The following is a 72,089-nucleotide window of genomic DNA, read 5'->3' as shown; positions in this document are numbered from 1 at the left end:
GTGTGGAGGCTGAGGAGATAAGCGAGATACTAAATGAATACTTTTCGTCAGTATTCACTCAAGAAAAAGATAATATTGTGGAGGAGAATGCTGAGACCCAGGCTATTAGAATAGATGGCATTGAGGTGCGTAGGGAAGAAGTGTTGGCAATTCTGGACAAGGTGAAAATAGATAAGTCCCCGGGGCCGGATGGGATTTATCCTAGGATTCTCTGGGAAGCCAGGGAAGAGATTGCTGAGCCTTTGGCTTTGATTTTTAGGTCATCATTGGCTACAGGAATAGTGCCAGAGGACTGGAGGATAGCAAATGTGGTCCCTTTGTTCAAGAAGGGGAGTAGAGATAACCCCGGTTACTATAGGCCGGTGAGCCTAACGTCTGTGGTGGGTAAAGTCGTGGAGAGGATTATAAAAGATACGATTTATAATCATCTAGATAGGAATAATATGATTAGGGACAGTCAGCATGGTTTTGTGAAGGGTAGGTCATGCCTCACAAACCTTATCGAGTTCTTTGAGAAGGTGACTGAACAGGTAGACGAGGGTAGAGCAGTTGATGTGGTGTATATGGATTTCAGTAAAGCGTTTGATAAGGTTCCCCACGGTCGGCTATTGCAAAAAATACGAAGGCTGGGGATTGAGGGTGATTTAGAGATGTGGATCAGAAATTGGCTAGTTGAAAGAAGACAGAGAGTGGTAGTTGATGGGAAATGTTCAGAATGGAGTTCAGTTACGAGTGGCGTACCACAAGGATCTGTTCTGGGGCCGTTGCTGTTTGTCATTTTTATAAATGACCTGGAGGAGGGTGCAGAAGGATGGGTGAGTAAATTTGCAGACGACACTAAAGTCGGTGGAGTTGTAGACAGTGCGGAAGGATGTTGCAGGTTACAGAGGGACATAGATAAGCTGCAGAGCTGGGCTGAGAGGTGGCAAATGGAGTTTAATGTGGAGAAGTGTGAGGTGATTCACTTTGGAAAGAATAACAGAAATGTGGAATATTTGGCTAATGGTAAAATTCTTGGCAGTGTGGATGAGCAGAGGGATCTCGGTGTCCATGTACATAGATCCCTGAAAGTTGCCACCCAGGTTGATAGGGTTGTGAAGAAGGCCTATGGTGTGTTGGCTTTTATTGGTAGAGGGTTTGAGTTCCGGAGCCATGAGGTCATGTTGCAGTTGTACAAAACTCTAGTACGGCCGCATTTGGAGTATTGCGTACAGTTCTGGTCGCCTCATTATAGGAAGGACGTGGAAGCTTTGGAACGGGTGCAGAGGAGATTTACCAGGATGTTGCCTGGTATGGAGGGAAAATCTTATGAGGAAAGGCTGATGGACTTGAGGTTGTTTTCGTTAGAGAGAAGAAGGTTAAGAGGTGACTTAATAGAGGCATACAAAATGATCAGAGGGTTAGATAGGGTGGACAGCGAGAGCCTTCTCCCGCGGATGGAGGTGGCTAGCACGAGGGGACATAGCCTTAAATTGAGGGGTAATAGATATAGGACAGAGGTCAGAGGTGGGTTTTTTACGCAAAGAGTGGTGAGGCCGTGGAATGCCCTACCTGCAACAGTAGTGAACTCGCCAACATTGAGGGCATTTAAAAATTTATTGGATAAGCATATGGATGATAAGGGCATAGTGTAGGTTAGATGGCCTTTAGATTTTTTTTCCATGTCGGTGCAACATCGAGGGCCGAAGGGCCTGTACTGCGCTGTATCGTTCTATGTTCTATGTTCTATGTTCTACTTCTGACAGTAATAGAGGGAGATATGGCATACAGAGTAAATATAGATTGGCAACTAGAAGACTTGTAAGGGAAAAATCTTTCCTTTGTTCTTTAATTTTAGCAGGAAGCTATAGAGGTTTGTTTCAGGCAGCTAGCGAGGGAACATCTCTCTCAGTTTTTCTAAAACAAAGCCATACAATGGAGTAATGGTCAAGAAAAGCCAGTGCCAGATATCTGAAGGATTGCTACTTAAGGAAACTAGAGAAATTAAGAGGAGTTTCCAGGGAGCCTGAAGTTAAAGGGACAGAGAAAAACTGTCAGCAGAACAGAATACCAAGTTCATTCCAAGTCACAGAACTGTAAAGGAGCTGGCTAGTGTGAAGTCAGAAAGATATCTGAAGTGAATTAAGGTTTGTGATATCTTACTACAGTTTGTGAGACTCTAATTGTGGAGCAATCTGTGGCCGGATATCAAAATCTGTGTGTGTAAAAGCAGTCAAGGCAAAGAAAATCTAAAAGTAGTTGGTATCAAACCTGGAATGGATTCGCTGGTAGTGGTGTAGCAGAAGCTCTGTTCAAAAGAGTCCTTTGGAAAACATGGACTGGATTTTTCAGAACGCAACAAGCTCATGCAAAGCCTTATTATGAGATGATTTAAAATGTGTTTCTGGAAGGGGAGCTTGGAAACTCTCATGCAACAATCATCTGGGGGGATTCTGAGGAGAAATCCATAGCCACAAACGTAGGTGCAGAGTGGAGTGTGTGTCTGATCACAGCCAATCTGTGTTTTGAAAAGGTCTTTGTGTGCTAATGAAACCATTAGAGCTTTATATGTAGCTTGCCATCAATATTAATCTTAAAATCTTTGTAGCATTGTTAACTTAATGAGGGAGTAAAGGGGCATTGCATTATAATCCATTTTTTCATGTTTAATAAATGTTTTTTTTCTTGTTTAAACATCCAGTAGGGTGTCAAGCAGGTGCCAATTACTAGTTCTTTAAAAACGTGGGCCAGGCACCATGGACTCTGAGAGGAAGGATGGAGCTGTGTACTGGCAGGGTGCACGGGGACAAAGTAATCCCTGGCCAGATGCAGAGGGGAGGGGGAATCTTAAAGGGAGCTGGGGGGGTCGGGTTAGGATTGAGGGGCCCAATTCGGGATCTCCCCTCTGATGTGGGTCATGGTTGATCTATGTAGCGTTGAAGCCTGCTCTCTTTCAGTTTTAAAACCCCTTTACAGCCCACAAGAAACTTGCATGTCCTAAAATCTTCTCAAAGAACAGTGATATTCTGCAGCTTGCCTCTTGGAAAAACATTTCACATCCCATTAACCTTGAAGAGGCTCTGCGGTGATACACCAGTGGTTTAGCTTCTTGGATCCTCCTGTGATAGTTATTACTGTATCCAGTAATAGCTATTACTAAATCTTGGCTAAAGGAGGGGCAGGACTGGCAGCTCAATGTTCCAGGGTACAGATGCTATAGGAAAGATAGAACAGGAGGTAAGAGAGGAGGGGGTGTTGCGTTTTTGATTTGGGACAGTATCACGGCAGTACAGAGAGAGGATATATCCGAGGGTTTGCCCACTGAGTCTGTATGATGTGGAGATGCCGGCGTTGGACTGGGGTGAAGAAGTCTTACAACACCAGGTTAAAGTCCAACGGGTTTGTTTTGAATCACTAGCTCCCGGAGCACTGCTTCTTCTTCAGGTGAATGGACCTGAGGAAGGAGCAGTGCTCCGAAAGCTAATGATTCGAAACAAACCTGTTGACGTTAACCTGGTGTTGTAAAACTTCTTACTGTATCGTTATGGGAAGAATTGAAAAATAAAACGGGTGAGATCACTTTGATAGGACTATACTACAGGCCCCAAATCGTCAGCGGGATATTGAGGAGCAAATACGTAAAGAGATTACAGAAAACTGCTGGAAAGATAGGTGATAATAGTTGGGGACTTTAACTTTCCCAACATTAACTGGGACAGCCATAGCACTAGCGGTTTGGATGGAGAGAAATTTGTCGATTGTATTCAGAAAGAATTCCTCATTCAATATGTGGATGGTCCGACCCGAGAGGGGGCAAAACATGACCTCCTCTTGGGGAATAAGGAAGAGCAGGTGACGGAAGTGTTAGGGAGGGATCACTTTGGGACCAGTGATCATAATTCCATTGGTTTTAAGATAGCTGCGGAGAATGATATTTCTGCCCCAAAAGTTAAAATTTTAAATTGGGGCAAGGCCAATTTCGAGGGTATTAGTTGGGAACTTACAAAGGTTGATGGGGGAGGTGCCTATTTGCAGGCAAGGGGACAGCTGGTAAGTAGGAATCTTTCAAAAAGGTGTTAACTAGGGTTCAAGGTGAGCACATTCCTCTTAGAGTGAAGGGTAAGGCTTGTAGAAGGAGGGAATCCTGGATGACTTGGGGTATTCAGGCCATGGTCAAAAGGAAGAAGGAGGCATATGACATGCATAGGCAGCTGGGATCAAATAGATCCCTTGAAGAGTATAGTGCTTGTTGAAGTAGAGTTAAGAGAGAAGTCAGGAGGGCAAAAAGGGGACATGAGATTGTCTTGGCAGATAAGGCAAAGGCAAAACAGATACATAAAAGGTAAAAGGGTGACTAGGGAGAGGGTAGAGCCTCTTAAGGATATATAAGGTTATCTATGTGCAGATCCACAAGGGATGGGAGAGGTCCTAAATAAATATTTCACATTAGTATTTACTGTTGAGAAAGGCATGAATGTTAGGGAAATGAAAAGTGATGTCTTGAGGAGTGTCTTGATGTCAGAGAACGAGATGCTGGAGGTATTAAAGTGCATCAAAATAGATAAATCCCCGGGACCTGATGAAATGTATCCCAGGACATTGTGGGAGGCTAGGGAGGAAATTGCTGGCCCCCTAGCTGAGATATTTAAATCATCACCAGCCACAGGAGAGGTGCCTCCTGTGAGAGATTGCAACAGGATCTTGACCAATTGGGCCAGTGGGCCAATAAATGGCAGATGGAGTTTAATTTGGATAAATGTGAGGTGAAGCATTTTGGTAAATCAAATCAGGGCAGGACCTACACAGTTAATGGTAGGAAGTTGAGGAGAGTTACAGAATAAAGGGATCTAGGGGTACAGGTTCATCGCTCCTTGAAGGTGGAGTCGCAGGTGAACAGGATGGTGAAGAAGGCATTCAGCATGCTAGGTTTTATTACTCAGAATATTGAATACAGGAGTTGGGACGTCTTGTTGAAGTTGTACAAGACATAGTAAAACCACACATGGAATACTGTGTTCAGTTCTGGTCACTATTATAGGAAGGATATTGTTAAACTAGAAAGAGTGCAGATGAGATTTACGAGGATGCTACCAGGACTTGATGATCTGAGCTATAAGGAGAGGCTGGATAGGCTGGGCTATTGTTCCCTGGAGCCTAGGAGGCTTAGAGGTCTACAAAATAATAAGGGGCATAGATAAGGTAGATAGTCGACATCTTTTCCCAAAGGTAGAGGAGTCTAGAACTAGAGGAAATAGGTTTAAGGTAGTTGTTCCCAGCACATCAGCAACAGTGGAGTCCATCCTGTGTTGTGATAGATTGGTGCCCATGTGAACCTTGAGAGCTCTTGGATCCCTCAGGACAGTTGAGTGGTCGCAGCTCTGAGGTGCTACCCTATCCCTCCTGAAACCCCTGATACTTAAGGATTCAACCCCTCACCTTAACTTGGAGAATGTGGGCAGCAGATATTGGTGAGGGTTAAATGATGATGGCCAATTGGTTTGACGAGCATGACTCGCAGGAATGTTAGAGGACACAAATACTTTGAGGCCGAGGAAGACAACACTATAGGCGCTGTTAATATTCAGACTTGGTTGTTTTGTGATCTAAGTATCGTAATGTCTTTACTCTTCAAGACACCTGGGCAGGCACTGTGTAATCGATGACTTGAAGTGCAGTGGCGCACCTGCACCACTACCACCACCACCATCATCACCAGCCTGAACATTACTGTCCTCCTTAACTTCTCTCTCTGGGTGTCATGCAGCCAGCCCCCTAGGCTGGCTACCTTCAGTCTTATTACACCTCCCCCTCCCAACATCATGAGTTTTCGAGGACCAACCCAGGCTGCCGCGATGGCTTATGGGGGACAAGGGCTACCCGTTGACGTCATGGCCGAAGCAGAGCACCATTATAATGAGGCTAACAGTGCCACCCAGTAATCGAATGGTGCATTGGGTTGCTTAAAACACGTTTCCACTGTCTCGGCCGTTATAGCCCCCAGAAAGTGACCCACATTGTCATTGTTTGTTGTGCCCTCCACAACATGGTGCAGCAATAGGGTGACATGCCTGAGGGGGAGAAACATACCGCTTGCTCTGTTGAGGAGGACCGTCAGGAGGGAGTGAAGAGCCTGACGAGGACCGGTGGTGGCCAGGGTGTGTCTGGCCGGAGGACCAGAGATGCCCTTGTGGCCTCCCAGATTCACTCATGAGGAGGCTTGGTGGCCAGCAGCTGTGCAATGCATCCCCCAAATGTTACCCACCCCAAAACCTTCCCCCTCCAACTCTTTCCACCCCCCCACACCTCCCCCCTCTGAAGTTACATTGACATATCACGAGGGAGATGGGCCTGGGTTGGCCGTTTGAGTGAGTTGTCAAGGCAGGAAGGTGATGACGACTCAATGTAAGGAAAGCTGTGATGCTCCCAGGTTCAGCTTGTGTCTAACTCTGGTCTGTCTGCTGACTGCACACTGACCCTTGGGGTCATGTCTGAGTGAGAATTGGGGCCACTTTCCTTTGCCCCAAGGCTCCAAGCAGGGAGATGAGGCAACGTTAAGGATTCACTGAGTGCACTGGGTGTAAGAGGCTCCCATGGGGGCCTAACTGATGGGAATACTTGGATGGCCTGCGGGCATTTCTCAGTTTCGATGGGGAGGTGAACCATCCCTGGGGGAGAGGGGTCAAAGGCGTTACACTTTGAGGTGTGATATTATTTAATACGGTGATACATGACAGTGCAACATTATCAACACCCTTACTAACACTGTCTAACTTCACCTGTGCCCACTCATGTGCACCTAGAACTTATTGATCTTCCATGGCCTAAGTCCAGGTGACTCCCCAGGATGCACATCAGAGGTGGAGGCAACCTGTGGCTAGAGATCCCCTTGGCGGGCTTCCTCTGGAGGGCCTGGATCTGGAGGGGACCTGGCTGACTTTAGAGTGTCATTGGTAGTACCACCCCACCTTGTCCTGCCCCTGAGATGGTATCAGGAAGGGGGTATTCAGAAGCACTGGACACTGCCAGAGACCATTTGGTAGAGAGCTCCAGCACTCCCTCAGTGTGCTCGTGGGCCTGTGGGCTACTCCATGAGATGGAAGGGCAGCTGGAGTGAGCTGCAGAATCTCAATATAAACTGGCGAGGCAGCACGGTGGCGCAGTGGTAGCACTGAAGTCTCACGGTGCCGAGGTACCAGGTTCGATCCCGGCTCTGGGCCACTGTCTATGTGGAGTTTGCACATTCTCCCCATGTTTGCATGGGTTTCGCCCCCACAACCCAAGGATGTGCAAGATAGGTGGATTGAACACGCTAAATTGCCCCTTAATTGGAATAAATGAATTGGGTACTCTAACTTTTTAAAAAAACAAACTGGCGGCCCAACATTGTCTGCACCATGCTATCAAAACCTTAGTGATGGCATTGTGTGTGGACCAAGCTTTGGAGCCCCTCAGCAATGTTCCTCAGTGACTGATCCATGCCTTGATCTCCACCACTCATGGCTCGGACATCCTGTGCCAGGCTTTCCACTGCCAATGCCACCATTGCAGTGTCGGCCTGGGTGCCACGAAATGCCGGCACCAGCTCCTGTGACTGAAGGCTTTGGGACTCCTCCAATCGGCCTTGCAATAGCAGGAACGTCACTGACACCCATCTAGATTTCACAGCTCCATTTTTGCATGTCCAGCAGCTCAGTCAGGAACTTGCGCAGAGGCATGGCACCTGACTGTGGGACAGCTGTGTCTTGGGATCCAGCAGACCACTAACTGCCCAATCCCTGCTGCATTCCTGTCTCCGCCTGATGTGCATCAGGAGCTGTATGGTGCTCACCAGAGAGTGTTCCAGAAGCCTGTCTGCTAAAATTGCCTACTGAGATATGCCTGTGCGATGCTGGATGGAACAGGTGACAGATGTGGCATCCACAGAGATCTTGTCCGAGGTGCTGTCCAAGGTTGCAGGGCCTAGATTGCCCAGCCTCATGGGATGGCGATCCTGCAATACAAGCGACATGGTTTCAATAAATGGGAAAGGCAAGGATCTGGGCAGTAAACAATTCACTTGAGATAGGTCATCTGGTTGAAGGTGCATCCTCACTTCTCTAGCGCATGCCAGAGATGGCACGGTGGCACAGTGGGTAGCACTGCTGCCTCTCAGCGCCAGCACCTCCGCGTGCTCCGGTTTCCTCCTACAGTCCAAAGATGTGCAGGTTAGGTGGAATGGCTATGCTAAGATTAGGTGGGGTTATGGGAATAGGGTTGGGGCCTAGGTAGGGTACTCTTTCTAAAGGCCGGTGCAGGCTCAATGGGCTGAATGGCCTCCTTTTGCACTGTAGATTCTAATCTTGTTGTCGGTTACGACTCACACCTTGCCCTCCCCTGCGAGCCCTTTCTTCTTAGGAGGTGAAGAGTCTTAAATCAAACATCCCCCTCCCCCTGTTATTATGAGTTATCTTCTCCTGCAGGATGCAAAGAGGACACTGTGAGCTGGATGCCTGGCAGGTCGTGGGTCAATAGCAAATGGCATGGGGGCACCATGCCTAGGCAGAAAAGGGTTGTGATGAGGGATTCTTGGGGGAGGGGATCTGGAGGGAGATGCTGGGAGGCTGGGTGTTGGAAGGCTGCCAGGTGGCAACAAATGGATTAAAGATGACATGCCGGGGGTGATAGACGGGATAGATGCCAGGGTGAGACATGTAATCACTCACCCTTGCAGCATGTTTGAGGTCATTCATCTTCCTGTGGCATTGGACCCCCCCCCCGTCCTCCTGGTCATGCTGCCGGCACCGACAACAGCTGCCTCCGCATTCACGGCAGGGATGGTGACGTGACGTGAGGATCTCCTGCCAACACGCGGGTAGATGGTGGCCCACCTCTGCTCCACTACATCTACAAGCCTGTTAAGGCGCCCCTCCACAAATCGTGCAGCTGGTCTTCTTGCAGCCATCCGCCTTGGCTTGACTGAGAGTGAGTGCTGAGGAACCGTTAAATATATTACAGCGAGTCGAAGCTGGGACCTAAATATTCATGGCTATGTAACTTTTGATAGGACAAACTAGGAGGAAATGGTGGTGGGGTAGCTTTGTTAGTACAACATGGAATAAGTACAAGAGCAAGGGACTTCCGGTGGCAGCATGTAGGGACAAGTCACATGTTGGGTAGCTCCTGCTCGAGGCTCGATTTTTTTTGGTATTTAATGCCTGCTCCTAGGGGCAATATTTAAACAAAGAGGTTCAGGATGACATAAGGAAGAAATGGGATGTCCAAAAATCAGAAGAATGCCGTTGGGAAGAAGGGGGCAAGTGACGGGTCACCGCGAGCTAAAGGGTCAGCCTGGCAGCAGGAAAGATGGCGGAGGCTGGGTCGCTGGTAGGGGCCGTGCCCTTTACGGCAGTAAAGTTGACCGAGGTGAAGGCTGTGGAATTTGAAAAACAGTTTACCAAACACATGGAGGTGATGAAGAAGGAAATGATGGTGGCAGTGAAGGCATTGGTGGAGGTGGCGATTGCCCCGGTGAAGGCGGCGGAATCGAAGACATTGGCCGAGGTGCAGGAACTGGAAGAGAAGCTGAAGGAGGTAGGGGAGGTCTTGTCGTAACATAGTGACCAGTTCACTTTGATGCGTGAGGAGTTGTGGAAGATGGTGGAGGCAAACAAAGGACTGGGAGTGACGGTGGAGGACCTGGAGAATCGATCTAGGTGGCAGAACTCGTAGAATTGTTCCCAGTGGAGCATTATAAGAAGTTCAAAGACAAATTGGCACCACTGATGGTGGAAATGTTTGAGGAGGCGATAGGGAGAGGGGTACTATCATAAACTTTGGGACAGGCTTCGATCTCCCTGTTATTAAAGGGCAAGGACCCGACGGACTGCGGGTTGTATAGGCCCATATCGCTATTGAATGTTGATGCCAAGATACTGGCCAAGGTGCTGGCTGCTAGGCTGGAGGGATGCCTCCCGAAGGTGATAGGGGAAGACCAGACAGAGTTTGTGAAAGGAAGGCAGCTATTCTCGAATGTCAGCAGGTTAGTCAACGTGGTCATGATGCCGGCTAAGGGAAAGGAGATGGAGGTGGTGCCAGATGCCAGGCGCAGAAAAGACGTTCAATCAGGTAGAATGGGGGCACTTTTACATAGAATTTACAGTGCGGAAGGAGGCCATTCGGCCCATCGAGTCTGCAACGGCTCCTGGAAAGAGCACCCTACCCAAGGTTAACACCTCCACCCTATCGCCATAACCCAGTAACCCCACCCAACACTAAGGGCAACTTTGGACACTAAGGGCAATTTATCATGGCCAATCCACCTAACCTGCACATCTTTGGACTGTGGGAGGAAACCGGAGCACCTGGAGGAAACCCACGCACACACGGGGAGGATGTGCAGACTCCACACAGACAGTGACCCAAGCCGGAATCGAACCTGGGACCCTGGAACTGTGAAGCGATTGTGCTATCCACAATGCTACTGTGCTGCCCTAAATGCCGGTCCTAGAGTGACTCGGGATTGGGTCAAGGTTTATGGAATGGATACGGCTCTTGAATCAGGAACCGATGGTGAATGTCCGCTCAAATAATATTAACTTGAGGTACTTTGCTCTGCACCGGGGTATCAGGCAGGGACGTCCTATTCCCGCCTTGTGATCTGCATTAGCGATAGAGCCATTGGCCATCGCTTTAAGGAGGTTGGTACTGTGGAAGGGGATAGTTGCGGGGGGGGGGGGGGGGGGGGGGGGGTGATGGAACATAGGGTATACATGAATGTTGGTGGGGAACATAATGGGACTTCGCCAAAGATTTGAGTCACTTTCAGGGTATAAACTAAATTTGGAGAGAGTATTTTATGGTGTCCCAGCCAGGAGTGGGGGAGGCTGCCATTTTACAGGGCGGCAACCCACTTCAGGAATTTGGGTGCAGGTGACACGGAACTGGGGTGGGCTACATCGGTAAAATTTCACTAGCTTGGTGGGGAGGGTGAAGGCTGATTTGGCAAGGTGGGACAACCTGCTTCTGTCATTAATGGGCATGGTGCAGGCGATTAAAATGAATGTGTTACTGTGATTTTTGTTTTTGTTTCAGTGTCTGCCCATCTTTTTACCAAAGGAATTTTTTAAGGATGTGGACAAATTGGTCACCTTGTTTATCTGGGGAGGAAAGGTAGCCAGGGTCAGGAAAATAGTCTTGCAAAGAGGGTGGCATGCAGGGTGGGCCTGAGCTTCCCAAATTTACTATATTACTATTGGCCAGCGAAAGTGGAAAAAGTGAGTTGGGTTGTGGTGGTGGTGGGGGGAAGGGGGGCGAGTCCTGGTGGGTTAGGATGGAGTAGGGTTTGGATAGAGGGTTCGGGTTGAGGGTGCTAGTAACGGTGCCGCTTCCGATGGACCCAGGCAAGTACTCTGGGAGTCCGGTGGTGGTGGTGGCAATGCTGAAGATTTGGAGGGAGTTGAGGAAGCACTTTAGGTTTGGGGCAGGGTCAGGGGAGATGCCGGTCAGGGGGAATCACAGGTTCGTGCCGGGGAGGCTGGATGGGAGGTTTCGGAGACAGGAGGGGGGAATCAGGGTATTAAAAGACCTGTTCATGGGGTGGGGGGAGGGGGGGATGTTTTGCGAGGTTGGAATAGTTGGGAGAAGAAGTATGGACTGGGACAAGGTGATGGGTTTAGGTATCTGCAGCTCTTGATACTTTCCAAGCTTCCCGATAGCTGGGCACCTTCATTGTTGGAAGAGGTATTGATTGGAGAAGGGGGTGGTGTCAGCAATTTATGGGAAGATTCTGGAGGACAGGGTGTCCATGGAAGGGATTAAGGCCAAGTGGGAAAAAGAGTTGGGAGAGGTCATGGAAGGTTTGTGCTATGAGGTGCTACCTCATGTACAAGATTGGGGCTGATACAGCAGAAGGTCGTATGTAGGATGGAGCTCACGAGAGCGAGGATCAGCTGGCTCTTCGAGGGAGTGGAGGATGTCTGTGAGTGGTGTGGTAGGGGACCCGCAAACCACGTACATTTGTTTTAGTATTGTGCAAAGCTGGAGAAGTATCGGATGGAGGTCTTTAGCATGATCTCAAGGGTACTACATGTGGGCTTGGAACCGTGTCTGTTATGTGTCAGACGGCACGAGCTGCAGGTGGGTATGGGGGAAGATGTTTTAACCTTCACCTCGCTGATTGCCCGGACGCGGGTCCTGTTGAGGTGGACGTCAGCTTCTCCATCCTGTGCCTTGGAGTGTGGGGGAGGGGGGGATGAACCTACTATGACCCTGGAGAAAGTACAATTTGAGGGTTCTACAATTCATGGGGTTATGATGTACTTTTGCGAAGTTGTTGCCTTTGAACACAGGGCGGGGAGGCGGTGGGGGTTGGGTTTACCATTTCACTGTTGTTGTTAATTTTACATGGAATGCACAAAAGGATGTATCGGACTGTATATTAAGGGGTTTGCTGTTTTGGGGGGATTATTTTGTTTGTTTTTCTTTTGTTGGTCGTTTGATGAAAATGTGGAGACTAAAAAGATTTTTTTTTTAAAGTTCAAGAGCAAGAAATGTTCTTGGGTCAGAAGATGTAGAATCCATGTGGGTGGAGGTAAGAAATAACAAGAAGAGAAGAGGCAGTGGTGGGGGTAGTCTACAGCCCCCAAACAGTTGCTATACTGTAGGATGGAGAATAAATCAGGAGACAATAAAGGCAGTACTTTAATCATGGGTGACTTTAACCTTCAAATAGATTGGGAATCAAATTGGCAGAGGTAGCCAAGAGGAATAATTCAGAGGAGTGTATTCGGAAAGGTTTCCTAGAATGACATGTTGCGAATCCAACCAGCGATCAGGCTATTTTGGACTTGGTAATGTGTAATGAGGCATGTTTAATAAACAGCCTCAGAGTAAACGATCCCCTCGGCAGCGGTGACTATAACATGGTAGAATTCAGCATTCAATTTGAGGGTGAGAAACTTGGTGCAGGCACAACTATGCTACACCGAAATAAGGTAATTACAAAGGAAAGATGTTTAGCAGGAAAGATGGCTGACCAGCAACAGATGTTTTTGACAATATTTCATGACTCACAACAAAAATATTCCCGTGAGGAAGAAGAATTCTAGGAAGGGAATAAATCAACCATGGTTAATGAAGGATGTGAAGGATAGCATTTAGCGGAAACAAAAAACATATAATGTGGAAAAGATTAATGGTAAGCCAGTGGTAAGAAGATTGGAAAAGTTTTAAAAACCAACAAAAGACAAAAAAAGAAAATAAACTATAAGTATAAACTAATGTTACGACAGCCTGGCCTAGTGCGCGGTTGATTCCAGCCCTCGACACCAGAGTCCCAACACAAATGAATTATCCAATAATTCGTACAGAATTTGTGGAATATTTGGCCCTTTGACTACTCAATAAATTATAGCCACCAGGTTTGAAAGTTGTACACAATAACTCTTTATTTAGAACAGGAACAAAGTTTAAATACACAATAACTGTAACTAAATAACGGCCAGCTAATCTACTACTCCCCCTTCCACCACCCCACCATCCACTCAAACACAAGACAGACACACACAGAGGAAGAAAAAGGGGGAAAATTATAGTTTTAAAATGGAAAGAGATGAGTGCTCTTGTTGCGGATATGGAAGTCGTTGCAGCTGGCTATCCTCCCAAGACACGGAGTGTTTAAAATCACCAGTTGGACTGCTAACAAGCAATCTCTGGCAGGTGCATTCAGTCAGAATCCCCAGGCTGTAGGCTTTCTTCTGGGGAGTCACTTTCCCTTTTATTAACCTGGGCCTTCACACTAAAGAAGTCCCAGGCCTGTGTAATTCTCATTTGTTTCTAACACAAGCAGAATATCCAATAGCTTGTCGGAGATGAGAGCAGTTTCCCACACGAGAGTTCAAAAGGATTTTCAAAGAAATGACCTTGTCTTGAGCTGGTGGGTGGATTAAACTTCCTTGAGTTCAATCTGGATGTACAGAGAGAAAGGTCTTTACTTTGAACCTTTAGACAGAGTCCATCAAGTCAAAGCAAGACGAGGGCTGCAGCCCTCCAGCTTCTTGATCAAACCAAAACTGAAAACGGGCGGCACAGTAGTTGGCAGTGCTGCCTCACAGCACCAGGCACCTGGCTTAGATTCCGACTTCGGGTGACTGTGTGGAGTTTGCACATTCTCTCCATCTCTGCGTGGGTTTCCTTAGGGTGCTCTGGTTTCTCCCCACAGTCCAAAGGTGTGCAGGTTAGGTGGATTGGCCATGCTAAAGTGTCCTGGGGGGGGGGTCAGAGAAATAGGTCAGGGGATTGGGCCGAGGTAGGGTGGTCTTCCCAAGGGTCATTGCAGACTCGATCCTTCTGCGCTGTGGGGATTCTATGAGAAGATGAAGGCTTTCTGTCTTTGCTGAACATTCCAGAATGGTCAGCACCAAATCAGCATAGATTATCAGCTAAGATGTAAACACTGGCAATATAATCAGCTTATTGGCCGCCAGTCAAGTCCATCAAGATGTATCATCACTGATGTCAGAGCAAACAGCACATTTGCTGGATGTACATTTTTTTTTAATTAAAGGAGAAATCCATCTTAAAGGCAAAGTCCATATTAAAGGCATAGGTCCCATTAACTGTCCAGATACAAAAATTGAAATAGCAGAATAACAGAAATTTAAAGGAAAAACAAGAGACGGACAGGGATTAATATGAGGATCCTTACACTAGTAAGTAATATAAAATGGACAGCAAGAGTTTCTTCAGATATATAGAAAGGAAGAGAGAGGCCAAAGTGAACACAAGACCCTTAGAGAATGAGACTGTGGAAAAATAATGGGGAACGAGGAAATGGCAGAGGAGTTAAATAATTTGCATCAGTCTTCACCCTGGAAGACACTAATAACATCCCAAAAATAAATAATAAATTGGCAGAAGGGGAGAGGGGGAAGGAAATAAATACAATAACAATCACCAGGGAAAAAGTACAAAGGAAACAAATAGGGCTAAAAGCAGTTAAGTCCCCTGGACCTAATGGGTTGCATCCCAGGGTCTTAAAGAAAGTAGTAAAAGAGACAGTGGATACACTGGTAATAATCTTCCAAGAATCCTTAAATTCTGAAAAAGTCCTAGAGGATTGGAAAACTGGCAATGTAACACCTTCAATCAAAAAAGGAGGGAGACAAAACACATTTAAGAGTCATTGGTAAAATGTTAGAGTCCATTATGAAGGATGTAATAGCAGAGCACTTAGAAATGCATAACATAATCGAGCCGAGTTAGCATGGCTTCATGAAGGAGGAACCATGCCTGACAAATTTATTGGGTTGGATTGTCTGCTGTCGGGATTCACAGTTGCGCTGACACAGCACCCACAGCCTGGGATTTCCCGACAGCATGGGGCTGTCCACAATGGGAAATCCCATTGATTGGCTGATGGGATGGAGAATCCCGCCCATTAGAATTCTTTGAAGTGGTAACAAGCAAGATAGATGAAGGGGGAACCAGTCGATATAAGAAGTGGCTTTCCAAAAAGCATTCAATATGGTGCTATGATAAGAGCCCATGGTGTTAGAGGTAGTAAATTAGCATTGTTAATGGATTGGCTAACTCATAGAAGACAGAGTTGGGATAAAAGGAGCATTTCCAGGATGGCAACCTGTAACTAGTGGTGAGCCACAGGGATCCGTGCTCGACCACAATTATTCACAATATATATTAATGATGAGGGAAGTGAATTTGCTATTGCCAAGTTTGCAAATAACACAAAAAATGGTGGGAAGGCAATTGGTGAGTATTCTACAGAGGAATACATACACGTTAAGTGAGTAGGCAAAAACCTGGCAGATGGAATATAATGTAGGAAAATGTGAATATATGCACTTTGGTAGGAAGAATAAAGGAGCTGAATATTATTTAATTGGAGAAAGATTGCAGAAAGCTGCAACACAGAGGGATTTGGGGGTCCTCGTGCATAAATCACAAAAAGCTGGCATGCAAGTAATTGGGAAGGCAAACGTAATGTTCGACTTTATTTCAAAACGAGTGGAGTATAAAAATAGGGAAGTCCTGCTAAAACTATAAAAGGCACTGGTTAGACTACACCTTGAATACTGTGCACAGTTTTGGTCCCCTTATCGAAGAAAATATATAGTGGCATTGGAGGTAATCGGAGGTGATCCCGGGTATGGATAAATTTTCTTAGGAGGAGAGATTGAGTAGATTGGGCCTGGCCTCATTAGAGTTGAGAAGAATGGGAGGCGACCGTATTGAGACATATAGGATTCTCAGGGGGCTTGGCAGGGTAATTGCTGGGAGAATGTTTCCTCTTGTGGTAGATTCTAGGACCGGAGGGCATAATCTCAGAGTAAGCTTTGCCCATTTAAGACTGAAGAAATGAGGAGGAATTTCTTCTCTCAGAAGATAGTGAATCTATGGATTTCTTTACTGCAGAGAGCTGTAGATGTTCAAGGCTAAGATAGACATATTTTCAATCAGTAGGGGAATCAAGGGTTATGGGGCTAAGGCGGGAAAGGGGAGTTGAGGATTATATTTGATCAGACATTATGTCATTGAATGGCAGAACAGACTCGATGAGTCGAGTGGCCTACTTCTGCTCCTAGGTCTTATGGTTGAAGTGCAGCTCCCCTTTGATTGCAGCTGAGCCCTGGGTCAGGCAAATTAGACGCCTGGCCAGTCAGACATGGCCTGTTTCACGTAGGGGAGCACTAATTGCACTAAGTGGGGGAAGATCGCGAATGGACTTCTGCCGGCGCCCCAATTTTCACACCCGAAAAGTCTTCTTGGGGGGGGGGGGGGGGAATTTTGCCCAGAGTGTTCATTGCTCAACAGAAACAGAGAAGCCAAGGATGGAGATGTGAACGGAATGCTTTAGCTCACTTAAAACAAAGTGGTCGGACTAAATCCCCGAGTGTGCCAAGAAGTTCATTTGTAAGTCTGTGTTTTTCCCCCCAATAGTATTCTGGCTGACTGCCATTCTTGGGCTTATGTTTGAACTAATTCATAAAATAAAATGAGTTTAACACAGAAACAATTCTATTTATTATTTACAAATGTTACTATGAAAGCTTGCCTGGAGTACCCAGAAGCAGTGACATCAAATATTTTATGCAGAGCATTCACTTACATTTACCATCACATGTCCATCTCCAAATGGCATGGTTCTATCAGGAAGTCATTGACAATGTTAAGACAAAATATCTCAACTTACTCAAGTAAAAATAATGCTTTAGAAAATCATGTGGATATAACGCACTCGCACAAACATCTCACCTTTGGTGGGGTTCTTTTGATACACAAAGGAAAACAGAAAAATGTAGCAGTCGGAAAAAAAACCTTTGGTACTGTAAAAGTGGATTTTTATTTGTGTTTACATTATTTTTCATGTTCCAGACTCAGGGCACCTAACAAGTCTAACAGTTAAAAATCATAAAACATGCAATTTATGACAAAATAAATAAATAAAGGCAATATTTTAAGGAACAGCTAGGAAAAGGAAGTGTAAATGCAGAAACTTAAGTTATTATTTATTTTCATTCTACATATTAAAACATATTTATACGTACATATCCTGAATGCATGATGCAAACCAAAAGAAAAACCGCATGGAGCATGTTACCATTCACTTAGTTGACTCCCATAAACCGAAGTAAATAAATATTGTTTCGCACAGTCAGAGAAATCCAGTTTTCTCTTCAAGTACCAAAAGAAGTTAAAAGTCACAATATGCACTGTACCGACAGGAGCATAAATAAAATTAGTCGATGTATTGCACATCTAGCAGACAAGCAAGGATTCATCATCACTGGCTTCACTCTTTAGTGTTGCTTCTAGGCACTCTTCAGGTATCTGGGCTGTATGGACCATTCCACAGTGCTCACAAGGCCCATCTCTATTGTTAGACTGTTCTCTGTGAGGAGTTGAAACACAATGTTGTCTAGTCCCCTGCACCCTATTGGGGCCTGGCTCAGTTATTGGTCTGCAACGGTCCCTCGCATCCATATCTGATGCTGCCTCAGAAATTGGAATTAATAATTCAACATCATCATCATCATCATTATCATCTCTTCCATGCACTCCATTATCAAGCTGTCGCAAGGGGCTATGGTTTTGACCTGCTGAACTGTACCTCCCAATAGAAAACCGCACCCAGCGCAAACTCTGAGTTACCCTGCTCAGGGCACTGCTCAACTGCTGTCTTGCAGGACTAATGCTTGGCTGCTCTGAGCTTCTCGATTGTGAGGGAACTATTTCAGTAGCAATATTAGTGTGGCAGCCAGCGGAATTCCCTGTTGCTCCTACACCAGCTTCTACTGCAGAGGTTGGTGCAGCCTTTTGAGGTAGTGGGGCTGCTACGCCACCAACTGCACCCGGCATATCTCGCTGCTCACCATCTCTGTCTGCATCATCAGAGTCAAGTACCAGAAGACTTCTGTGCAGACTGTTCCTTTCTGGCTCCCTTGTAACATTCTGCTCACCAGCAGCATCACCTCCATCGGTTGACACAAGTGCCAGAGATCCTGAATTCCTGGATCTTGCAAAGCTAAAGACACGGTTCCACAGGTTAGATCGTCTGCTGGATGTAGTGGATCGAAAAGAGGTTAATCCAAGTTGAGATCGTACTGCCAACCGGAGGTTCTCCAAAATAGATGCCTAAAATGTAATTGAACAGAATTAGGTTCAGCAGCAAAGCTTCTAAAAACTTTAGTTTATAAGGTTCCACATCATACCTCTTAGAATCCTCAAGCAACATTTCATACCAAAAATTAAAACATAAAGCTATTCTGCAAAAATTAATGCACTAGAAAGTAGTTAATTTATTTTGGTACTGTTGAAGGAAGAAGGGAAGAATAGTGAAGGTGGCACGGTGGCGCAGTGGTTAGCACTGCTGCCTTACAGCGCCAGGGACCCGGGTTCGAACCCGGCCTCAGGTGACCATGTGGAGTTTGCACTTTCTCCCCCGTGTCTGCGTGGGTCTCCTCCGGGTGCTCTGGTTTCCTCCCACAGTCCAAAGATCTGCAGGTTAGGTGGATTGGCCATGCTAAAATTGCCTTTCGTGACCAAAAGGTTAGGTGGGGTTACTGAGTTATGGGGATAGGGTGGAGGTGCGGGCTTAAGTAGGGTGCTCTTTCCAAGGTCCAGTGCAGACTTGATGGGCCGAATGGCCTCCTTCTGTACTGTAGATTCTATGAAGAACATTAGGTGACATTGTGTATTTACATTGTGTATTTATCGTATGTTCTACATTTTAATGTATGGAGCAATCTGCCTGGACTGCATGCAGAACAATACTTTTCACTGTACCTTGATGCACGTGACAATAAATCTAAATCTATATGAAAGAATATTATGAAAACAAGTCTGATGATCCCAAAATATTTTTTTAATACAAGGTGCAGATTGGACTGTTGAATACTTCCAGCACTTCCTGCCTCCTCCATATACTCTTGATTGACAGCATTCATTGTACTGTTTTTTACACTTCAAAATACTGGAGCATTTACCAAGCTGCTTTGAAATTAAAAGATAGTGTAGTTAAAAAGAAAATCAATATAGAATTTAATAGAGAACAAAATGGATTCCAACTGCACCAATGTTTTCAGTATATTCATGTTTTAGAAAAGGGTTGAAAATCCTGGAGATGGCAGTCCACAAACCATTAGTGTTACTTCATGAACTGAAAGCTTCAAAAGAAATATAGTGCAGGCAAAATAGTCACAAAGCGAATTGTAGTTTTAAATTAAATGTTTCCAATCAGAGAACATGCAGAGGATGATGCAGCAGAAACCAGCAAGCCACTGGGAGTTGAACAGGCAAATCTCATGTAGTGGTGTGTTACAGATCACGCAGGGAGTCATCTGTGTTGGGTCCCCTATTATCTGTAATTTATATAAACGACATAGATGACTTGTGTGGGAGCTAGGATCAGTAAGTTTGCGGATGACACAAAGATTGGCCGGTGATTAACAGTGAGTTTGAGTGTCTTGGGTTATAAGAAGATATAGACAGGATGGTCAAATAGGCAGAAAAATGGTAGATGGAATTTAACCCTTAAAAGTGTGAGGAAGGAGTAATTTCAATAAATGACCTGACACTGTGAGGTTCCGAAAAACAAAGCGATTGGCATGTTGTTCTATAGATATCTGAAGGCAGAGGGCAGGTTAGTAGGGTGGTGAAAAGTCATACAAAGAACAAAGAAAAGTACAGCACAGGAACAGGCCCTTCGGCCCTCCAAGCCTGTGCCGACCATGCTGCCCGACTAAACTACAATCTTCTACACTTCCGGGGTCCGTATCCCTCTATTCCCATCCTATTCATGTATTTGTCAAGATGCCCCTTAAATGTCACTATCATCCCTGCTTCCACCACCTCCTCCGGCAGCGGGTTCCAGGCACCCACTACCCTCTGTGTTAAAAAAACTTGCCTCGTACATCTACTCTAAACCTTGCCCCCCAGTAATTGACACCTCCACCCTGGGGAAAAGCCTCTGACGTCCACTCTGTCTACGCCCCTCATAATTTTGTAGACCTCTATCAGGTCGCCCCTCAACCTCCGTCGTTCCAGTGAGAACAAGCTGAGTTTATTCAACCGCTCTTCATAGCTAATGCCCTCCATAACAGGCAACATCCTGGTAAATCTCTTCTGCACCCTCTATAAAGACTCCACATCCTTCTGGTAGTGTGGTGACCAGAATTGAACACTATACTCCAAGTGTGGCCTAACTAAGGTTCTATACAGCTGCAACATGACTTGCCAATTCTTATACTCAATGCCCCGGCCAATGAAGGCAAGCATGCCATATGCCTTTTTGACTACTTCTCCACCTGTGTTGCCCCTTTCAGTGACCTGTGGACCTGTACACCTAGATCTCTCTGACTTTCAATTATCGAGGGTTCTACCATTTACTGTATATTCCCTACCTGCATTAGGCCTTCCAAAACGCATTACCTCACATTTGTCCGGATTAAACTCCATCTGCCATCTCTCAGCCCAAGTCTCCAAACAATCTAAATCCTGCTGTATCCTCTGATAGTCCTCATCGCTATCCACAATTCCACCAACCTTTGTGTCGTCTGCAAACTTACTAATCAGACCAGTTACATTTTCCTCCAAATCATTTATATATATATACTGCAAACAGCAAAGGTCCCAGCACTGATCCCTGCAGAACACCGCTAATCACAGCCCTCCAATTAGAAAAGCACCCTTCCATTGCCACTCTCTGCCTTCTGTGACCTAGCCAGTTCTGTATCCACCTTGCCAGCTCACCCTTGATCCTGTGTGATTTCACCTTTTGTACCTGTCTACCACGAGGGACCTTGTCAAAGGCCTTACTGAAGTCCATATAGACAACATCCACTGCCCTACCTGCATCAATCATCTTTGTGACCTCTTCGAAAAACATAATTTTGTAGACCTCTATCAGGTCGCCCCTCAACCTCCGTCGTTCCAGTGAGAACAAACTGAGTTTATTCAACCGCTCTTCATAGCTAATGCCCTCCATAACAGGCAACATCCTGGAATGCACTGCCTCAGAGGGTGATAAAGATGGGTTGCCTCACATCCTTTAAAAAGTCCTTGGCATGTCACAACATTCAAGGCTATGGGCCAAGTGCTAGCAAATGGGATTAGGTAGGCAGGTCAGATGTCTTTCATGCATCAGTGCAAACTCGATAGGTGAAAGGGCCTCTTCAGCACTATGTTTTTCTGTGATTCTGTGAATCAGAGTTGCTGTGGTAACATGCACTTTTACACGCATGTTGTAATTAGGAGTTACGGACAGAGATGTAGAGACAGCAACTTACTTTCCATCTCATGGCTGACCAGGACTCTGACCCACTCTTAACACCTGCTTGGCGGGGTGTATAGGAAGGATTTGCAGGTTGATAATCAACCCATTTGGCTGCGTTAGGAATGCACCTTGGCCATCAAGTCCTGGGATGGAACTAGACCCGGAGTTTCTCTTTCAAATGCAGGGACATTACCCACTGCACCTCGAGACCTCCCAAAATGCATGCACGTGGATCTGAAGGCTGAAAACGTGCAAGGATGACTACTGGGGTCCAAATCCAATTTTCAAATTTCTGAGCAATTCCCCTGATTGTTGGCACAAAGTGAACCATCAAGCTTTCACAAAACTGCTATTAATCCTGAACAATGAACAAGACCCTTTTTATTTATGTTGAACAGCTGCACTGCAGATGGCATTAACTTATACCACACTGTTATCTTCAGGCTTTACTTTGATAAATGAAATTTCACACCCACGAGACACTGTGAATAGAAGAACAAACATGATCCAGCACCACAGGAGCTTAAACTAATATTGTAATTACTGTATCTATAATTAACAGGGAAAAGAAAAACACTTTGAAATAACTACATATCAAGGAGAAATGTGTGCTGCACTGGGAGCTCCTGCATTAATCAATTGTAAATGTTGAAACTAATTTGGGTAGTTTCAAAACTAATCAGATGAATTTATATAATTGTAATTACTGGTTATTATCCATTTGTGAAAGTAACTGAAATTCGTTTTTTTTAAAAAAAGGTTTACATTTTCTGGCCTATCCCAACTAATTTGCTGTATCTGACAAGAGGGCTATTTTTAACAAAATACTCTTGATATATACTTTTTACTTTCGATATGTATGCCTTTTGAAAATATTTTCTTTCCTCTCTTTGATTGAGCTGCCCGTCATACTATGGGAGGTTTTACCTCTGTTACATAGAACATAGAACAGTACAGCACAGAACAGGCCCTTCGGCCCTCAATGTTGTGCCGAGCCATGATCACCCTACTCAAACCCATGTATCCACCCTATACCCGTAACCCAACAACCTCCCCCTTAACCTTACTTTTATTAGGACACTACGGGCAATTTAGCATGGCCAATCCACCTAACCCGCACATCTTTGGACTGTGGGAATGTTACACCATGCAAAGTTAGCTCTAGAAAATTAAGGGTTGTGAAATTAGGTAGTGAGCCCCACCAACGCATTTCCAACCCTACCAGAGCAGTCGTAATTCTCCCCCCCCCATCTCTACCCCAGAGATATGTCTCTCAAGTCTTGTTCACCACGGTGTGTTTGAATGATGGAGTGAGCAGGACCCAGGATCCTTCCCAATTTCCATATCACCGTGAACGCCGATACCAGGAATCCCCAGGAGAGAGGGGATAGCAGATCTCGGGACAGCAGGGCACAAGATGGAAGGGGTCTAAGCAGAAGGAACTTCACCTTGTCCTTGCAGAACTGCACTCATTGAGACCGCTATCTTTCAAATAACCAAAAGGGTCAGCTGGTAGTGTTGGCCCCTTTTTAACTTCTGTTCTGCTGCATCAGGTATCCTGCACTTCTGCTTGGTTGCAGTTGCAGGGCCTTTCAATGATCATAGAATTTGCAGTGCAGAATGACTGATCGGGTCTGCACTGGCCCTTGGAAAGAGCACCCCAACTAAGTCCACACCTCCACCCTATTCCCGTAACCCAGTAACCCCATCTAACCTTTCTTTTTGGACACCAAGGGGCAATTTATCATGGCCAATCCACCTAACCGGCACATTTTTGGACTGTGGGAGGAAACCAGAGCACGCGGAGGAAACCCACGCAGACACGGAGAGAAAGTGCAGACTACGCACAGACAGCGACCCAAGCCTGGAATCGAACCCGGGTCCCTGACGCTGTGAAGCAACAGTGCTAACAACTGTGCTACCGTGCCACCCCGATCATGATCCTGTACCTCGGGTCAAATGTCCGCAATGCAACATATGCTTCTCCAACAGGGTGAGAAAAATCCAATCAAATTGGCCAACCTCTCCCTGACCCCGAGTGTTTTCTTCTAATGGATTTTAGGCAGGTGTACATAGCTAAAATGGAGCCACGCAATCCACAAGTAGGTCAGGCGTCAACCAGCTGGAGTTGATAATTCACAGAATTGTCATTGTTTGCACAAACCTGAAGTTTTGCCTTCTGTGCCTTTATGTGTTAGCAGCACAACTATCTGCTGCACTAACAAACGTGCCATGTTTGAACTTTTCAATATAAAACTCCCAGATGGCAAATACCAAACTTGATTAAATTGAGCTAAAAAGGTCAATTTCTCAGAGACACTGATTTTCTCAGTTTGACACATCATTCGAAATAATTAACAGCTCCAGCTGACATCTTGATCTAATACAATCAAGCCATTATATCATGAATCGGCCTGGAGATAGCAGTACAAAGTATTCAAAGGGCCTCAATTGGTATGCGTATCTCCTGGTAACGAGTTTAGAACGGCAGTGTAGATAACAATCAAGTGTGAATGGCTTAGGGACGAGAAACAGATTATAGACAATTGGGAAGGTCCCCGAGATGTATATATGTTAATGTATATGTCAAGTAAGTTGATCGAGGCAGATAGCCGAATACACAGGAGGTATAATTAAAGAACAACAAAGGTATATTTGCCCAGGCCCTGAGGTAGGAAGAGAGGCAGTTACCATCTAGCAGTCTCAGAAGCAGACAGGCCAGGTTCCAGCCACCAAGCGTGAAGGCCACATTTACCGCAAACAAGCAAGTCTTAGAGCCAAGGCAGTGCAGAACATCTTTCTAACAGTAGTTTTAAAATATCTTTACTAGACCAGGAAAAGACGGTTCCCAGATTTGAGTATCATTCATGTTTTGTGTCGTAACTATAGCTGGTTAAACAATTTGGATGTCGTTTGGGAAACAGGGGAAGTCTTACAGAGTTCAGGTATTGTGGATATATGGTGTAACAAGGGCTATGTCCTATATAAACGGTTGTGTTTAGTAATTCATACATCTTTATTGCATGAGAGTACGGTCCTGTTTGTGTGTATTTGTCTTTTCTGTACTTTAATAAATAGTTTTTAATAATTGTTACACGATGACGGGGTTGTTTATTTGCACTGGGGCTTCACTTGTCACCTCGCAGCAAAACAAAATAAAACTATACACTGCCCCACAAACTGGTGCTCCAAGAGGGCAGCACGGTGGCGCAGTGGTTAGCCCTGCTGCCTCACGGCACCGAGGTCCCAGGTTCGATCCCGACTCTGGGTCACTGTCTGTGTGGGGTTTGCACATTCTCCCCGTGTCTGCGTGGGTTTCGCCCCCACAACCCAAAAGCTGTGCAGGGTAGGTAGATTGGCCACGCTAAATTGCCCCTTAATTGGAAAAAAATGAATTGGGTATTCTAAATTTTAAAAAAAACAAAAATCTGTGTTGGAACACCCTCGCAAATAACAATAGTGTGCTTTGGGACAATTACAGGAGTTGAACTCTTACATTGTAAGAGTTGGTTAACCCTCTTGTACTTGCTAATCACAACACCTATAAAGAAAACTTTCCTACGGTCTGTTAAACTAATTGAGTGATGTCCATTACAAAATGTCCTGAAAATTCCTGTGCCACACTACCAGTGGGAAAACTCAGAAGAAAGGTGTCAAAATTTAACTGCAGTAAGTGCTGGTGATTTTGAACTTTAAAAGTCATATAAGTGTACGTGACCAACCAAAAAAAAATAATAATAATCTTTATTATTGTCACAAGTAGGTTTACAATTAACACTGCAATGAAGTTACTGTGCAAATCCCCTAGTCGCCACACTCCAGTGCCTGTTCGGGTACACAGACGGAGAATTCAGAATGTCCAATTCACTTAACATCAGTAGTTTAATCAAAAATGGTTAAATTTACTTGCAGTCGAAGATTCTGTCCACTGTAGATTTAATAGCACGTTACAGCTTTGAACGAGATAACCGATGACTCCTACTTCCAAGCCTCTTCAAATAGCCCAAAAAATTATCTTCCCTTCAAATCTTTATCCAATTCCCTTTTGAAAATTACTATTGAATCTGCTTCCACTGCCCTTTACGCAGTGTAATCCAAATCATGATAACTTGTTGCATAAAAACATGTCTCTCATTTCACCATTTTCTTTTGCCTTCAATCTGTGCCTTCTGGGTTGTAATCTCAGGATTACTCCCTGTGCCCCATGCCATTGAGGCTAGAAATAGGAGTGTTAGGGGAAGAAATTGCTATATGTGTCAGGATTGGTATAATAAAGATGTCTCAAAGTATTGTAATAGCACAGGTCAAGGGCAAACAAGCAGGCAAGGGGTTAAACATATACCAAGAAAAAACCAGCAAGCAAGGGGTTAAAGTCATCCACATTGGAAATGATTTAATCATCTCACAGAGCGTTTGAATATGAAAAGGGAAACACAGGAGGCCCCAGTAAGTCTAAGGGATCCATTGTCCAACACATTCGCACCTTTTCTAGAAGTTAAATAAGCACAAACCCATGAGATTATAAGGAAACATTGTATTCATTAATTGTTTTCCCATTACAGGGACCAGAAAATATGCATACAGATCACTTTGTATTGTTCCGAATGATTCAGTGACGTCAATACCTGCTTGTGACTCCGAAGAACTTTAAATATATATGCATGTAATTCTGAGGACAGGCAGAACTAACTTTTGCGAGCTACAGGATAGTCGCAGAATCAATCTCTCCTGTGTGCACACCGTTTTTCCGAATTAAACAAAGTTTTACCAACACCACGTGGTCGAGAATAGACTTTGAGGTTTTCCTTCCCTTCAACACAGAAGGATAGAGCAGCTAAATATGTGACTAAACCGGTGGTGTAGGAGGGATGGTTTCAGACTTTTGGACCACTGGGATCTCTTCCGGGACAGGTGTGACCTGTACAAGAAGGACGGGGTGCACCTAAACTGGAGAAGAACCAGAGCGCTAGCTTAGAAGGTGTAATAACTGAAGGGGAAATAGAGAACAAAAATAAGAGAACATCACCCTGTCTGCTCAAACGCAGTGGCTTGAAGTGTATTTGTTTAACAGCAGATGTATAGCAGGTAAGGCAGATGAACTTAAGAACACTTATTAGTACTTGGAACTATGAGGTTGTGGCTATCACAGAAACGTGGTTTAAGGAAGGGCAGGACTGGCAGCTGAATGTTGGAGGATATAGATGCTTCAGGTCAAGATAGAATGGGATGTAAAAGGGGTGGGGGAGGAGCATTACTGGTTAAGGAGAATATTATAGCCACACTGCTGGAGGACACCTTGTACGGCTCATAAATCTGGGTAGAGCTCAGGAACAGGAAGGGGACAATCACAATGTTGGGGGTTTATTACAGGCCCCCCAACTGCCAGCTAGAGATAGAGGAGCAGATAGGTAGAGAGATTTTGGTTAGGTGCAAAAGTAACAGGGTTGTTTTGGTAGGGGATTTTAATTTCCCCTATACTGACTGGGACTCACTTAGTGCGAGGAGCTTGGATGGGTGAAAGCTTGTAAGGTGTATCCAGGAAGGCTTCTTGATGCAATATGTAGATAGTCCAACGAGGGAAGGGGCAGCACTGGATCTGGTACTGGGGAATAAGCCTGCACAACTGGTCGAGGTTTCAACAGGGCTACATTTTGGGAATAGTGACCACAATTCCGCAAGTTTTAGGATACTTTTGGATAGGGATGAGGGTAACCCTCATGTTAAGATGCTAAACTGGGGAAAGGCAAATTACGATAACATTAGACAGGAATTGAAGAATTTGGATTGGATGCGGCTGATGGATGGTAAATCGACATCGGACATATGGGAGTCTTTCAAACCATAGTTGATTAGGATTCAGGAAAATCACTTTCCTGAGAGAATGAAGGATAAGTATGGGAAGGTTAGGGAACCTTGGATAACGAGGGATATTGTGAACATCGTCAAAAAGAAAAAGGAGACTTCTGTACGGTTTAGAAGGGTGGGGACAGTCAAAACCCTTGAGGAGTATAAAGAAAGTAGAAAGGTACTTTAGCAAGAACTTAGGAGGGCGAGGAGAGGTCATGAAAAATCCTTGGCAAGTAGGATTAAGGTGAATCCCAAAACCTTTTATTCATATGTAAAAAGCAAGAGGATGGCCAGGGAAAGGATTGGACCACTTAAGGACAGTGGGGGGAATCTATGTGTTGAGCCAGAGGAAATGGGCAAAGTACTAAATGAGTACTTTGCATCAGTGCTCACCAAAGAAAGTGATTTTGTGGAAGATAATTCTTGGGAAGGGTGTGTGGACAGACTGGATCATGTTAACATCTAAAAGGAGGTAATTGGGTCTTTTAAAATATAAGGTAGATAGGTCTCCTGGGCCAGATGGGATTTATCACAGAATACTGAGGGAAGCAAGGGAGGAAAGTGCTGGAGCCTTGGCTAACATCTTGGCATCCTCATTGGCTACAAGTGAGATCCCAGAGGACTGGAGAATAGCTAATGTGGCACTGCTGTTTAAGAAAGGTAGCAGGGATAATCCCTCAGTCTCATCACATAACTGAGGTCCTTCATCCTTGGTACCATACAAGGAAATCTTGCCTGTGTCACCTCCAATAGCTTCATATTTCCTTCCTAAAATGTGGTGCCCAGAATTAGACACAATACTCTGGTGGGCGAAACAGTGATTTACAAAGGTTTAATATGGGGCCAACTGTCCATCCTCCTCTCTCAAAGGCTACTTTTGGTTTTCAGGGACTTCTTTTCATCTTCAGGAGTTCAGGATACCATTCTTTCTTAGTTCATCGGTATTTTCTCTCAAATTTGGATTCTAACTACAATTGCAATTTTACAATAATAAATAAGATGAGATTCACCTTATATTTCAACTATTTGGCACAAACAGAAATCATAGGGCTATAGCGACAGCGCAAGGTGTAAATCTACAAAAAAGGTTTAACAAGGAATATGATTCAATGTTGTTATCTAATCAAGAATTTCAAATGCAAGCCACTTGAATTTCAGTGACAACTTAGGTGAATGTTGCCGCACTGTACACGATTAATAACATCCCATCCTAGCAATCTTGGCTTATGATCCCTTGTTAGAAATATCAGTTAAGGCACACACACGTGACAGTCGCTCCCTTCCACGTTTTTAAATCTATATGTGGCTTTACCCTCCCATACCTCTATAATGTCCTCATTTCCAAAACCCTTCAAGATATCTGCACTTCTTCAACGGCGGCAAGGTAGCACAGTGGTTAGCACTGTTGCTTCACCGCGCCAGGGACCCGGGTTTGATTCCCGGCTTGGGTCACTGTCTGTGTGAGTCTGCACATTCTCCCCGTGTCTGCGTAGGTTGCCTCCGGGTGCTCCGATTTCCGGCCACAGTCGGAATAGATGTGCAGGTTAGGTGGACTGCCATGATAAATTTCCCCTTAGTGTCCAAAAGGTTAGGTTGTGTTACGGGAATTGGGCTGAGGCGTGGGCTTAAGTAGGGTGCTCTTTCCAAGGGCTGGTGCAGACCTGATGGGCCCAATGGCCTCCTTCAGCACTGTAAATTCTATGATCTATGAACTCTAACCCTGATTTTAATGTTCCACCATTGGTGGTTATATCTTTACGATCAAGATCTTCAGCTCCAGGAATTCCGCTCTAATTCTCTCCCTCTCACTACCTCTCTTTTCTCCTTTAAGAGGCTCCTTAAAACATAACCTTTCGATCAAGCTTTTGGTCTTTGCCCCGATTTCTTCTTATTGGCCTTGATGTCAAATTTTGCTTTGTGACATTCCTGTGAGATGCTTAAGGGCTTCTTTTATCACACGAGAGGTTCTTCATAAGTACAAGTTGTTGTCATTGCTGACACCCTCACCTATGCCTTTGTTATACCTGGATTCAACTTTTTCAATGTTTTCCTGGCTAGCCTCGGTAAACGAATGGTCATCCAAAACTCCAGATCCTAATTGCACCAAGTCCTGTTCACCCATCACCTTGTGCTTATTGACTTATACAATCGATCAAAGCCTTGCTTTTAAAACCCTGACCCTTATTTTCAAATCCCATCTTGGCCTTGCCACTATCCACCTCTATAAAGTCCAATAGACATTTTACAGCTGTGCATAGGCTCCAAGCAACAACACTATTAATTTAACATTATACAAGATGGTGACAGGTTTAGATAAAGTAGACAAAGAAAAGCTGTACCCATTAGTTGATGGTAAAATAACTAAGGGGCAGGTACATACATAAGGCAAAAGGTGCAATAGTTCCCAACTTTCACAACAAAGCAAAATATATCATGATAAATTCAATTGCTATGTTGTCAGAGGGTGGTGCCTTTCTGATGAGTAGACCCCATGACATTATGTAAAGAGCCGAGAACAATCCCAATGTCCTGACTTATCCCTCATCCACCAAATATAGATCATCTGGTCATTCAATGGCTTGTTGTTTTGTCATCTTACTTTGCATGCTACTACAGAACAAAGAAGAACAAAGAATAATTACAGCACAGCAACAGGCCCTTCGGCCCTCCAAGCCTCCGCCGATCCAAATCCTCTATCTAAAACTTACATAAGTTACATAACAAACCTCACTTATATTTCTTGGACGGCGCTTAAAGGAAGGCAACCTGAAGGACTATGGGAATAGAGGGAGGGAATGGAACAGATGGATTGCTCGGCAGAGAGCTGACATGAACATAATGGTTGGAATTTTTCTCCTTCTGTGCCTTAATGACCGTGTCCCGGTTCCTCCTGAACCTTTCCGTTCCTCTAACCTTCTGTTCTCCTTTGCGATGTTTCTTAAAGCTCATGTATTTGTGCTATGTCTTATGTGGCTCGGTGACAACTTTGCTTGATAATTAATCCAGTGAAGCGCCTTTGGATGTTTTACAATGTAAACACAAGCTGTTCTCTGCGAGAAACTACCCTGGTGCAAATAAACAAACCAAGGATGTTTTCAAGTCTGGAAATAAAATGAAAGAAGCATCAATTCTTTCAGTACTCAACTAATCTCTTGGGCAGGCCTAAGACAGCTTTCCATCTCACACTGCATCTAATACCTTTGAGTATCTGCACGTTACTGAACATGTGCCCTCCGAATTTTACTCATTCTTCCTTCATGAGCTTTTCCCCCCCATGTACAACAAATCACTGTTCATCCCTCTCATCGAACAGAATTGAACGACCGTGACATCTCCCACCTCAACCCAATCAACTTGTACTCCATAACTTTCGTCCAGGAAGCAGTAATTGGAATGTAGACAAATCTCCATGCTACCACCATGGTTCTTTCTCCATGGCAATGCCACTATCAGAATGCACTTGCTAACCTATCTCTTCTTTTCCTCTTAAACTGGTATGCTTGCAGTGTCCTGATGAGTGCAAGACAAAAAGCTTTGACTGTCTCTTTCTTCAGCAACAGAATTGCAATGTTACATCTTTGTTCAAAAAGTAATGTAAAGATAAACCCAGCCACTACAGTCCAGTAAGGTTACCCGTGGTGGAAATGCTTTCAGAAACAATAATCCAGGACAAAATTAACAGTTACCTGCACAAATGCAGGTAAATTAAGGAAACCATGCATGAATGTATTCAAGGCAAATTAGTTTACCTAACTGGATTTGAGTTTTTTTTAAATAGGCAATTGAGAGAATTGATAAAGACCGACAGTTCCACTCAAATGTTGGGGGAGGTGGTTCTGGAGGTGGGGTGTTGACAAAGTAAGGCTAATGGAAAGGCATGTCAGTGACCAATGCCCTTTTTCTGTTGAGACAATTCAGCTGTAACTCAACTGACATACTTGGAGTCAAACTAGTTACACCATTATGCCCACTCAAACACCACTTATGTGTGTGAGTGTCACTGATTGCACCTCAGCATTAAACCATTGGCACACTGACTTCCAAAATTGCCGACTGCCATGGTGTGCCTGTACCATTGGCTGTTTGAGAAAGCAATGGCACACTGCCCTAAGGGAATACTCATATTCCTTGGCTGTGTGCTGAGGTGCATATAGACAAGTGTCCCTGCATAGACCAGATTGAGAGCAAGGCATGTGGTGTGGGGTCTTACCAAATCAGAATGTGAAGTAAGAACTGGGCATCAATATGGTGGCCAGGACTTGAATCAGTGGGCTTTCAGAGGCAGCTTCAGACAATGAATGGGCAAAGTGTGTTCCTTAGGAGACAAATGCTAACTGTCAAGTCTCTCTTTGATACCGCAGTGAGCAGAATGTATGAAACATGCCTGGTGATCTCGCTGTAACTACTCTCGCTCATAGGCAGGAGAGAATCAGTGGAGGCATCTGGCACTCCAAAAGCAGGAACAGAACCTTGAAGAGGTGAATGACCATGCTCCGCACGCAAAGGATGAACTCCAGACAACTGTCGCTCAGAGGCACCGCACTAGACCCAGGGTCTGCAGACGGCTCCGAACATACCTGCAGATGTCAGAGAACCATTGTCACCGAAGATTCCGCATATACAGGGAACTGGTTGGTCATATCTGCCGCCTTCTGCAGAATATTACGCCACAGGGACTTGGGAGGACATCCACTGTCAGTGACCCTGAAAGTTAAAGCGGCGCTCATTTTTTACGCCAGTGGTTCCTTCTCGGGGTCAACAGGTGACACCTGTGGGATTTGCAAGCCTCCGCACACAAGTGCATCCAGGACGCATTCTTTGCAAGGGCACAAAATTTGCCCATTTTGCAAGGGCACATAATGCCCATTTTGACCAGCAAGCCAGGATGCAAGAAGGATAGGCTTTGCACAATTGTCTGGCTTTCCACGTGTCCAGGGTGCCATCAACTGCACTTGTGGCACTCTCCGGAGCATCAACCAGTAAACTATGTGAACCGGAAGGACTTGCCACGTGCTGTATGTCAAACTAGAGGTCATTCATTCTCTTGTGGCACCCTATGGCTGTCCTCTTCTGCAGGGCGTTGGCACTTATGATCGCTGCCACCCCCTCCTCCGATATTGGGTTTGTGAACTTGCTGCTACATTTCTGCCTTGAGCGTGGGTAGATTATTTCATGGCGGGTCACAGCAGCATTGAGTAGTGTCTCTACGGAGGTATTGGAGAATTCCGGGGTGGATTTCCTGGCAGCCATCGCACCCTGGCAACCTGCAAAATGTGGCTGGTGTGAGCTGGGGCAGCCTTTAAATGTGGCGCCCCAATGATTGAGCGCTGAGATGATCGTGGGGCTGTCTTTGCCGATTTCAGAGAAAATCTCGCCCACGGAAGAAAAAGAACCATGGTTGCACGGATATAAAACTGGCTGAGTGAGAGGAAATATTAGTGGTGAAGAGAAAAACATTTGCATAGCTAAGGGGAAAGGTCCAAGAAGCGGAACTAGCTGATTTACTCTTGCCGAGAGCCATCATAGACATTATAGGGCGAAATGCTGTATTCGGTAACCATTCTATAATTCCAGACCCACTGACACTTTTTGGAGCATCAACAGATGCTCTAGAAACTGTTGCCTGACACCACCTTTGGATTGTTAATCACCTAAAGCTCTTTACCCCTCTCATTCAATCTCTCCCATACTGTCCATCATCCCCAATTTTCCTCCTCATACACTACCCATCTCATCTTCGCATCCCTCCCCCACCCCACATTCCAGATTTAATGTAATATCTCCAAATTTGCAGATGACAGAAAGCTAGGTGGGAAGATGTTCAGTGTGATTTGGGCAAGCTGAGTGAGTGGGCAAATGCATGGCAGGTGAAGTATAATGTGGCTAAATGTGAGATTATCCACTTTAGTAGCAAAAACAGGAATGCAGATTATCTGAATGGCTATAGACTGAGAAGAGAATGTGCACTGAGACCTGGGTGTCCTTGTACAGCAGTTACTGAAGGTAAGCATGCAGGTAAAGCAGGTGGTAAAGAAGACAAATGCTATGTTGGTCTTGATAGCGAGAGTATTAGAGTTCAGGAGTAATGTAGTAGTAGTAATCGCTTATTGTCACAAGTAGGCTTCAATGAAGTTACTGTGAAAATCCCCATATCGCCACATTCCGGCGCCTGTTTGGGGAGGCCGGTACGAGAATTGAACCCGCGCTGCTGGCCTTGTTCTGCATGACAAGCCAGCTTTTTAGCCCACTGTGCTAAACCAGCCCCTACACAGGAGCAGGAATGTCTTGCTGCAATTATACAGGGCCTTGGTGAGATCACATCAGAAATACTGTGTGCAGTTTTAGTCTCCTTATCTGGGGAAGGTGTTCTTGCTATGGATGGAATGCAGCGAAGGTTTACCAGACTGATTCCTGGGATGGCGAGACTGACGTACGAGGAGAGATTGAGTCAGTTCAGATTATATTCGTCGGGGTTTAGAAGAATGAAGGGTGAATCTCATAGAAACCTGTAAAATTCTAACAGGGCTATACAGGGCAGATGCAAGTAGGATGTTTCCGATATCGAGGGAGTCCAGAATCGGGAGTCACAGTCTAAGGATACGGGGCAGACCATTTAGGACTAAGATTAGGAGAACTTTCTTCACCCAGAGAGTGGTGAGCCTGTAGAATTCACTACTGCAGAAATTAGCTGAGGTTGGAACATTGTGGGCGCGATTCTCCGCTCCCCAAGTGGCGTGGGAGAATCGCGGGAGGGCCCCCCGACAAAATTCACGCCCCCCGTGATTCTCTCCCCCCCCCCCCCCCCCCCCGCTCGGAAGAATCGCCGCTTTTCACGACGAACGGCAATTCTCCGACCCGGATGGGCCGAGCGACCTGCCGTTCGCGGCCGTTTCACAACGGCGGCAAACACACCTGGTTGCTGCCGTCGTGAAACGGGAGTGAGAAGCCCGTTTGGGGCTTGTGGGTGGCCTAGAAAGGAAAGAGCACCACGACTGTGCTCGGGAGGGGACAGGCCCGTGATCGGTGCCCACGATCGTCGGGCCGGCGTTCAAATCGGACGCACTATTTCCCCTCCGCCGCCCCGAAAGATCAAGCCACCACGTCTTGCGGGGCGACTGAGGGAAAAGACGGCCACCGCGCAAGCGCGGGTTCGTGCCGTCAGCGCATGCGTCAGCCGCGCATGCGCGGGTCGGAACCATCAAGCCTGCGCATGCGCGGCTGACGTCATTAGGCGCACTGGCCGCGTCATTCTCGCGCGACGTCCCCGCGGCCGAGATTTACGGAGCGCCGCTCCTAGCCCCGCCGGGAGGGGAGATAGGGGACGAGGAGCGGCCTCCGAGGCCGTCGTGAAACTCGGCCGAATTCACGACGGCCCTCCCGATTTTTCCCGGGAGCGGAGAATTCCGCCCTGTATGTTTTCAGGGAGGTGTCTAATACATCTCTTGGGGCTAAAGGAATCTAAGGATGTGGGGTGGGTGCGTTGGGAATTGGAACAGGTTACTGAGTTGGATGATCAGCCATGATTGTAATGAATGGCGGAACAGACTCAAAGAATCCAGGCCTACTCCTGTTCCGATTTTCCATGTTTCTCAATTCTCTCATCCCATATCTTGTCTAGGTTTGAGTGTCTATGCCTTCGTCTAACCCTACTTGTTTTGTACAGTGTGCATGATCTGGATGCCTTATTGCTCAGAAGCCTGCAGATTGACTAGATTTACATTAAAATTGCTGAGTGGTTTGCAGCATTCTATTTCATAATGTAAAAACAAAACCTTGTCAGCCTTCTCCCCTTCCAGCTTCTTCCATTTTATTTGATGAAAATTGTTGTGCGCTCAAACAACGCTGTTCCCCAATTTGTGCATTTAATACATTAACTTCACCTTGAGTCAACCCCTCCTTCTATGCCATCAGGATTGTGCCACTCATTGAATGATCTCAGTCCGCCAATGACTCCCCCTTCATCGTGCTGGCAGCATCTCTCTCCCTACCTGGTGAGTATGCTGGCAGAACCATCCATAACCCAGTCACTGAGTAACAACCATGTCAGTTCTACACCCTCCCATCCCTTATTAACTGAATTCCCTCGCTGATACTTTTCTTGGCAACGGTCATCCTCCTGCTCTCTCAGCCTCTCTCCCTTAGTTCAATTATTCCCTAACCCTTAATCCGGTTTGACCGGATATTTACATTTGTCCTGACAGTCGTTACGCAAAACCATTGATCAGCAAGCAGGAAAAAGCCAAGAAAAACAAACTCCTGACAGTTGTTACGCAAAACCATTGATCAGCAAGCAGGAAAAAGCCAAGAAAAACAAACTTGGCTGAATACCCAGTGGTTCGGTAAATATGGTGCCAGAAAAAGGAGACTCAACATAATTGCAGTTCTGTTCAATTACAGTGTATCATGGCTTTGTACTCAAATAGATTTCTCACTGGCTTACAAGCAAGATTATGATTCATCTGATTAGGATTGTACTGAAGTCGACATTTGCAGCCTCAGAATCTAACTTGTACAAAAATAGACAGCTAACTCCAGCCGTCCCCCCAAAATCTCACAACGGGTGAAATCGCAAAGGCTGAACCCATGCGTGTACAAAGGTGGCGCATGCACAGTGCACACATTCTATGAGGGAAAGGTCAGGGTTGAACCTTCCTACTGTTAATTCTCTGACATGTCTAATAAAGTAAGAGTTGTTGGTGCACTTACACTCCTGTGTGTGGTTGAATATAAGCAATTCATTGTAATGCCTCCTGCACAGGTATATGCCAAATCGTGTATAAGTGAACTTACAGGAGCACAAATCACGATTAGATATACAAACAGATTCATGTAGGTAAACAAATTTGCGATAGAGAGGGTCGTAAACAACAGGAGTTTACTGTAAGTGAAACAAAACTGCTTGCTGTAGGAATGTGTCAAATACAAGATAAATCGAAGATGATAAGGCATTACCTGATTTGATGAGCAAACAGGAAAATCTTCCACTGGGGGAATCAAGCCTTGCGCAATTAACTGGCCATAGGATGGAGGAGCCTCTCTTCGCAGCAGTTCAGCTTCAACTCTTGACAAATGGGTTTCAAAAGACCTTATAAAGAAGGGTGAAATCAAATGAGTCCTCCTGATACTGACAAACACAGTAGCATTTATTGAAGAAGAGTCACGTTTGACTTGAGATATTGGCCGAAAGTCAACCCACTTACGCCGGTCTGATCAGCCGGTCCCGCCGCCGACACACTTCCACCACATGTTTCCCGACGGCGGGAAGTGCGTTCAACGGAAACCCCCATTGACAACGGCAGGACCAGAGGATCCCACCACCAGCCAATTTTGTGCTGCCTCTGCCGCCGAAAAGTATCCAGAACTTCGTTTTTTTACTGTCGTAGTAATTGATATTAATCCTTCATCTTTTGTACAGATCAAAAGGGACAAGTTACTGGTTTAGAGATATTTAATTCAAATACCTCAAGCTAAACCAGAGAACTGTTTTACTGTTAAGTGCACAGCTGGTAATACAACAGCACTGCTCAGTTCTTTGTGTATTGTATTGTTGCTGGAGGAACATGACATATGGCACAGATTCTCCAGCACCGCCACAACAACTTGCATCCAAAATCACCACCTGTCACTCTAAAGAGCACCACACAGTTTACACAATTGTACGCGACCAATCTACTTCTCTTCAAAATTACCTGCACAAATCAGCAGATGTTATTTACGACAAGGATCATTGGACGGCATAAATCATTTGTTTCATCAATGTAATTGTGCTGCAGAGGTCATTGTCTTTCAAGTTCTCAAACCAAAAGCTCTTCTCCACGCTCACAGTTGATTACAAATGCACGATGAGTGTGCGGGTGGACAGTGGCAAGAGAGGAGGGGGGGGGGGGGGGGGTGGCATATCTTAAATGGGAAGCATAGGCAGAACTAAATGATTACTTTTCAAAATCCACAGATGCAAGCAGATTTTCTCCCACATATTACTTCATACCAATTGTGCTATTTGAGGTCAAGTAGGAGAACACACAAGGGAGCAGAAATCAACACCTTGTTAATGGCCAACTTTGTTAAGATCCATGCTATAATAAGTAAGAGGGATGGAGAGAAAATCTATAGTCCTGTGACGACCTCTCAAATCCCAGTGAGTAGGCCACTCTCAAGATAGCTCAGGTTGGAGATGGTCAGCACAACATCGTGGGCTGAAGGGCCTGTACTGTTCTATGTGTGAGAACAGCGACCACCATTCCCTGGAAGTGCAAAAACCCCAAATTGTCCCCCAATCTGAAAAAAGCATAGAGAATCATAGAGCTAAGAAGAGGGCCATTTGGCTCGTCATGCTTTTGCCAGCTCTTTGAAATGGATTTGTAAATTAATATTTCTGAAGAGATATGCCTCAAAGCAAGTTGGTGGTTAAATTGCCAACCAATCAGCACTCGTTATTAAACTACAATGATAGTTTGAAATTTGGCATTCTTGAATTTGTCCTGATGGGCAGCACGGTAGCACAGTTGTTAGCACTGTTGCTTCACAGCGCCAGGGAGCCGGGTTTGATTCCTGGCTTGGGAACGTGCGGAGCATGTACATTCTCCCAGTGTCTGCCTGGGTTTTTACGTGGTGCTCCAGTTTCCTCCCTCAAGTCAGGAAAGACATGCTTGTTAGGTGAATTGGATATTCTGAATTCTCCCTCTGACCAGGCGCATGAGTGTGGCGACTTGGGGGATTTTCATAGTAACTTCACTGCAGAGTTAATGTAAGCCTACTTGTGACACTAATAAAGGTTATTTTTATGAATTCAAGACAAAAAAACTTTGGCAACATGTCACTCATTCCAAAAATAATCTGTACTACCAAGCAACAGTAAAACATACATATGGTGCTGGTCTTCAACAGAGTTAGCAATGAATAAGCTCCTGCTCATCCATAAACAGGTTAAGAAGAAAAATATATACATTTTACTAACTTTTAATGAACATTTAATTGCATGACAGAGATTAGAAAGTTTGAAGCTCTACAGTTTGATTACATGAATGTTTATTCTGATCGATAGGTACTGTAGAAAATGTAATTATGTAACTGAATACACACACACACACACACACACACACAGACACACACAGAGACACACACACACAGACACACACACAGAGACACACACACAGAGACACACACTTATGGGAACTGATATCACCAAATCACTCCACTGTCAACATTAACTTAACTATACCAGCCAGATAAATACTATGGTAACAACAGCAGGTGAGGGGCTAGGAATTTTGTGGTGAGTAGCACACCTCCTGACTCCCCAAAGCTGTCTATCTAGAAGGCACAAGTCAAGAAAATGAGTTCAGTGCCAGCCAACAAGACGTTCAACAGAAAAGGACAAGGCAACCGCACTGGATCAGCATCCCATCCACTACCTCAAACATTCAGTCCCTCCATCACCTGTACACAGTGGCAGCTGTATTGTACCAACTAGAAGATGCACTGCAGCAACTCGTGAAGGTTCCTTTGGCTGCACCTTCCAAACCCACAACCTGCATCATGTGGCTGGACAAGGGCAGCAGACACACATCTGCACGTTCATCTCTATCGTTACACACCAAGGGCATATAGGGATGGGCTATGCTGGCCTTGTTAGCGACGTACACCTCCCATAAACAAATAAAAAACCATATGAATTTTGTACACACGTTGCCCCACTATCTCTACCTTCACCCATTGGGTTTTCAGCTTTCTCCATCTTCAAAGAAATTAAACAACTAGAAATTAAACAATTGCTTTCATAAAACAGATCATCACATTTACTTTAAAAATATGACCTTGTTTCAATGAAGGTACTTGATGCTTGGCAACACCTTGTGCTGAAAATTTGCACTGAACTACTTTTAGAAGTGTAAGCTTCATTACAGGAATAAAGCCATAAGTTTGTGGTTGAGACCTTATTGTATTGCCTTTCATATATTTGATCAAAACATTTCAAAAAATAATTGGATCCATCCTCTATGTAATTAATCTTAAGACTGCCAATGGTGTTGTTCCTATTAATTTAAAGGCCATTTATTGCCTATTAAATAGTTATTTTCCAATTTTAATAATCACCAGCTACATCTTTCACAGCCTTTTCTGCCCAAATTACTCTGTGGCAAGCCACTGCCCTTCATTATATGAACTGCTTGGAGACCAGCATTAATATGCAAGTTGACAGTGCATTTAGTCAACAGACAATAATCAGAGTGACAAACACTCAATAATTACAGCGACAATTTATTTTTACCTGCTACAAATCTCTACTCTACAGGCAAATCACATATCATCAAGTATTCCAAATTGCTGTTGCCAATCACGATCAATACAGTAAAAGGAATAGACTGTACAACACACACACACGCACAGTCACCCTGATATTCCACATTCAGGTCAAGATTAAAGCGAGTGCTTGTGATAATTCTATTTGTAAAATATTGGAAATTCCAAGGTGAGTGGATTACAATCGCCCTCAAAAACGTGACCTATAAATTAGCTGAACTAAATTTCAATTTTACCTAAAACTACGTGATATGGAGACTCAACTGGACTTTACGCTTGCTGGGTAAGGAGCACTCATCTTACTAGGCATTGGCATCCACCTCCCTTTATAATAAACTTACTGGTACTCCATTCCTAATGTACAAGATAATGCCACCCATAATCCACACAAATAAACAATCTTAATTGGGAGAATCCAAGGGTAACCATTCCGAACATGAGGTATTCTTTGTTGCTCTAAGGTTGGCATTAAAAATTGACGTCAGGCATAGAAATCAGGGAGCTTTGTTCTGCCGTTGGATTGTGCTGTATCTGAACACAGATTACGTCATCTTGATATTGGACATGACAGTGGAATTGGCAGTAATCTTATACTTTGGGAACATTAAAAATAGAAACAAAAGGCTATATATTATTGACTTGTTATACAAAAGTATGATGGACATGACTTAACAGTTGCCATCTGCAGACACAAGTGCTACAGCCATACAATTATCCATCCCGGAGAGTGATTAATATCTATTTTCAAGCAGTAAATTTCAGACCAGAAATGCTTCAACTTTAAGGAAGGGATGGCCTTGTAGGTCAGGTTGAAAAATGAGCACAGGTTGCAAGAGTAATGCAATATCATCAATCTTTTAGGATTGCAACCTAGCTTCCATACATTAAATAGGAAATGGAAAAGCACTGTAGGAATCAATATTTGTTTTACTATTTCTATCTGGTTTAGCACAGGGCTAAAGAACTGGCTTTTAAAGCAGACTAAGGCAGGCCAGCAGCACGGTTCAATTGCCGTACCAGCCTCCCCGAACAGGCGCCAGAATGTGGCGACTAGGGGCTTTTCACAGTAACTTCATTTGAAGCCTACTTGTGACAATAAGCGATTTTCATTTCATTTCACACAGTTTCTTCCCATTATTGACTCACTATCAACGGATATTCTATTAACACTGTCATTGCAAAATTAGGAATCCCGTTAGGGCCGTTAACTCGCATGAGAGGGCCATAACGAGATTTGCACCGGGGAGATCACATGTGATCCAAGCCCCGGTAAGGTAATCAGGCTCCTGCCCAGTGAGGGTAAACCCATTTGTTTGGGAGGGGGTAAAATGCCTCCCAATGTTTTAGTCTGACGAAGTGACAGATGATCATAAGGGAAAACCTGGCTATTTCTCTGGAGAGAAGCACGCCGGTTTTCAGTCAGAACCTGACCCACCCAATCATAAAGTCCCCTCCTTACCTCCAAGCTTAATTTTTCCTAAATATCAAACATCATTGTTTCGCCAAGATAAGGCCCAAGAACAAATAATAATAATAGCTTATTGTCACAAGTAGGCTTCAATGAAGTTACTGTGAAAAGCCGCTAGTCAGCACATTCCGCCGCCTGCTCGGGGAGGCCGGTACAGGAATTGAACCCGCGCTGCTGGCCTTGTTCTGCATCACAAGCCTGCTGTTTAGCCCACTGTGCTAAACCAGCCCCAAAATTACTTAATAATTCTGGTTTATAGGGATCCTACATTGACGTCCTTCCCCATTTTCTCCTCTTCCACTCCATAGGCAGTTATTCCAAACTTCAACTTGATGAACATAGAACAGTACAGCACAGAACAGGCCCTTCGGCCCTCGATGTTGTGCCGAGCTATGATCACCCTACTCAAACCCACGTATCCACCCTATACCTGTAACCCAACAACCCCCCCCTTAACCTTACTTTTTAGGACACTACGGGCAATTTAGCATGGCCAATCCACCTAACCCGCACATCTTTGGACTGTGGGAGGAAACCGGAGCACCCGGAGGAAACCCACGCACACACGGGGAGGACGTGCAAACCACCAAAATGTTTTGAATATATCAGATAGAGAATATTACACCTTATCCCAAAACAAGAATAAATATGTCTGCGACTAGGTTTATTAAAATTGCCATGAGGTAAACTTGAAATGAAGAATCTGGCAATTGAAACGCTGTACTTGAATTTTTAAAGAAATCATTAACATTTAATCTTCACATTAATATTTAATCTCCACACTCACCTGCGTTCAAACATTCTCAGAGAGTATAGTTTGCAGGTACATCCTAGCGCAATCACAAGGAGTAGTCCACAGATTAAACTGCCAATGACTGCTGCAGTTATCACTCTGGTGGGTACAATAACAGGACAGTGCTCTTCATCACTCCCATCACCACAGTCATCCTGCGCATCACAAACCCAGCTCTCAAATACGCAGCGGTTGTTCTTGCAGTGGAAGTTACCAGGCTGACAAAAGAAACAGTTCTTCTCGTCTGAGCCATTTGGACAATGGTTCTGGTAGTTGCAGCGGTCAGACAGAGGGTAGCACACACCATTGCGAGAGCAGGGGAACTCATCCTTCTGACATGAGCTGCAATTGTGCTCATCTCTGCCATTTGGGCAGTGCCAATAACCATCACAACGCTGTTGCTCTGTGTAGCAGCCCCAATTGCCTCCACAAGGAATCTCCCATGGAAGGCAAAATCCTGCAACTTGGTAAGTTGCATTAAAACCTCGAGCTGCGTTTACTTTGTCAGCATAAAAATGTATCCGCACCTGTCCAGAAGAGGAGATGACCGTGATCGGTGGTCGGGAATCAAAAGATGTCAGGACACGTAGCAACTTGTGTGAATTTTCCTCCAGGCCATCATACACTTTGACATAATCCCCATAGCCTGTGCCGTCCAGCTTAAAGTCAGTGATACGCAAAATGATTTTCCGTCGGTCTCCAGTATCTATCAGCCATGTGCAGTTGCTCCCAGGTGGATAAAATGCAGGATAATTTGGAGAACTGAACGTGCCATAAAAGTTTCTCAGCCAGTCCCCACAACTAGGGGCATCACAATCTATTTCGTCTTCCAAATCAAGGCAGTCAATATTCCCATCACAACGCAAGGCCTCAGGTAAGCACATATAAGCTGCAGTATATCTTGAGAGACACTGAAACTGATCATAGGTGCAAGGCTGAAATGGAAAGGCAGTCGGGGGCATTGATCGCTCACATAGCTCTTCATCAGAATTGTCACCACATTCATCCATCGTGTTGCATTTCCAAACATCAGGGATACATTTTCCATTATCGCAGTGGAACTGGTCCCAATCACAGCCTGTCTCAGCAGATTTTCCTGAAAGGAAAATATACTCTCATAAGTCACTCTGTGAAAAGCAGCATTGGTTCAAACAGCTGGCTCATTTAAACTTTCATCAAAGTGGAGGAGCAGAAATGTCAATCTTTTCATTAAAGTATGCCTTTTTGTATTATAACCATTTTAGAAAAAAATTTCAGTAGAAAATATCACACTCAAGGCCAAGCTTTCAGCTTGACACATTACTACAATACCAATGGTGCTGTTACATACCTCCTACTGTAGTTACTTACTTCTTTTCACCGTTCAAAATGTACGTTACAACTCTACCTAGGTATGGTTGCCAACACCAAGGAGGTGATTCAGAATGGGCTATTCTAGAAAGTTTATAAGACCATAAGACATAGGAGCAGTTCCCAATTCTTTCCCAATAAAGTATCAATGCAAACCAATGCAAGCAGAAGTTAAAGCTTTTGATTTAAGACAAGACTAGTCCGCCTTTTCCACTTTATAAATTTTCTGATGGCAGGCACACCTCACCTTCCTACAGCAGAACAGCATTGCTTCTTCCTCCCATGACTTGTGTATCCAAGGGACAAGACAGCCTGCCAGCTTTATGGTCATAATCAATTCAATTGCTATTACTAGCAGCCAAGAAATACACAAGAATAGCCCATTAGAGGTTTTCTCACTTTTCCCTCCATCGGGTCACGAAGGTCAATGTCTGCCATAGTGCGCTGGCCCTCCAATTGAGAGTGTCACTGGACATTGTGAGTTGCACTCTTCTTAAATTTTAGTACAAAGATACTGCAAGTGGTCAGGGCTGCAGATCTACAGTTCCGCTATTTGTTAAAATCTTAGTGACAACAAAATAATATGGAAATAAAACATAAGGGAGTTTCTTTATAAATGTTATCAGTGAAAAGGCATTGTATTTGGCCAGCAATGAGTGCATGGAGGCTTGGGCAACATGGAAGTGGGGGTTCCACAAGACCAGAGATATAAGAGCAGAATTAGGCCATTCCCCCATCGAGTCTGCTCTGTCATTCAATCATAGCTGATATGTTTCTCATCCCCATTCTCCTACCTTTGCCTTGTAACCCCTGGTCCCCTTATTAATCAAGAACCTATCTATCGCAGTCTTAAAGATGCTCAGTGACTTGGCCTTCACAGCCAATAGCAAATTGGCATTCAAAAATGAGTATAAGCTTATCTGTTCATTCATCCATTTTTTGTTTTATAAATTTAGAGAACCCAATTTATTTTTCCCAATTAAGGGGCAATTTAGTGTGGCGAGTTTACCTACCGTGCACATCTTTAGGATTGTTGGGGTAAGACCCACACAGGCACAGGGAGAATGTGCTAAATGCCACATGGACAGTGACCCGGAGTCAGGATCGAATCAGGGCCCTTGGCGCTGTGAGGCAGCAGCGCTAACCACTGCACCACTGTGCCGCCCCTCATTCATCTAACATGATACATATAATTAATAAATAAATTAAATATACAATACTAGATGAGAAGCAACAATTATTTTGACACAAATAGTAAATTAAGGAAGTCTTTCCATAGAGTAGTGCTATGCTAGTTATATATGAGTTTTTACAGGTGGTAAAAAGCAGTGAATGATTTAATATTGCAATAATTATAAAACGGAGGGTAAGAAAGTATATAGCTGAAGGCGGTAGTTAGGTTGAAAAAGCAGGATAAAAATAGCACCTTAACCGTCAAAACAGGATCTCTGTTTAGGAATGGCAGCAGGAGGCGTGGTGGCAACAAATAATTCATTCCTATGAGTTTGAAATGGGTTTCTTTGATATTTAGTTTCGGGTACTTGCAACCATTGATTCAAAATGTTATTATTTTTCTTTCCCTGTCCCTAGTCTTTCCTTCTTTACTCTCCGATGGGCTTCCCTGTGGTCTAAATTAACTCAAATCAATAAGCTAGTGCCCAAAGCCCTCAAAATTCTCATGAAAGATCATCACCTTAAAATACAAACTATTTCTGTCGGCACAGATGCTGTCAGGCCTGTGGAGTGTTTCCAGCGCTTAGCTTTTATTTTAGATTTCCAGCATCGGCAGTATTTCGCTTTTGTTTTTGTAGCCTTCAACTGTTATTCACTCTTCGTCAAATAGGTTACATACCCACAACTTCAAGTAAATTAGACTTATTTATCTGGCGAAATAAAGCGATCATTTTTGCATTCATCAGTTTCATTCTGGAGGACAGCATCAATCTCATTTTGAAAGAATGATGCGTATGAGTGTTAACCGACTTCAGCTAAGTAGCTGCTTTCAGTATACCTACATTATCAGTGGCAATGTATTCAGATGCTTCACAGATTGATCCCAGAATTAAATTTCGTGTTCGACAGGGACAATTTTTCAACCAGTTTGTTTTCTGGAAAATGAATTCCACTTTTCTCTTTCTTTCATGTCACAAACAGAGGAGCAAATGCATCCTCCAGGTTGCAACAGTTTTATTACGTTTAACACTAGCTTGAGCTCAGCATTGCCAACAGAATTGAACGACTGAGACAGAATCCTTACGTGTAGAAAAAATGCATTACCCGGATGCTGTACATCAAATTTGTCACAAGCTATTTGTTACTGCAAAACATAATCAAAAGTCGAAGACTGTGCAGAATAGTTAAATTACATGGGTAGTAGAAAAATAAGACCTTCAACTTATGTCTGTGTCAGGAGAGGAGAATGGGTCTTTATCACAGTCGAGATTTTGAGTGTATGATTTTGACTATTGAGGTGAGTGCAAAGAAGAGCTGAGGAATTCTCAGGACGTTTTCACATCAAAGACTCCATTGAAAAGGAAAGCACATCAAACTAAGGGCAACCTACTGACACAGATGGGAAATTGGTTCAAAGGTAGAAGACAGAAATGGACATGTCCTACAATTGACAAGATGTGATTAGTGGTATCCTCACGGATCTATACTTGGGACTCACAATTTCACTACTAATGAAGGACTTAAGATTGAGAGCTTTAGATCCAACTTTGCTGACTACACAAAGTGAGCACAGCTAATAATATAGATGGTAGCAGAAAGTAGCACAGGAACATTGACAGTTTGAGTGAATGGGCAAAACTGTGAAAGATGGAGTTTAATGTGGTGAAATGTGAGGTCATCCATATACCCAGGACAGATCAGAGTATTTGTTTTAAAACGTATTCATGGGATGTGGGCTCCTTTGGCTAGGCCAGCATTTACTGCCCATCACAAATTGCCCTTTAGAAGGTGGTGGTGAGCTGCCTTCTTGAACCGCTGCAGTCCAAATGGTGTAGGTACACCCACAGTGCTGTTATGGAGGGACCTCCGAGATTTTGACCAGTGAAGAACAGCAATATATTTCCCAGTCGGTTGGTATTTGGCTTGGAGGGAAACTTGCAGGTGCTAGTGTTCCAATTGCATCTGCTACCCTTGTCCTTTTGGATAGTAGTGTTTGTTGCTTTTGAAGATGCTGTCTAACGAGCCTTGGTGAGTTCCTGCATTGGCGAGACTGTATTTATAAATAGTGAGAAGCTAAGAAGTGAGGAGCAGAGTAATTTAAGGATCCAATCCGACAGGAATCACAAACTGCTAGTGGACAGGGACAAAAAAATAATTTTAAAGGCTAATGAAATGTTGGCCTTTTTCATAAGGGTATAGAGAACCAATCACAGGAGAGTTACCAAATAAAATATGACACTGAACCACATTAGGAAAAACAGGACAGGCGAGGGAGGTTTTCAGAAGTGTCTTAAAGGAGGAAATAGAGCTAGAGAGGTTTAGGAAGGGAATTGCAAAGCCTAGGGTCTCAGCAGTTGAAGGCATGGCCTCCTAGTGATGCAGCGATTAAAATTAGGGATGCACAAGAATCCAAAGCTAGAGGAATAGAGATCTCAGAGCACAGGAGGGCTGAAAGAGGTTAAAGAGATAAGGAGGGGCAGTAGAAAAGAAAAAACAAATTATCTTTGTATTCCACTTTTTAAAAAATACACCAATTCTATACATACCTGTGACGTAAGAGAGCCGGAATCCTTTTCCAGTGTACCTGTCATCTGAATGAAACTTAATCCAGACGTGGTCTTTTGCAGATATGTAAGGTGCTGGAATGGCAGAACCACACACCCGAGTTCCCTCCGCACTTTTGTATGTTCCTATAGTTAGCCAGTCTGAACTGCACCAAGCAGAGTTCTGGATATCAAAATCCTGAAAGCTAAAGGCAAAAAAGGGTAATAGCTCTCAACTTTCACAGCAAAACAAAAAATCCATCATGATACATCCAGTTGCCATATTGTCAGAGGTGATGCCTTTCTGATGAGTAGCTAAACAGAAGGTTAATGGACAGCCAACAAAAGATACCATGGCATTATGCAAAGAGCAGAAAACTGTCTCATCTGCAAAATATAGATCATCTGGTTCATTCATTTCCTTTCCGTTTGTGGGGTCTTACTTTGCACTAATTAGCTATCACAGTTGTTACATAACAAGTGACTTCACTTGTTAAGCAATCTATTTTTGTTATTAAAAACGCTTTAGACCTTCCCAAGGGCATTAAGCTCTTGGATCTGAATTTTACACTCCCTCTGGCGGGTTTGTCAGTGGCGGTGGTGATGATGAGTGCAAAATTCCTTGGATGGGCTTCCTGCCCAGCTCAATCTCAATGCAATTTACGCAGGGCAGCTGAAGCCTCAGACAGGCCGCCCACCCATGCCCCAGTTGAGGTCCTTAAGTAGCAAATTATTGCCCACTTAAGGGTCGTTCCTGCCCAGCCTAAATTTTACGGGTGGGGGAAGCCCAAAACAATCGTGTTCAAGCCTCAGCAGGACTGGGGTTGATGCCCGCCCCCACCTTCACCCTTAAGGTCCAGTAACCACAGGACCTCCTTCCCCCACCCTCTGCCCGATACCCTCATCTTCCATTGTCCGCTTCCCTCAGGGCTCCCCTGTCCATCCCGCCTCGAGACCCCCAAGACTCACCCCTCCCTGGAATGCCATGATTTAGACGCTGGAGACTGCTGCAGAGACTAGAGAGCTGGCAGCTTTCTAAGGTGAGACTTCCTCCTGAGCGAGGGGCAGAAGTCCTGCCTGCAGCCAATTAACTCTTGTTAAACTGTGAAATGACTGCAGGGCAGACAGCATCGGTGGGGATGATGTCCCCGCTGACAGGACAGGAAACCCTCCCACCCTAAAAATCCTGACCTATGTAAAGATAAGTTCTTATCGAGATTTCTTCTTTTCCTTTGAAGTCTTTCTGAACAGCAGCTGCAGCTACTGTTGGAGCTCACTCCCCAATCAGGTGCTTTGAGATATTTTTCCACAAAGCTCAGAATCAAAGTATTCTTGCTGTCTCTTTTCCCCTTTAGTCACATATATTGCAATTCAGTAGGTACAGAGTCTCAGAAAATAGTTTGAATTTAAAACTGTAACACGTCAAAGATATATTCAAAAGTTTGAATTTTCATATTTGTTTCAACATGCACAGATCAGCCCGGTATGGCATTAATGTTAAGTATTTGTATGAAATACAGACTTCAGGAAATGTCAAATTGGGACATTATCCTAGATTTTGATAAAAGAAAAATACCGCAGGTGCTGGAAATCTGAAATAAAAATAGAAAATGCTGGAAAAACTCAGCAGATCTGGCAGCAGCTGTGGAGGGAAAAACAGAGTTAACTTCTTCAGAGATGAAGAGTCACATGGATCCAAAACCTGTTGAGTTTTTCCAGCAATTTCTGTTTTTATTTCAGGTTTTGAGTTGCTTTCAAGGCCTCAACCATTTGCAGCATTTAAAAAATTAATTCATGGGGTTTCGGCATTGCTGGCTAGACCAGTATTTTTGCCCATCCCTAACTGCCCTTAAGGCAATGGTGAGCTGCCTACTTGAACCGCTGCAATTCATCTGGTGCAGTAGGTCCACCCACAGTGCAATTCGGGGGATGAGCTCCAGGATTTTGACCCAGTGACACTGAAGGAAAGACAATATATTTCCATGTCAGGATGGTGAGCGACTTGGAGGAGAATTTCCAGGTGGTGGTGTTACCCATGTGCCTGCTGTCCTTGTCCTTCGAGATGGTAGTGGTCACTAATTTGGAAGGTACTGCCCAAGGTGTCTTGGCGAGTTCCTGCTACATAGATAATTCCATTCAGCTATAGACAGGTTGGATTTCAGCTCCTTTTGGCATTTTCATTGTGTAAAGGTGCAAAATAACTTTAAACAAGTCGTAAATTAATTTGACAACTTATTTAAAAGAAAGCGAAACTCCCCCCATAAAACAAAATTCAGTACAATGCTGTACAGATTTGATACTAAATGTTGACAATTTTTCTATTAATCATAGCCATTCCAGAAGAGATGGTATGGCTTTAAAGGGAGTTGCAATCCTTTAAGAAAGTTTTTATGCACAAATGGTCTCATGTAGTTGTATGACTGTGCTGGAGCCCATTTGTTTGATAGAAGAGAATTTGCTTAGGCTCAATACTGAAGAGTGCACTTCAATGAGGAACGGAAGTTAGACAAGGAGAAGGGTTTAGGTGGCACACAGACAACAATTAAATTTCAAGACTAAAGTTTGTTCCTTTTTCATACTCTTTCCTTGTAGAATAATAGTGGAAGGATGTGCAGACTGATGAAGTCCAATTTGCAGGGATGGGGAGTGGGGGAGCAGTGAGGTCTATTTGTTGTATCAATTGAGGTTAAGTACATAGAGGTGAAGGGCTTTGATTGGCTTGCTACTCGAGTCATACGCACATGTAAAGAGACACTTGATGACAGGAGTAGAGTGGAGTCAGGAGATGTATATCTGTACTGTTTCACCTTGTGAATAAATCTATTCCAAGTAAATGGCTCGGGTTTCCGCCTACAACAACTGGCTAGCAGGAGTACATAACAAGGTCAGTGACTTCCCCCATTGCAACTGTCCTTACAAGATGCTAAGGCAGAATTCAGCATGCCATTCTCCTCTTGCCAAGTTCAGTCTGAGGCAGGATGCTAACATTAATATAAAGGTTTACTTTACACACACACTGAGGAAAATGGTCTGCGTCCCTTCTTCTTCTTGTGCTCTTCACCTGCCATCAAAACATTCACTATACTTGACTTTGTGCTCCACACTTTTCCGACCACAGACGTAACCAATTTGCTCAAATCTATGAATAGTTCTAGGTTGTAAATGGAAAGGGTACAAGCTGATCCAACCCTTCCGTTTTCCTACCCCACTCAATTATTTTTTCCACTGTGAAACTGCTTTCTCACTGAGCATCCCATCTGAGATTCAAAACGCAGATGTAAAGAAAATATCTCTTTCCACCCCAATGAAAAATGAATAGAAGTGGGCTGAAGGAAATGTTACCAGGTTGAGGGGTGTAATTTTCTATCATAATTACCTCATTGGGGCCTCACGGTAGCATGGTGGTTAGCATCAATGCTTCACAGCTCCAGGGTCCCAGGTACGATTCCCGGCTGGGTCACTGTCTGTGTGGAGTCTGCACGTCCTCCCCGTGTGTGCGTGGGTTTCCTCCGGGTGCTCCGGTTTCCTCCCACAGTCCAAAGATGTGCGGGTTAGGTGGATTGGCCATGCTAAATTGTCCGTAGTGTAAGGTTAATGGGGGGATTGTTGGGTTACGGGTTATGTGGGTTTAAGTAGGGTGATCATTGCTCGGCACAACATCGAGGGCCGAAGGGCCTGTTCTGTGCTGTACTGTTCTATGTTCTATGTTCTATAAACTGCAGGGCTTAATTTAGCAACAACGCAGTTCAATCAGCTCTGGTTTGTTTAATATTACGTCAATTTAATTCATAGTTGCTCGACATTCACAACCATGTCAAATTTTGAAATGGAATGCAATACTGCAATGCAAACAGATCCTCAACCAATGCAGAGCAAAAACATACAACTCCTCAGCCTATATTTAGATCTGCTCTTCCAACAGTTTATTCAATTCCTGCCAGTGTAATCTGTGGGTAGAATCACAGATGGAAATCAAAAGCTGAAGGAGGACTTCCCTTTCTTTTCACCACCCCACTCCATTGATCATATAAACACTGCAGTTGGCAGTACAGAGGCCTGATCTAACCTTACAAGAAAGGAAGGATTTCTTACTGTTTAAAATTTGATTCACTTGAATTGCCACCTGAACTCTTAAAAGAGCATTTTCTGCAAGTCTTTCGACTTGAATAAATCTGTCTGACTTCTACAGGAGACATAGTCATGCTGCGGAATTCAAAAGCAGCATTATACCACACAGCACGAGATTAAGCATTTCCATCATTTGAAAATATAGCAGCTTCCGTATATTGCTGGATAATACCTCTCCTGTAGCAGAATCTGAACGATACAGATTTGTGGGGCATTTACAGCAGTGAATCAAAACTCTCACCCAACACATTAGAAAGAAAAGTAGCCCAATCAAATAGTAATGAATGAAAATATATGGAATTAGACATCATTTGTATAGACTTTTACCACATACAAAATGGCCTGATGTCCCAGCACGTTTATCCAGTGAGAAGCTGAGCTACACAGACAAGAAAGGTCCCGCATCCAATTGCTGGTCGGTGCGAGTTAGTTGATCAAAATGAGGACAGTAGTACGAATGTTGACAACTGGCCCTGTGTCTCCGGGTTATAGGACAGGAAAGAAAGGACAACAGCTCGCCTCCCACTCTACATAAAATCCTTCAGCATAAAAGGAGAACATTCAGCCCAGCTTCTGCCAGCCCTTAAAAGAGCTATCCAATGAATCCTATTATGTTGCTCTTTCCCAATAGTTCTCAATTTCTTTTCCCCTTTAAGTACTGATGGAATTTCCTTTTGGAAATTACTATTGGAACTGCTTCTGCCACCCTTTAATGCAGTGTATTCCAAATTATAACTTGCGACACTAAAAAAAATGTATCTCCCCTCTGCTTCTTTTGCCAGTTACCTCTAATGTGTGTTGTCTAGTTACTAACCCACCTGCCAATGAAAAGAGTTCCACCAGATGTATTCCTTTATTTTGAACATATCTATTATATCTCCCCTTCATCTTCTCTGAACTAAAGGGAATAACTCTAGCTTATACAGTCTCACTTTATAAGATTTAGCATATCTGACAATTCATGCTGGAAGTGCACATGTTGAGTTGAGTTGAGTTGGGACAGTATGATGAATATTAGAAATTGTCTTCGTTCATAGTTTTTATTTTTGTAGTAATATTTTTAAAACCTAGATTAAAATGCTTACAGACGGTATTCTCTGAGCCCGCGCCGGGGGGGGGGGGGGGCGCGAGATTCCCACCACGCCACCGGGCCGCCGATTCTCCGGCGACCGGAAAATTGGCGGCAGTCGTGCCCGCGCGGTCGCTGCGGCGCCAGTCGGGGTGCGCTGAAATAGGCCCCTACAGCGATTCTCCACGGGCGACGGGCCGAACTCCCGCCAACGTGGTTCAAACCCGTGGTTCGACCAATGGCCGCTGTGGACGTCCTGGTGAGTGGACGGGGGGGGGGCTGACTCCCGGGGGGACCTCCATTGGGCCAGAGGCCCACGGTCGGGGACTACCGATGGGCAGGCGGCCGCGATCTGGAGGGGGCCTACCTCCTTCCGCACGGACCCACTGTTCGGACCCGACATGTTGCTCCGCGCCAGCGCGGAGGCAGCAACCACGCACATGCACCGGTGTGGAGACGGCCGTGGCGTGCATGCGCGGACCCGCGCCGGCTGTGACGCAGACCCACGCCGGCCGTGTAGGGCAGCTCGGCGCCGGAGCAATGCACATCACTCCGGCGCCGTGCTAGCCCCCTAGAAACCAGAGAATTGCTGGGCCATGAGGCCTGTTGACGCCGGCGTACATCACTCCGGTGTTTACGCTGGCGTCAACATTTGGCTGGGATTTCTGGAACCTCGGACAGTATGTCTGCTAGAAGTGTAATCAGTGATTTTTGCAGGGTAAGTGTATTTTTAATAGATATGAAAAGCCACTTTACCTATTTGAAGATAGAGAGCTACGGTAATGTTGAAACAGTTTGAGTCTGGCCAAACAAATCAAGGCACATCTTGTAGCAAGAGACAAAAGAATTGTGTGTGCTTTAAGTGCAGCTGATGTAGCTAATTGAAGGGGCCAGGTCTGTCTGGACAAAAAGAGCTTTTTCCAAGGATTCTTAAGTTGAGTCTTTTCAGCTTGGTCCTAAAAATGGTTTCTTTCTACAAGGACTCTTCACCAAGATAAGAAATTAAAACATGGTTGTTAACTTTATACATAAGTGGTGTTTGAAATATATGGGCTGCTTAATTGTAATGTTTCAGGAAGCAAGCCAAGGTGTTGTAACTGTTAAATATACAGCTATTTTTAAAACATTTTTTTGCTGATGTGCTTAATTCTCTGTTCAAATTAAAGTTTGTTTTTAACATAAAAGCTGTCTACTGGTCATTGCTATCACTCCTGTGGTGCAGTAACATTTCCCCATCAGTTTTACCAAATGCAAATAGTTGGGTTCTCGTCCAGGATCTTAACCAAAATTGGGGTTCCGATCTCAACCCATAACAACAGGACAAAGCTCAACATAGTGACAACTCCATCTGGCCAAATAACATGAGAGTTGATCATTAGTGGTGCGTCAGAGATCCTTTTCCGAACTCTGTTTCTCATTTCATAAGTGACTGGAGATGTGTTAGTTAAAACAGTATATAAATGTGATACAGTTCACAAAATGACATCATGGCAACGGATGAGAATCAGCTTGTTCAAATTCTGTTGGACTTGAGTGGCATCTGCAGTTTAAGTCAGATTATGTAAAGGGATGAGATTTTGCAAAAGGAACCTGCATATTGACTCACTTGAAGTATATTGAAGGCAGAGCAGGAGACACATTTAGAATATTAATGTGAGGTTACTCACGCCATCAATCAGTGATCAAGACTGCAAATAAAATGTTGGGCCCCAGAAAAGATATAAATCAAGAGATGATTTTTAAATTGTACAAGAGTGGACAAGACTATGTTTGGAGCATTTTGTCTAATTTAGTTTCCAACTTAGTATAATTGCCATGCGAAGGATCTGCTTCTTTGTAATCCTCTCATACTTCTCAGCACTGGCTATAAAAGCCCTCTATTATTTCCTTCAAGTTGCTCTTTATTTTGAGCACAAACACTGAATTTTGGGTAATGAGGGTGAAGTTTAAAACCAACCGTTAACCTGTTCTCAGCCAATGGCGGCAAACATTAATAATAATCTGTATTGTCACAAGTAGGCTTACATTAACATTGCAATGAAGTTACTGTGAAAATCCCCTAGTCGCCACATTCCGGCACCTGTTCGGGTACACAGAGGGAGAATTCAAATTACCTAACAGGACGTTTTTCGGGACTTGTGGGACAAAACTGAAGCACCTGGAGGAAACTCACGCAGACGCTGGGAGAACCTGCAGACTCCACACAGACAGTGACCCAAGCCAGGAATCAAACCTGGGACCCTGGAGTTGTGAAGTAACAGGGCTACTGTGCTGCCCTCAGCAGAAGTCACTGCACTGCTAACAGAAACACAAATGATTTCTCCTTCCTAGCATCAAGTCACTGATTTAATTCCAATTAGATTAGCTTCAACGCAATCACAGTTGAGATTTACCAACGCAAGGCCAGGGGTTTGAACCCAAGACGCTCCTGGCCAGATTAATAACACACCATATATTCAACAACCATCGGGGACATCCATTATAGTGTTTTGTTTCCAGCCAAAAGCTTCGGCAAAATATTTGATCCTGAATTTATGCCGGGTATTCCACATAATGAGAGAGATTATTTGTTCCGAATTGCTCATGCTTACCTGATGGTGATGACTTCCTCCCGATCAGCCTGGATGTGCCAGCTACAGTTAACTCTAGTTTGATAGTTAAAAGGCCAACCTGGACTTGTAATTATTCCACTTGGTGCCCTGAGCTGTTCTGGTGCATTGCCACAAGCTGAGAGAAGGAGAAGTTGGACAATTAGAATTAATGCAGCTAACGCTGCAGTGCAACTTTGTCTGAATAGAAATATTACTGCAGTAATAATAAAATAACTGATTTCCATGTTAAGTTTGAAAGTTACATACTCCAATCACAAACAAGAATCTTTAACTTAAATGAAGCCAGTTGATATAAAAGTCGATTGGTAAAAAGAATTAAAGATATAAAAGCAAATTACTGCGGATGCTAGAATCTGAAACAAAAGAGAAAATGCTGTAAAATCTCAGCCGGTCTGGCAGCATCCGTAGGGAGAGAAAAGAGCTAACGTTTCGAGTCCAATGACTCTGTCAAAGCTTTAAAGAATAAAAGATACGGTGGCCATTGAACAGTGAAAAACATTTAAACAAAAACTCAAAAAGACAGACCCATTTGTGGCTCCCAGGGGAAGTTAAGGATATTTATTGTATCAAAAAAGGTTGCAAAGACTGAAGATTAGGAATGTTTAGAAACAGCAAAGTGCTATCAAAAGTTAATAAAAAGGGAAAACAGAGAATATGGGGAAAACTAGCCAGGAATATAAAAATAGATCATAAGAGCTTTTCTAAATATGTTATCATGGGGAATGAGGGAATCACGGAGACAGTGAACAAATATTTGTGTCTGTCTTTGCAGTGGAAGACACAAGTTTCACACCAGAAATAGAGGGTAACTTAGATGCTACAAAGTGAGGTAATTAATATCAGCAGAGATAAAGGACTGGAGAAACCGGAGGGGATAAAATCCAATAAACCCCAAAACCTGATTGCCTAATGTACATCCCAGAATTGTAAAAGAGATAGCTACAGACGCTCTGGCAATGATTTTCCAAAATTTCCAAGAGTCTGGAGCAGATCCAGCAGGTTAGAAGTGAGCAAACGTGACACCGTTATTCAAAATATGAGAGAGAAAACAGTGAACTACAAGCCAGTTAGCCCAACGCCAATTGTCAAGAAAGTGCTGGAAACTCGGAATGAAATCTCAACCATAGAACCCCTACAATGCAGAAGGAGGCCATTTGGTGAATTGAGTCTGTACTGCCCACCCGAAAGAGCACCCCACCTAGGCCCATTCCCCACAACTCCACCTAACCTGCACGTCTCTGGACACTAAAGAGCAATTTTAGCATGGCCAATCCACCTAACCTGCACATCTTTGGACTGTGGGAGTAAGGCGGAGCACCCGGAGGAAACCCACGCAGATACGGGGAGAAAGTGCAACCTCCATACAGTCACCCACGGCCGGAATTGAATCCGGGTCCTTGGAGCTGTGAGGCAGCAGTGTGTCACCCTGATGCACTCAGAAAACCATAGTATGATCAGACAAAGTCAACATTTATTTTATAAAAGAGAAATTCTGTTTCAGATGTTTATTTGAGAATTTTGAGAATGTAACTTGGACAAAGGCGGCCAGTAGAAATGGCATACTTGGATTTCCACTCGATCAGATTGGACACAAAGGTTAATAGACAAGATAAGGGCTCATTGAGTTGGGATGATATATTGGCACAGATAGAGGGTTGGTTTATGAACAGGAAGCAAAGAATGGGCATAAATGCAGCATTCTCAGGTTGGAAGGTTGTGCCGCAAGGACCAGTGGTGGGATCTCAGCTATTTGCAATGATTAGACAGACAGACAGTAATGTATCTAGGTCTGGTACGGTACAAAGCTCGGTGGAAAGCTAAGCTTTGGGGAGGACACAGAGGCTGCAAAGAAATATAGACAAGTTCAGTGAGTGGGCAACAAGGTAGCAGATGGAGCTTAATGTGGTTATTCACTTTGGTCTTAAGAATAGTAAAGCAGAACATTTTAGAAAAGGTGTAAAACTTGTAAATGTTGATGTTCATAGAAGCTTGGGTTTACTCATACAAGGAATGTAAAAGATTCGCATGCAGATATAGCAAGCAGTAAGGACGGCAAATGTCACGTTGGTCTGTATGGCAAGGGGATTTGCATACATGAATAAAGAAGTCTCATTGCAATTGTACAGGGAAATGGTGAGAACACACCTGGAGTACAGTGTTCAGCTTTGATCTCCATATTTAATGAAGGATATACTTGCATTGGAGGCAGTACAAACTTTCCTAGAATGTTACCCGAGACGAGAGATGTGTTCTAGGTCGAGAAACTGAGCAAATTGGATCTATACTCCACTGGAGGTTAAAAGAATGAAAGGTGATCTCATGAAAACATGCAAGATGCTTGACGGGATACACACTCTAAGGTTGCTTCCACTGACTGGGGAATGCACATCTTCATGATAAGGGGCCAGTTATTTAGGACAGAGTGGAGGAAAAGTTTCTTCACTCAAAGTGTACACATCATTGGAATTTTCTACCTGAGAGTGTTGTGGATTCTCCATCGTTGACTATATGTTTTTTTCTTTACTCTTTAACGGAATGTGGGTGTCGCTAGCAAGGCCAGCATTTGTTGCCTACCCCTAACTGACCTGGAACCAAGTGGGCTTGCTAGGCCATTTCAGAAGGAAATGAATAGTCAACCACATTAACGTGGATCTGGAATCATATGTATACCAGGCCAGGTAAGGATGGCCGATTTCCTCCCGTAAAAGGATTAAAGATTTCCTTCATTAAAAGAGATAACTGAAACAGATGGGTTCTACAATAAATTGATAATAGTTTCATGGTCACCATTACGAAGACTAGCTTTCAATTCCAGAGGTCATTAATTGAATTTAAGTACCACCAGTTATTGTGCTGAGATTTGAATCCATGTCCTCCAGTGATATTACCACAGCACCACCGTTTCCTAAAGGCTAGGACAGACAAATATTTGGCCTCTCACAGAATCAAGGAATAAGGGGAGCAAGAGATAACGTAGAGCTGATGCCCAATGTCAGCCATGATCATAATGAATGGCAGAGCAGGCTCGACTGGTCGTGTGGTCTACTTCAGCTTCTGTCTCATATTCAGTAATGTTAATGCCATTGATGTCAAAATGGACGGTTGATTAAATTCTCTTTTGTTGTAAACGATCATTGCCTGGCACTTGTGTTACACAAATATTACGCCACTCATCAGCCCAGGCTTAAATGTTGTCCAAAGTCTTGGTACATATGGGCATGGTCTGCTTCGGTAGCTGAAAAATTGTGAACGGTACAGAACACTGCAAGGTCAGTGAACATCCCAGTTTCTGGCTTTCCGGGAGGTCCTTGTTGAAGCAGCTGAGGAACTCCAGCAGCAATGTTCTGAGGCTGAGATTATTGGACACAACAACCACAACCATGGTCAAAGGTCATTAAAACCCCCCCCCCCAACCCCCCAGCCAGAGTACATGCTGTGCCCATGTTACCCTTTGTACCTCTTCCAAGTGGTGTTCAACATGGAGGAGTACTGATTCATCACCTGAGAGAGGGCAGGAGGGGTTAATTGCTGGAGGTTTTCTTGCCCACTTTTGACCTTAAGTCATGAAAATTCATGGGGTCCAGAGGCAATGTTGAGCACTCCCAGGGCAACTGTGGTGCTGCTGCTGCTGCCTTTGCTAGATCTGCTTTGCCAGTGGGATTGAACATACCCAAGGATGGTGATGGAGGAGTCTGGGCCATTGGCTGCAAGATATTATTCAGTGAGCATGACTATGCCTATGAGTATGCCAGGCTGTTGCTGTTGTTTCACTAGTCTATCAGACGGCTCTCCTAATTTTGGCACAAGACCCTAGAGTTAATAAGGCGGGCTTACTGCAGGGTTGACTGGGCACAATGTACTGGTGTCTTTTCCAGTACCTGGGTCGATATCAAGTGTTTTATCCAGTTTCAATTCTTTATTGATTTTTCTGTAGTGATTTGGTACAACAGATTGGCTTGCTGGACCATTTCAGAGGGCAGTTAAGAGTCAACTAAATGGCAGTGGGTCTGGAGTCATATGTAGGCCAGGCCAAGCATGAATGGCAGATCTCCACTGCTGAAGGACATTCATGAATCAGATAGGTGTTATGACAATCTAATAGTATCATGATCACCATTACGGAGACTAGTTTTTTTTCAATTTATTTAAAAAAAAATTTAAAGTACCCAATTCATTTTTTTCCAATTGAGGGGAAATTTAGCATGGCCAATCCACATACATGCACATCTTTGGGTTTGTGGGGGCGAGACCCACGCAGACACAGGGAGAATGTGCAAACTCCACACAGACAGTGACCCGTAACAGAGATCGAACCTGGGTCCTCGGCACCATGAGACAGCAGTGCTAACCACTGCGCCACCGTGCTGCCTGAAACTAGATTTTAATTCCAGATTTTATTCATCAATTGAATTTAATTCCACCAGTTGCCATGGTGGGATTTGGACCCAGTCCCCAAAGCTTTAGCCGAGGCCTTCTGAATTGCTAGTCCAATATCATTACCGTCACCATTGTCCCTAGATGCCAAAGTTTCAAAGATTTCAGCCTAAGACTGCGATCAGGCAGGAGAACGTGGTTTCTAAGGAGGATATGGCGTTTGTGCCAGGATGGTCTTCTCAATGTTTATCTATAAGAAATTATAGCTCATCCAAGACTGGATGTCAGCCAAGGGCTTTGAGCATATGGAGACTGGGATGCAATCAAAGTGGTGGGAAATAGATAAGTATAACAGTTGCCTCCGTGTGTGGTAATAGCACAAGGTTGCTGCATTCATGCGAGGAAGGGAAGATCCTTGTGGGTTACCATGATGATGGTGCAGGGTTTCAAAGCTTCTGTTACAATGACTGGATAGGCAAAGGTACACCAAGCGACGGCTGTCCTCCCAAACTGGACAGTGAAGAAGTTGGAGGAAGATGGGTGATTAGTTAAAAATCAGGGTTTTACAGAATCCAAGGGAGATACTGCACCATGGTGAAAATCACTGTGATTTATATAGAATCTACAGCATGTGGTTATTTTTATTTGGAAGAAATAAAGAGTCCCCTCACTGCACTCTTTCCCTGAATCGCAGGTCTATCAATGGCACGGACTGACAGGCTGCGAAGTGAATGGATATCCTGGCACACTGAGCAGCTGGCTTTCTGAAGGCCACAGATGGGCAAGAAAAGTGCATTTTAAGCAGCTACAAGCCAAATTGGGATTGCTGCTGGCATATAACCATCCCTCATTAAGTGTTTTCTTCATGTTTATGGTTAATGCTGGATAAAGAGATTCCCTAATTAGACTCTAATTAATAATCTTGTTTTGGGGTGGCAAGGTGGTGCAGTGGCTAGCAATGCTGCCTCGCGGCGCCGAAGACCCGTGTTGATCCCGGCCCCGGGTCACTGTCCGTGCGGAATTTGCACATTCTCCCCGTGTCTGCATGGGTCTCACCCCAACAACCCAAAGACGTGCAGGGTAGGTGGATTGGCCAAGCTAAATTGCCCCTTAATTGGAAACATTTAAAAAAAATTTAAATAATGTTGTTTTGCTATCAACATTTTGGTCTCACTTTAGTTTCATGCTGAACAGTGTGGAACTTGATGCAATTATTGCTAGCATCAAGAGACTGTCCAAAAACATTAAACTTTACAATTGCTGTCTCAGTCGGGAAAAGTCTGTTAGTTTCTCCAGTTGATATTCTACTTTAAAATATCGCAACAATAAATTCTAATGTTTTTCTTTCGTGATCTAAACTAGATTTAGGGCCACAATAAAATCAAGAACCTTGCACATGGTGGGGATTTTTAAAAAGGCACTGGAAACCTGTTCTTGGGCAGGTAACAAGAGAATAAAAATGGTTCCAGCATAATGAAACATAATCATCAGCATCTTATGCATTAGGACCATCGAAACACCTTGGTAAAGCTTGTTTGAATGGACTTACTGATACCTAAAGCACTTGGGTCATGTGAATTAAATAAAGCACTATTTATAATGAGTGCGGCTTCAGATGGCATCTGGAATATCAATTAATTGCATCAATGCAGGGTAAAATAATTTAGTAGATAAACTCACAGGACACTGTTGTGGATGAGCCTAATGCATCTTCCTCAATGAATATGCCGAAGGAACATAGTGAGATGATTACTCCACCAATCTTACTCTGATCTAATAACTCACTACATAAACTGCACTGTATTTGCACTTATTTATAGCATACATACTGAATGTACTGACTCTCCACTGCCAAAAATAAAATGATGTCTTAATCAACGTATTCTCATATATCAGCTTCTACGTCAACTACTGACTTCCTTTAACATCGGTGCAGCCCAGCAAACACAACACTCTTGGAAAACTGCCGAATGAAATTGCAGTTGAAATCCTTGAAGCCTAGACGAGAAAGACATCAACCCCTTACCCAGTGTCAGCCCTCTCCCTTGTACAATCACTCATTTGAAAAATAATAGAAATATACCAGCTGAGATCTGTGAAATTTGCGCATTTCCTGAACCATACTTTCCTCCTAGAACGCTGTCCCCTGAAACAAAAGTAAAAAAGAATAAGTTCAGCACATCAAGAATAACTTCAATAAGCAAACTTTATTTATTTCATCCATGGAAAAAAAATACATTTTGCAAAGGAACTCAAAATATGCGGGTATTTGGTTGCTATCCAAAGAAAGTTACGAATTGCATCACCAGAAATAACTTGAAATCAAAACATCTTAGCAGGAAATGATGACCAGTTACAGCATTCTAACTATGCAGTGTATGGCCAATTTTACATCTGGTGGTGGTGAGGCAGCCAAAGAATAACTGATCATTGCAAATCGTGTGACCAGCTGCGATTATTTCTGCTAAATTTAAAATTATACAAAGAGCAATGCTTTACAACCACAAAACCAATACAAAACAGGACATTTCCTCTCATGTCGGCAGCGTGACAGGGAATGCTGCTGAAAACACGAGAGCTCAAGCAAGGTCTCAGAATAACACAAATAACACAATTTGTTTATTTTTTAAACAGTGCAGTAGGCCATTTAACCCATCGTGTCTGCACAGGCTCTCTGAAGGAGCAATTAGTGCCATTCTCCCATCTTCTTCCCATAACCCTGCACATTGTTCCTTTTCAAATCCAATTCCCTTTTTAATGCCGCAATTAAACCTACCTCCATTCTCAGGCAGTGCATTCCGGGCCATACATAAAACGCCACAGGCCCTCCGCACTTAGGCTCAGAAACGGTGAATCCAGTCCACTATCTTCAAAAATTCCCTACTAGTGGAAACAGTTTCTCCCCATCTACTCTGCCCAGACCGCTCATGATTTTAAGATTATCAAATCCCCACTCAGCTTTCTCTCCCCTCAAGGAAAACAGTCCTAACTTCTCCAATCTAGTTTCATAACTGGTTCCAGGGATGAAGAACTTCATTTTCACAAATCATTTTCTTCACACTCCCCAATGGCTTCACCTTTTTCCTTCCTGAAGTGAAGCGAGAACTGGATGCATTATGCCAGCTTAGGCCAAACCAGTAACTTATACAAGTTCAGCATATCAATTAAGTTTAGGATACCGTGTGTGCTTTATTAACTCCTCTCAACCGGTCCTGCCACCTTCAATGACTTATGCATATGTGCACCCAGGTCCCTCAGATCCTGCACCGGCTTTAAAGTTATTTTATACTATCTCCTCATGTCCTTCCTACAAAAATTAATCATTTCACATTTCTCTGTATTGACCTTCATCTGCTGACTGTCCACCCATTCTGCCAACTTGTCTATGCCCTTTTGACATTCTACACTGTTTTCTTCACAGTTTACAATACTTACAAGTTTTATATTGTCTGAAAACTTTGAAATTGTGACCTGTACACGGAGGTCTAGGTTATTAATATATATCAAGAGAGGAACTGCTGCCCAAGAGGGGAAGAGGAAGAACATCAGGGCTATAGTAGTAGGGGATTCAATTGTAAGGGGAACAGATGGGCATTTTTGTTATCTCCCTGGAGCCAGGGTCAGGGATGTCACTGAACGGCTGCAGGTCATTCTGAAGGGAGGGGAGGGTAAACAGACAGCTATCGTGGTACATATTGGTACCAACGATAGAAATAGAAAAAGGGAACCCAGAAGGTAGTGCTCTCTGGATTACATCCGATGCCACATGCTAGTGAGTATAGAAATAGGAGGTTAGCCCAGATGAATGCATGGCTGGAGAAATGGCTGCAGGAGGGAGAGCTTTAGATTTCTGGGACATTGGGACCGTTTTGGGGGATGTTGGGACCTGTGCAAGGCTGACAGGTTGCACCTGAACCGAAATAGGACCAGTGTCCTTTCAGGGAGGTTTGCTAGTGCTATTAGAGAGGATTTAAACTGACTTGGCAGGGAGGTGGGATTTTGAGAGAAGATTCAGTAGGGGCTAGTTGCCAAAATTAGATGAGACGGGAAGTGAGTCAGGACAGCATAGAAGTTATGGGCCAGTAAAGTCACAAGGGAGCTTGGCAAGATTAGATGGTATTTATTTTAATGCACCGAGTCTGACGAACAAGACAGATGAGATTAGGGCGCAATATTAAACATGGAGGTATGATGTCATTGCTGTCACTGAGACATGGTTGAGAGAGGGGCAGGATTAGCAGCTCAATATTTCAGGATAGGATCTGGCAGCGAGACAGGACACTGTTGCAATTTTGATCAAGGAATCAATTACAGCAGGAGGGACAACAGCTTAGAAGACTCTTCAAAGGGTGGCACGGTAGCACAGTGGGTAGCACTGTTGCTTCACAACTCCAGGGTTCCAAGTTCGATTCCAGCTTGGGTCACTGACTGTGTGGAGTCTGCACGTTCTCCCTGTGTCTGCGTGGGTTTCCTCCGGGTGCTCCGGTTTCCTCCCACAAATCCCGAAAAACGTGCTGTTAGGTAATTTGGACATTCTGAATTCTCCCTCCGTGTACCTGTACAGGCGCCGGAATGTGGCGACTAGGGGCTTTTCACAGTAACTTCATTGCCGTGTTAATGTAAGCTTACTTGTGACAATAAAGATTATTATAAAATGAAACCATATGGATAGAACTTAAAAATCAAAAAGAAGCAATCACTTTCTGCCCCCCTAACAGACTGAGAGAAATAGAAGAGCAGATGTGTCGGCAAGTATCAGAGAAGTAATGATGGGAGAGAGGGTGTGTGGAAAGAGATTTAAATTTCCCTAACATTCACTGGTGTAGTCATAGTGTGAAAGGTTCAGAGGAAGCGGAATTCTTAAAACACATCCATGAGAACTTTAAACCAGCACGCAGAAGGTCCTGCAAGACAGGGGGCAGTCCTGGACTTGGGTAACAAAGCCAGGCAAATAACTGATGTATCAGTGGGGAAGCGTTTTGCAGACAGCGATGGTAAATGCTTCAATATTGTTATGGAAAAGGACAAGGATGGGCCTGAAATCAAAGTTCTAAACTTTAATAAGATCAGATATGATTTGGCCAGAGTGGATTGTGAGCAGACACTTTTAGGTAAATCCGTGACAGAACTGTGGGACACATTCAAGAAGGAAATAGGATGAGTACTGGGCCAACATGTTCCAACAAAGAAAAAGGGTGGGACCAACAAATCCAGTGAACCCTGGATATCAAGGAATATACAAAGAACAAAGAAGAGTACAGCACAAGAATAGGCCCTTCGGTTCTCCAAGCTTGTGTCGTCCATGCTGCCCATCTAACTAAAACTTTCTACACTTATGGGGTCGGTATCCCTCTATTCCCACCCTCTTCATGTATTTGCTCAAATGCCCCTTAAACATCACTATCGTACCTGCTTCCACCACCTCCCCTGCAGCAAGTTCCAGGCACCCACTACCCTCTGTGTAAAAACCTTTCTTTGCACATCTCCTCTAAACATTGCCCCTCACACCTTAAACTTATGTTCCCTAGTAAATGACTCTTCCACTCTTGGGGAAAAAAATTCTGACTATCCACTCTGTCCATGCCCCTCATAATTTTGTAGACCTCTATCAGGTCGCCCCTCAACCTCCGTCAGTCCAACGAGAACAAACTAAGTTTATCCAACCTCTCCTCACAGCTAATGCCTTCCATACCAGGCAACATCCTGGTAAACCTCTTCTGTTGCCTCTCCAAAACCTCCACATCCTCTGGTAATGTGGTGCCCAGAATTGAACACTATATTCCAAGTGTGGCATAAGGTTCTGTACAGCTACAGCATGACTTGCCAATTTTTATATTCAATGCCTCGGCCGATGAAGGCAAGTATCCATTATGCCTTCTTGATTACCTACCTGCATTGCCGCTTTCAGTGACCTGTGGACCTGTACACCCAGATCCCTCTGCATGTCAATACTTTAAAGGGTTCTGCCATTTACCGTACATGTCCCACTTGTATTAGTGGCCTGGTAACATTTTTAGTATAATGCCTGTCACAGTGTTAACTATATCTACCCTTCCCATTGTAACATTTTGGGATTTTGTAACCTGTGACAACTCACTCAGATCTGACTTGTATACTTCTGAATGAACTGCTATATATTCACAGTGCACCTGCAACCTACATGGTCACCAGGAGTAGAAATACATGGGCACACAGGAAGCCTAGTGACAGAGGTGTTGGAAGTCAGGGAATTAATGCTAAGCATATCCTCCATAACTAGCACACAGCCATGAGTACCCAAGAACAACCCATCTCAGCATCCTCCTAAGATTTCCAACATTCAATGCCAGCCTTCAGCTAATTCAATTCACTTCATGCTTTGTCAAAAAACTGCTGAGTATTCTGGATATGGCCAAGGCTATAGGCCCTGACAACATCGGAGCTGCAGTACTGAAGGCTTGTAGCTCCAGAAGCAGCAGTGTCTCTGACAAAGCTGTTCCAGTATAGCTACAATGCTTACATCTACCCAGCAAAGTGTAAAATTGTCCCAAGTATGCCCTGACCACTAAACAGGACAAATCCAATCCAGCCAATCACCACACCCATCAACCCAATCACTCTTAATCAATCATAATATGGAAGTATCGCCACTCTTACCAATGATCATGTTCAATTCTGCAAGGACACTCAGCTCCAGATCTCATTACGGATGCCAGAGGTAAGGTGGGAGTGACAGGTCTTGACATCAAGGTAGCATTTGACCCAGTATGACATTAAGGTGCCCTAGTACAGTTAAAGTCAATGGAGATCACAGAAGAAACTGTTTACTGAAAATGATTGTGGTGTTTGGAAGCCAATCAATTCAGTACCAGGGCAGTGCTGCAGGAGTTCCACAGGGCAATGATTTTGACCCATCTTCAGCTACTTCATCGGTGGCCTTGCATCCATGAAGGCCAGAAGTGGGAATGTTCATTGACAATTGTACACTGTTCAATGTCATTCTCAACTTCTCAAATACTGTAGCAGTTCATACCTACTTGCAGCTATACAATGTGGGCCAATAACGGGAAGTAACATTGTGACACACAATTGCAAAGCAAATACCATCTCCAACAAGAGCGATTCTAACCACCTCCTTTTCACATTCAATGGTGCTACCATCGCTGAAAGATCCACCAACTGCTGGGGGCTGGCAGTGACCATAAAGCGAAATGGACCAGCCATATAAATACTGTGCCTACAAGAGCAGGTCAAAGGCTGGATAACCTCTGGACAGCAAGTCGCTCCCAGACTTCCCAAAGCCTTTTCACCATCAAATTAGGACTGTGAATACCCGGAATGTTGTCAGAGCTACATTCATCACTAAGTTCAATTCCATTCAGGCCAAAGCAAAATACTCGATTGAAACCCCACTTGCCACCTTAAACATTAATTCCTGGTACACAGTGGCCATAGTATATACCAACGACAGGATTCACTGCAGCAACTTGCCAAGGCGTTTTTGACAGGACTTTCCAATCTCCTGACCTCTGCCACCGAGGACATCAAGGGCAGCAGGCACATAGGAACACTGGCAAGTTCCTCTCCAAGTTACACACAATATATTGTCATTCCTTCGTCACTGCTCAGTTTGAACTCCCCATCTAAAATCTCTACACCACATGGTCTACAGGATTCAAGAAGCCAATCACCACCATCAATCGGCAATTAAGGATGGGAAAGTAAATGCTGCCCTTGCCAGTGAACATAGAAGACAATGCTTGGCTGGTACACACATTAATTAAAGTCTTTGCCTAGAGTCTATTATGTGAAACACGTGTCATTTTCCTTCTATTTCAATAACATTGTCATTAACACATAGCATCACCCAGTACAAAAATCAGCAAGTCCTTTTAAAAATGTGATATTCTTAATTCCATTCCCTAGGTTAAAAGGCATAATATATAAAAAAAATAATTTCCCTCGAAATGCACAACACAATAAAATCCGAAGTGAGCATGGATATGGGCAGTCTCCTATGACATTTGCTAATGTATACAGAATTAGTGTGGAAATCTGCCGTGATTCATAACTCCTGGAAAATGAGTCAACATAAATAGTGAGGATGATGCACTCCACGTCAACTGTTTTTAGCAACAGAGTAAAACCTTTTGACTTCTAGCAGATTGCTTCAAGCTGCAATCTTCTAATCCTAATGAAAGGACAAGCAGATCACTTGGGTGCAATCTAACTAACCACCCCCCCTCCCCTATGACATTTCTTGCTGTACTTCATCTGCAGCCACTCCAACTGGGTCATCGTCTGTGGTTAAGTGCTCACTCAGCAAGATTAAAATGAAATCAGTCTGCAAAGAATCAAAATTTAAAACGGCTGCAAAGCAGGGTTTGGGTTTAGAAAACAATAGAAGCCTTGCTAACTAATTTCAACTGTGGAAACATTTACTGTAGTGAATATCTGCTCCAATTGTTAAATAGTTAGGTGAAAATTTTCTCAGCCTGAATATATTAGAACTTGGACTGAGCAGAACGATCACGTAGCAAAATATCAGTACCAATCAACTGCTAACATAATTTACGAGTAGCCCATTTGGTTGTTAAAATAAATTATCCCTGACAATGATGATTTCCTTTTATACGAGACCATACATTTCATTCAAAAACTGCAGTTGCTTAAGGATTTACAGAAAATGGTCCCAAAGTGCAAGACAAAGAGTTAAGAGACAATGGAATGAGATGAAAAGCTTGGTCAGAATTTGGACAAGGTTCATAGAGGGAGTCTGGTGTATGGGGTCCAAGTAATTCAACGTTATGGTGATCACATTGGAAACGCACAATATCAGATATTATGACATACCAAACAGCAATGTTATTATGCTTGAGAGAATGACAACCGTGAACATATAAAGTTCCTCTATTTCCAGGTGAATTATGAAAAACACTTAGCAGTAAAATTATAGGTGCTGTTAACTCATACTTAGGTTGTGTCAGGAGAAATGGCTTTGAGCCATACAACAGGATGGAGTTGCAGGCGGCTGCAAGACAATATCATTATTAATTTATGACAACTATTTAAACATATTGTCATATGTTAAACATAACATATTAAAGCATCCATAAACAGATTATTCATAAACTGCAATTGTACCAACATGTTAAATCTGCTCAGGAACAATACAAATCACAAAGCTTTCTCATTGTTATTGCAAGGATCACAAGTTACAAGCTTCTAATCAAGAAAACAGAATGATTCAAGCAGTTTGAATGAAAATTCTACACACTTTGTGCTTCTAGAGAATACGCGGTCCCTGGGTCAGGCAGGTAATTTAATATAATCCGGCACATAAAATGTTTCAATGTCCCAATGGAATAGTTTGATCTAAACTGCATATTAAATGAGGGCACACAATGGACAGACAAAACTAAGAAATTCCAACAGGAACAAACCTCAAAGAGAAAATACCGTATAAGTTTAATCGACATATTTTTTTTGGGGGGGGGGGGGGGGTTTAAGGGGAGACATGCACATCACCAGATGATGAAATACAGATTCACAACCCATGGCAGTTTCATGATCCGAAACTGCTTCTTAAGGGAGATATCAAGTGTAGGCTGTGTCCCCAATAATAGAAAACAAAAAGTAAGGAAGGTCATCTCAGACTAATCAAATAGTGCCTAGCATCTGCATATAGAGCAGGACTGGCAGAGAGACCTTGAAGCAAGTTAATAATAATTGTCAGCTGAGACGCGGGCATCTAGGCATAGGGAGGTGAGAAAACAGCAAGGGATTAAAATTAAAGACCATCTACTATTTGTACTTTTCACTATTGTCACATGAAATTACTGTATTTTTTCCCCCTCATTGAAAAACATCAGGAGGCTCCAATCTTTGAAAACTTCCCCCTTTATGTGCCAGTGTGTATGTTTACATGTTTGTGCAATCCCCCAGAATAGGGTTTACACTGAGCACAAAATAGAGTACCAAAGCCAAGAGACTGATCTGAGCAGCTGGTAAAATAACCCGGTTACAACAGCATCGGTGTCCCCTCCACAATGATCTCGCCGTCTCAATGAAAGATAATCAGATGAGAAGCTCAGCACTCACCGGTGAAGGTGAAGAGGAGAAGAAGGATGAGCGTTAATGTCCCAGTCCCCAGAGACGGGCAAGGGGAGAAGAGGATCCTCTGGCCGCGGCGGCTCAGGGCCATAACCAGGGGCCTGCAGACAAGGGAGAGCTTCACAACGGCGCGGCTCCCCTCCGCCCCCCGCACACACACAGCATCACCCCGGCCGGCCGGCCAGCCGCCAGCAACACCCTCCCTCCCGGCCCGCACAAAGGCACCGACTGCGGCTCCGCGCCGGGCCTCACCTCCCCCCCCCCGAACAGCGCACACAGCCCAGAGCCACAGCAGATCCGGCCGCCCCTCGCAGGAAACACTCCCCTCTCCCTCCTCCGCCGCCTCTCCTCAGGAAACACTCCCCCTCCTCCGCCTGCAACAGGCACGGGCGGGGTGAAATGTCAGCAGACAGAGAACGTCAGCACACAGACGGGGGGGGGGGGGGGGACACAGATGTCGGGGGGGGGGGGACACAGATGGGGGGGGGGGGGGGACACAGATGTGGGGTGGGGGCATGGGGGGGACACACAGATGGGGGGCAGATGGGGGTTGGGGGGGGACAGATGGGGGTTGGGGGGGGACAGATGGGGGTTGGGGGGGGACAGATGGGGGTTGGGGGGGGGGGACAGATGGGGGTTGGGGGGGGGGGACAGATGGGGGTTGGGGGGGGGACAGATGGGGGTTGGGGGGGGGACAGATGGGGGTTGGGGGGGGGACAGATGGGGGTTGGGGGGGACAGATGGGGGTTGGGGGGGGGACAGATGGGGGGTCGGGGAGAGATGGGGGTTGGGGACAGATGGGGGTTGGGGAGAGATGGGGGTTGGGGACGGACAGATGGGGGTTGGGGAGAGATGGGGGTTGGGGGGGGACAGATGGGGGTTGGGGGGGGGACAGATGGGGGTTGGGGGGGGGACAGATGGGGGTTGGGGGGGGACAGATGGGGGTTGGGGGGGGGACAGATGGGGGTTGGGGGGGACAGATGGGGGTTGGGGGGGGACAGATGGGGGTTGGGGGGGGGACAGATGGGGGGGGGGGGGGGACAGATGGGGGTTGGGGGGGACAGATGGGGGTTGGGGGGACAGATGGGGGTTGGGGGGACAGATGGGGGTGGGGGGGGACAGATGGGGGTTGGGGGGGGACAGATGGGGGTTGGGGGGGGACAGATGGGGGTTGGGGGGGACAGATGGGGGTTGGGGGGGACAGATGGGGGTTGGGGGGGGACAGATGGGGGTTGGGGGGGACAGATGGGGGTTGGGGGGGACAGATGGGGGTTGGTTGGGGGGGGACAGATGGGGGTTGGGGGGGGACAGATGGGGGTTGGGGGGCAGATGGGGGTTGGGGGGGCAGATGAGGGTTGGGGGGGCAGATGGTGGTTGGGGGGGCAGATGGGGGTTGGGGGGGGCAGATGGGGGTTGGGGGGGCAGATGGGGTTGGGGGGGCAGATGGGGGTTGGGGGGGCAGATGGGGGTTGGGGGGGGGCAGATGGGGGTGGGGGGACAGATGGGGGTGGGGGGACAGATGGGGGTGGGGGGACAGATGGGGGTTCGGGGGAACAGATGGGGGTTCGGGGGGACAGATGGGGGTTGGGGGGACAGATGGGGGTTGGGGGACAGATGGGGGTTGGGGGACAGATGGGGGTTGGGGGGCAGATGGGAGTTGAGGGGGACAGATGGGGTTGGGGGACAGATGGAGGTTGGGGGACAGATGGGGGTTGGGGGGACAGATGGGGGTTGGGGGCAAATGGGGGTTGGGGGGACAGATGGGGGTTTGGGGGGAACAGATGGGGGTTGGGGGACAGATGGGGGTTGGGGGGACAGATGGGGGTTCGGGGGGAACAGATGGGGGTTTGGGGGACAGATGGGAGTTGGGGGGCAGATGGGAGTTGGGGGGGCAGATGGGTGTTGGGGGGGGATAGATGGGGTTGGGGGGGTAGATGGGGTTGGGGGGGACAGATGGGGTTGGGGGAGAGATGGGGGTTGGGGGACAGATGGGGGTTGGGGGACAGATGGAGATTGGGGGGGACAGATGGGGGTTGGGGGGCGGATGGGGTTGGGGGGAGAGATGGGGGTTGGGGGACAGATGGGTGTTGGGGGACAGATGGGGGTTGGGGGGGACAGATGGGGGTTGGGGGGCGGATGGAAGATGGGGTAAAAATTGGGGGATGGGGGCATGGGGAACAGATGGAAGGATGGGGGGACAGTTGGGGTGATGGGGACAGATGGGGGGGCAGATGGGCGGCATGGTGGAGCTGTGTGGGGGGATAGCTGTGCGGGGGGTAGTTGAGCTGTGGGGGGGTTAGCTGTGGGGTGGGAGGGGGGTAGCTGTGGGGGGTTGTGGTGAATGTATTGTAACCATTCATCACTGTACTACATTGTACCACGCTGTTGCCCATGTGGGCTCCACCTATGGACCATTGTACTGTACTACACTGATTGTATCATTTTGGTGCCCTTGTGGGCTCCGCCCCCTTGAGGGGAGGTATAAAGAGCAGCTGCCCTGTAGGCGGCTCTCATTGCAGAGCAGTCGCAGGCAGGCACTGTCTAGTTGATTAAAGCCACTGTTCACCAATTCTCTGTCTCGTGTGAATT

General features: G+C 44.8%; 1 protein-coding gene across 2 annotated transcripts; it reads right to left on the bottom strand.

Moving 5' to 3' along the window:
• Window positions 1–16,974: 16,974 nt before the first annotated feature.
• lrp12 (low density lipoprotein receptor-related protein 12) lies at window positions 16,975–69,742 on the bottom strand. Of its 2 annotated transcripts, none has more exons than XM_038809987.1 (7): window positions 69,496–69,742; window positions 61,492–61,555; window positions 55,014–55,149; window positions 47,229–47,431; window positions 42,154–43,255; window positions 36,548–36,680; window positions 16,975–18,609 (listed from the first exon to the last, which is right to left on the bottom strand). In XM_038809987.1, the coding sequence occupies exons 1-7, from the start codon at window positions 69,589–69,591 to the stop codon at window positions 17,734–17,736; spliced, it is 2,610 nt and encodes an 869-aa protein (XP_038665915.1). In that variant the 5' UTR covers window positions 69,592–69,742; the 3' UTR covers window positions 16,975–17,733. The 2 variants fall into 2 exon arrangements, with proteins under 2 accessions (XP_038665915.1, XP_038665914.1); XM_038809986.1 differs by having other exon boundaries at window positions 61,492–61,554; window positions 69,489–69,740.
• Between the last annotated feature and the right edge of the window lie 2,347 nt (window positions 69,743–72,089).

The sequence above is a fragment of the Scyliorhinus canicula genome, chromosome 10 (assembly GCF_902713615.1).
Source record: "Scyliorhinus canicula chromosome 10, sScyCan1.1, whole genome shotgun sequence".
Taxonomy (NCBI): domain Eukaryota; kingdom Metazoa; phylum Chordata; class Chondrichthyes; order Carcharhiniformes; family Scyliorhinidae; genus Scyliorhinus; species Scyliorhinus canicula.
This window is presented reverse-complemented; position numbering and strand designations above follow the sequence as displayed.

Bases quoted from the DNA above. Each gene is read 5' to 3' on its own strand.
- lrp12 (XM_038809986.1), bottom strand. From the start codon at position 69,591: ATGGCCCTGAGCCGCCGCGGCCAGAGGATCCTCTTCTCCCCTTGCCCG. The intron at 43,256-47,228 runs GTATGTATAGAA...TTTTCCTTTCAG, and splicing joins CCGGCTCTCTTACGTCACAG to GAAAATCTGCTGAGACAGGC. The intron at 18,610-36,547 runs GTAATGCCTTAT...ATTACATTTTAG, and splicing joins CTGTTTGCTCATCAAATCAG to GCATCTATTTTGGAGAACCT.